The sequence below is a fragment of the Lotus japonicus genome, chromosome 1 (genome assembly GCF_012489685.1).
Source record: "Lotus japonicus ecotype B-129 chromosome 1, LjGifu_v1.2".
Taxonomy (NCBI): Eukaryota; Viridiplantae; Streptophyta; class Magnoliopsida; order Fabales; family Fabaceae; genus Lotus; species Lotus japonicus.
The window spans coordinates 73,594,050-73,666,138 of NC_080041.1; the positions used below are offsets into that span (position 1 = coordinate 73,594,050).

Here is a 72,089-nt window from a genome sequence, read left to right on the forward strand (position 1 = left end):
AACCCTCTCCCTTCCTCTTCTCCTGAACAATCCCAATAGATCGAACCCATAAGACATCAAGGAAACGAACTCAAATGTGTTGAAGAATTTCACAGCTGCAGCCGCATTGAAGACACCGACCTTGGTTGTTCCTGCCTTTTTTTCTCCTAAATATGTTGTTGTATGATTTTGAGATGATAATTCAAAATCGGGATTGGAATTAGATTCATCAGGATCTAGAATTGGTGATGACCAAAAGCCCCTAATGGAGCCCCCAACACCTTTGCTCAAACCTTTGCTGGACGGAGGAAATTGGGGGAATTCAAGATGAAAACCCTTGCGGCTTGCTCTGAATTTCAGTTTCATTATGTTAAAATTGAAACTGGAAATCTACTCTGAGAACCTTCTCTTACATGGTCATGAGATTCTCGTGCTTAGTTCTCATATCTGAAGTTGTCTTCCCATTTCCTCTGTTTATGTTCTTGCTTACATCTTGAAGTATTTGTTGTGTTGCCATTAGGATGATCGATGATGCAAGGTTTGGTACTTGTGTTTATGGAGAGACTTACTTGAAGAAACAGATTTTTGATACATAGTCATGCATTAACCATTCTGTATTTCTGTTAATGTCTATGAGGCCAGGATACTGGGGTCAAAGCACATAAAGTGAAAGCAATGTTGAAGAAGTTAAAGATGAATTCAAGAGATTTCCATCCATGTGAGTGTTCTCAAGAAATTGAAGAAGAAAAAAAATGCTACAAAGTCCCACATCGTGTAGAGCCCTCTTCTAAGAGAGTGAATTTGAAATCACGAGACAAGCACAGGAAAAACACGTGATTCGTGCCTATTCGACGACGGAGGCATCGTGCCATTTAGCATTTTCCTTTTTTTATATACTCACTTAATGATTTCATGGCACGTAAGCAGTTATAAGATTTATGATTTTAATAACTTGTCAGACAAACATTAAATATTACTTTTTTCAACAAAACCTCATAATATTAAAAGCATGCATGGAAACCAAAATGTCATCATGCAACAACGGCATCAAACACAACGGTCTCTCCTCCACCCAAACCTCATTTGGGAAAGAAAAAGAGTTACGCACAAGATAATCAGCTACATCATTAGCATCACGGCGAACAAAAGAAAGATCAACAACATCAAACAAGTCACAAAATACATCCACAAGAGACTTAGTGTGTGTTTGGATCAGCGTTAGCAGAATTGGATCTGGTCATAATTGAATCTAGGTAGAATTGGATCTGACAAACGTGAGTTGAAGTGATGTGATTTATGTTTGGATACGTTTATTAAAACGTGATTCCGATAAAAGAATTTCGTTTGGATAACTTTGATTAGAATTGATTTTGATTATGTAATGACCAAAATGTGTATGAATATGAATTAATTTATTAATCTATTTTACAAAATTAATTAAATTGAGAATAAGATATAAATGTATACTGTTAGAAAAATTATTAATTGTATTTCACTAAATTAATGACAATATTTTTTTAAACAAATTAATGATAACATACTAAATTTAATCTCATTCAACCACACCGTACATTTCAAAAAAAAAAACCACACCGTAAATTTTAAAACTTTGTATTAATATATTAATTTAGAGTTCAAAAAAATTATTAATTTGAAGCCCAACACCACTAACCACGTTTTGTCCATCTAATTTAACCCCAAGTTATAAACCAAAAAGCTTAGATATGGAGAGGGAGGGTACTAGCAGCACAGAGCCACAGAGAACAAAAAACACGCAGGTGAGGACATATACTCCCACAGTGGATGGAAAATTCAAGAAAAACTCTGATCCAACCGAGGGCAAAAAGGAGAAATGGTGTTCATCTGTTTGAAGTGAAAATGAAAATCGATTCACTTTAACGCAGAAGCAAGGTCCAGCTGCATCAAGCTAACGTGGATCTAACTTGACAGAATCGGTTCTGAGATGCAATCCAAACATCTTTACACATGAAGAGAACTGCGTTTCCACACACAAACGCACGTTTGAGTTGACGTGATCCACAATCAAACACACACTTACTAGTTTAAAATTTAACATATCAATAATCAATGATAAATCACGTCAATAAGTTAGCTAGCAACATTGATTCTTAATAAAAAGTTTCAAGTTAACTTTTTTTCCGGTCAAAAGTTATAGAAGTTCATCTTGTCAAGGATAACAATGTTTCTTTTGACATTGGATCAAGGACTTCATTGAAACTGGACCAATGGCCCAAAAGTACAAAACCAATCCTGCTGGACTATAGATATAGAATCCAGTACAAAGGGAAATAACTAAGTACAAGAGATGAAGTCAACCTTACTAGAAAATGATACTTGGGTTTTTTTTGTCAAAAAGATAGCAAAATGCACTGGGTCCTATTTACTACTTCAAGAACCTAATTGGCTAGTACATCTCAAGTCAAGAACAGACAACATTTGGACTACATAAAGAGAATGACCCACGAACGTTATTACACAACGCACGTGTTCTTTTCCCTGCTGATACATATTTTATGTTAATCTTATTTAATATAATGCCGGTGCAGCCGACGGTAGGGTCACAATTCAGTGTGATTGCCTCCTCAGAAGCTGAGGTTCCTGTGAAGTTACGGAAAGTAACTTCACTCACTTTCACTGCATCCGCAAGACCATTACGTTGATAAGCCCTATAATTTTGGTTAATGATGATAGGGTTCTCTGCTTCATCAAGTATAATATCTTCAAAAGTTATCTTCCTCGCATACCCGGATCCTCCCTGGTTAAAAACACATAAAATAATTGTGGCTTAATCACTTGTTTCTTTATATACAGTAGTTCATAAAAAAACTAGTGCCAAATGTCTTTTTTTTGACTAATCAAACAAATAATGGCTGAATTTCAATGAAATTAGAGTCAGCTGTTTGTTAAGTTGTTTGTTACCTGCCATGTCTTGATTCTGGCACCATTTGTGGTTCCTTGGAAGATGCAATTTCTCACATGTACCTCTTCTACTGTTTCAAACTTTCTATCTCTCCCAAGGCTCCCAACACTAAATATCAACAACACAAACCAAAGTGAGTTTAAATTTTAGCCAAGCATATCAATAGCATAATCTCAAAATGAATGAAATTGACCTGATGCCATGGCCAGGACCACATGTAATACCAGTTATGTTGATAAAAGAGGAACCATCATTGATGGCAATGCAATCGTCTCCTGTATGTATAATAATTAATAATTAAGGAAAATAAACAAATCATGTTAATTTAAATATATGGCAATAGTGATGGTGTAGGATAGAAAATGAAATGAAGAGTATAATATATTAATTAAATACCAGTTCGAATTGTAGAATCCTTAATGAGGATGTTAGTTGATCCTGAGATATCAATCCCATCGGTGTTAGGACTTTCCTCTGGGGCAGTAACATGAATATTGGAAATGCTAGAGCCACTGCATGAACTTATACTTATGTGATTTCTTGGGCTGTTGATGTGATTTGTTGCACTAAGGGCTAGATTCTTACAGCTATTAAACCGAAGTGCCTGAAAACATTGTCAATCAAATTTCATAGTTAATTCAAATAATATTGTAGTTAATTTTTAGAAAAAAGAGTCCTTAATAGTATATGTTTTATAGTGAGTCCTGAAAACATTGTCAATCAAGCACTTTTTTAAGAAAAAAGAAAGTTATGGACTGAATGGCAAAAAATAAGGCAATTTGACATGTTCACTTATTTAAAATATAATAAATTCTGTATTATGTATTTCAAGTACTTACACTTGGCCTGTCAGAATCATCAGAGTACTTGGCCCACCATGGACCACCTTGCCCATCGAATGTTCCTCCTCCCCTAATAACAAGGCCATTTATTCCTGAGAAATTGATCCATGCTCCCTTATTATTATTTGCCCATTTCCAAGCAACAACACTTTTAGGGGCAACAAGAGTGCCCTGAAGCTGTCAAGCAAAACAATGTATATAATGTTAGTAGCTAGTAAAACAACATTACTAAATGTTAGTAGCTAGTAAAAACATGGTTCATATTCGTTTACCTCAATGTTAACATTGTTAGATTTGCAGGGACCTTTAAATGACACAGGTTGCAACATGAATGATTTCCCTTTGGGTATGAGAAGTGTTGGGGCACCTTGAGTTGCAGCACACATATCATTCCATGCTTTCACAAAAGCCTTGGAAAGTTCAATTAGAATGGTGTCAGATTCAATTTGAAAACCTAATAATAAATATTTAAAACTTAATTATATCAAATAATGTGAAAATATAAAAAAAAATACTAAAAACATACTTGTGAATCATCAGTTTGGCCATCCCCTTTTGCACCATAGTTAACAATATTGAAGTTGCTAGATCCTGCATTGGGTGTTACTCTAGCATACAAGCTAGGTGTAGCAGCAACAAACAACATAAAAATCACAGAAAATAGGCCTTCCATATTGGTGGGGGAAAAAACTATGAGGTGATTCAGAAGCTCGAATAAAGTTTTGATGTGAAAAGTGGTGAAATGGTAACTTATTATATATAGTGGATGAACACTATTCCTTGCAGGAAAATTGTAATCAGCAATAATGGCATTCAAATCTTTGTCTTGCGAAGTTCAATTGCATTGTGAAAAATTATTTCATTGTCTACATTTTGCTGATTTAGGGCCTATGATTTAGTTATTTCATGCATAAATTCTCCTATTCCGTCAAAGAAAATGAAAAGGTCAATTACAATCCTAGTAAAACTCATTTAGACCAGTATATATAATTACAAATAAAGTATCTTTAAAAAAAATTACTAATAAAGTATCATTAATGCATGTTGGCCGGATTAAAGAGTTATTTTAAAAAGAAAAAGTCTTATTTCTAGTACTTTTTTATTTGGTAAGTTGCAAGGGTTTGACCCAAAGAACAATCTACGAAATAGAAACTTACTATATTAGAGGTCGTAAGCCTTAATTATAAAATCTTGAGAAATTACAGGAAATTACGATGAATTTGACTTGTGAGCCAAAAAAATAAGCACCATAATTGACTCCTGAGGGACAACAGCTTTAATTACCTATTTCTAGAGGCTATGATTGTATATCACATAAGACAACAAAAAACACTCACCTTTATTATTGTTAAAACAACTTCAGCCCAGCTTGTCTTCAAGGGTTTGAGTGCTTGGTTAGGATTGGAAATACAAATGAAGTCAACACCACAGATACTTCCTCTAGGATTTCGATGACTAACCTACTGCAGATTTAGGAAAATAAAAATCCATGGAAAATAAAAACCAGTTAACTTTGAAAGCAAAGCATACGTACAATTTTATCTACTAGTGAGAATGTGAGATAATTTACCTTGTGAGCATCTGCATAACTGTCAATGTATTTATTAGCAATATCATAGGATGAATCAAACCTCTGAGACCTAAGAAACTTGTAAACATGTCCAAGCTTGCTTCCATTCCAGTCACTGCATTATATTGAAACATGGAGTTCAAACTATAAGGACATCTGATTCCAGTAGAAATTCAAATATCACTAGAAATTCAAACAATAAACTCACCCAGAGTACAATAGACATGGATTTGAGCCTATTTTCTTTCTGATATGATTCCACATACTGCAATATTTGGTAAGCCTACACGTAGACAAAGAGAGAAGAGTTTTAGGATAGAAAGCACGATGGCTACAAAAATCATAAATGAATAAGAAGAAACAAGGTTTTTGGGGGCTGATTTAGATACACTTCCTCCCAACAACTTGCTGGTATTTGAAGGGTCAAACAGAAAATTCAATCCATATCATGCAAAAAAGTAGAGATTTTATTATTTACTATATTCCTCAGAAAAGAGCAAAATATATAATCAGGGATAAGGGAAAACCATTTTAACTTGTAAGTCCTTCCTAAAATTACACATAAGATCTTTTAACAACCCCCCACCCCCCTCCCCCTGCCGGAAAGAAAGGTCTTTTGATCTGTTAGTGAAGAAAGGAAAGGAGACACAAAGGGGGGAGAGCAGCAAGATAAGAACCCTAGGTAAAAAAGAAAAATGAATACATGTCCATGGTTTCTTAAAACAACCACGACAACCAGCATTATAACTTAGTATCCTGATCAAGCATTGAAAACTTTCAAGGGCTTCAAGATACCAAAAAAATACTTATGTAAGTATTTCAAAAACTCACGCAAGTCTACCATCCAATATCTTAATTAGCATCGTATAGGAAAATATGATACACTAATCCAGAAACAGCACCACAAACCACCAAAGAAAAAGTTTTCAATGTTGAATGGATTCCATTCAGCATTGCACAGTACTACCCTGGTCTTTCTTATATAACAATCAAGTCACCCTCATGCTAGTAACTGAAAACGGCAAGGAACCATTGCAGGTGACCTAAAATTTGTGAAACTTTAATATAATCAATAATCAATTCAGTGGGTTAGATTTTTTTCCATTTAGCAAGGGAAACACTTTTATTCTCAGTTCTTATAATCTCCGATTGGCCTCATTCTTCTCCTCCCCCAAAACCCAAAAATATACTAAATAGTAAAAATACTCCACAAACTGAGTAATCAACTCTGCATCACTTAATTAAAAGTATGCAGAAGACTGCTGCTATATCACTATAAAGCAATGATTGATCACTACACAGGCAATGGATGAGAAAGACTTATACTATGATCAACACTAACTAACTCCGCATCTCCTAAATCTAACTATGATCAACACTAACTAACTCCACACCTCCTAAACAAAGAAAAAACTCATCTCTGAACAAAACAGCAAGAGATCAAGCAATTGAAAACGGACCTAGTTAGGTAGGAATCAACAGGCACGCCATCGACGGTACCGGCAACTCTCTCGAGCTCCTCAATCTGGCGCCTGATCTTGTTGGACTGCACAAATTCTCATCGCTCTGATTTCAACGAATCGGTAGGATACAGAAGAAATCCAGAAGGGGAAAAGGGGGATTTACCTTGTGAACGGGAATGCTTAGAGACATTTTGCTGCAACTGGTTCCATAACTCAGATGCAGAGTTGTGAACGGGAAGAGAGACTACCCACCACACCACCAACCAGCCACGAACCTCCCTTCCTCGGCACTAGAACCCTTCCAGAACAACCCCACGAACCCAGAACCTCCAGCGAGCCAAACCATCTCTCCTCCTCCATTCGACGGAGGACGGTGCAGCCGCGGCGTTGAGTTTGAGAGAAAGAGTCGAACATGTATTGAGAAAGAAACTAGGCTTAATTGCAACTTTGGTCCCTGACGTTTACTAATTCCATGATTTTAGTCCCCCACCTAATTTAATTACGCGGATGGTCCCTGACTTTGCTGGTCGTCTACAACGTTGGTCCTACCGTTTATTTGTTAATGGAGGAGGTTTATGTGGATGGTCACTTAGCTGATGTGGAAGTCGAATTGGAGAGAGAAAGAGACCAGCAACTGATTCAACCTTCTTCCTCGCCTCCAGGGACTCGTTCGTTCTTTATCTCTTCCCTTTACGCTCAATCTCAAGCTTCGAAACATCTTCCTCAGGGTGCTCTGTTTTTTAAGGAGGAAGAAGGTAGAAGATGACCGTTGCAGGTCTCACGTGCAACTCACATGCTTCCCTCTCTCTTCAATCCTTCTTTCTCTCTCCAATTGGACATCCACGTAAGCCTCCTCCGTTAACAAATAAACGGCAGGACCAACGTTGCAAACAACCAGCAAAGTCAGGGACCATCTGTGTAATTAAATTAGATGGGGGACTAAAATCATGGAATTGGTAAACGTCAGGAACCAAAGTTGCTTTTAAGCCAATAAACTATTAGGGTTCGAGTGTTTAGCCAGATTGAGGATTTTGTTTCCAGTGTTTTATAAAAAACTTAATGATAAAAACGCATTTCACAAATTAGAAGAGATTTCAGTCCAGTTGGCAAGTGGAACCAAAGTTAGTACACTTATTCAAAGGAGGCCAAGGATCGATTCCCCAATTGATAGATAGACTTTTGTATTATGTTCTAATTTTACAAAGAATTTTAATGTGAATATGTGAGGGAAAAATTGGTCACAATAACAGTGACGAATTATTAATTGATGAATTACTTAAAATAGCGACGAAATAGTCTGTCACAAACTTGGAGGTAGTGAAAAAAAATATTAATTCGGTCACAACTGTAACCGAATTAATTCTGTCACTAACAGCGAATTTCTAATAGTGTGAAAATGACATTCAATTTCATCCGAGCCCGGTTCATTTTGAAAAATAATAGTATGATTTACTATCTTACTTATACTTTTCTTTTTTTTCGTAAAACTTATACTTTTCATTAATTAATAAAAAATTAAAAATACAAAACTATAATCCACTATTATATAAAGTTCAGTCCTCATTCTAGAAAGTCAGACACTCAAACATCACACACTCTCTTACATTTAGGGGTGGAAATAGGTCAGGCAGCTCATCAGGGGCCTATGGCCCGGCTCGTCTGAGGCTCGGCCCGTCCTGACTCATTTATTAAAAAAGTCAGGCTTAAGCTTTTTAAAAGTCCTATTTAACTAAAAAGGTCAGATCCAAACAATTTAAAAAGCCTATTTGGCCTAATAGGCCGGCCTAGTTATATATTATTTTTATTAATAGTATAAATAAATATAATTTAATTATATATAATATAATTTTTTTAAAACTGATGTATACTTTAGTATAAAAGAAAACCCTAAGTCCTTACCCTAACCTAGATTAGAAACGTTCCAGACATATTCAGCATAGCACATTCTCAGCCGCACAGACGCAGGTTGCAATCAGCCACCACTGTCGATCTGGCGCTGCCAAGTCCACCTCTCCTTCAATGATATAGGTATAGTTTTTGAAATGCAATGATACATGTTTTTTTATTTGAAAAGAAAGTACAATGATGTATAAAAGACTTATTAGCCCGCCAGCCTAATGACCTTATTTTGATAAATTTGTCTGTTAAATAGGCTAGCTTTTAAGAAGGCTTAGAAAAAGCCAGGCCAAGCCATAAAATTTGGCCTACTGATAGGCCACAGGCCAGGCTTGGGCCACGAAAAGAGAATGTAGGTCAGGCCCAGGCCACTAAAAGCTTGGCTCGGCTCAGCCTATTTCCACCCGTACTTACATTTATCCACCTCAGTATTTACCTCAATCACACACATTCTCTCTCTTCAAATTATCATGTGTGTTTCACTCTCCAATCCGGGTTTTTTTTTTTCACATTCCTCTCTCTTCTCTCTCTCTTGGTATTATGGTTTTTTTTCAAATATGCATTCTTTTTGTTTTTTGTTTTAATTATTTTTTTTGTGTTCTTCTTTTGGGCGAGTAATTTTTATTTGTTTTACTATATCATTAAATACCTAAATATTGTTAATATTAAATTTTTATTATTGTTTTAAAATATAAATCTCAATAAATATAATTTTAATAAATATAATATTAAGAAATATTTTAATAAATATAATATTAAGAAATATTTTTATTAATTAAATATTTTTAAATAAAATGACCATTCATTGCACGGGCCACTTACTAGTTTAAGAAATAAAAAAAAAAGTAAAATACACTCACCTCTCAAGGTTTGCCAGACACTCCACCTCATTCTTGTTTGAAATCTACATTCCACCTCACATTCCTCTAACAAATTAACACCACCTAAAAAGATGCTAAAAAAATATTCTTTTACTCATAATAATAATTAAAATCTAATAAGTAAAATAACAAAATTATTTTTTTATTTAGAGTAACAAACCGTTGCAGCGTTGTAAAAAAAACAAACCTTTTCGGCAACAAATATAAGGAACTTCAAATTAACTTATAATAAAAATATTTTTAAAATGTTAAACTTCATTCGTTAAATTAAGGGTGAAATGTACGGAATCTGCCTAACCTTTTCATATTTTTAGAATAAATATGATTAACTATAATTAATCTTAATTAAACTTCAAATTCTGAATATTACTATTATTATATTAAACTATTTTGTTACTGGCATGAATAGCCTAAATAGTATTTAATGGATTAAAATTTCTCAAGTCCTAAGTTCAAATCCTACTGGTATCTAGATACCAAAAAAATAACTACTCCAAATCCTACTGGTTCAAACCTTTTCAGATTGGATTAAACTATTTTGTTACCGGTATGGTATGGATAGTCTTAATGGTACTTGAGTATTTTGTTAATCAAAGTTAACTCAACAATTGTTAATGATCCTCATAAACTATAATCCATGTAATTTTTCTTAAAAAATAAGAATACTTGAAACATTCTCCAAATTTGAAAAGTGACATCTTTATTGGCCGACTTAATGAATCAATGATTATATAAACACAACATCCCTTAAGAATTTTTTGTTTGAACGTCCCTTAAGAGTTAGTAACTTGAGAGAATGTTCAAACGAAATACTAGTAACCGTTGGGAGAATGAAAAAAATTCTCTAGTGTAAAATAGGGGTTTGTAAACCTTTTTTTCCCTTCGGGATATCTACTTTATTATTGTTTTTTTTATAAGCATCTTCTTTATTATTGTAACTTCGAGATCCAGTGCATCTATTACTGTAAAATATAACTTATTTAGAGCAAGATACTACAAAAACATAGATGCATAAAGTATTACATAAATATTTTCATCATAAATTATTTTGAAATTTCTTTATATTTATTGATAAAATATTTTGTTATAATATTTAAATTCTCTAAATAAATAAAAAAATATTTTAATTATTATTAATTATTTAAAATAAGTAATTGAGTTAAAAAAAATATTATGTTAGCATCTTTTTAGATGATGTTAAATTGTTAGAGGAAGGTGGGGTGGAGTGTCATTTTGACAAACCTTGAGGGTGAGTGTATTTTACTATAAAAAATAAAAATGAAGATAGTTAAATTAAAAAGCCCAACTAAAATCTTAATTAATTAATTTAGATTCAATAGTAAAAACATATAATCTTAATTTAGAGTTTAATAGATATGCCAAGTCGGTGTAATATAATTTTACATTGACAATCAATCGCAACATGTCACATAGAAAGAATTAATCACGACCGTTTGATCTGATTATAAATAATTAAGACTAAAACAATTTAATGGTCACATGACTACTTAAAAATGTCATGTGACTTTTTAAAAAAAAATGACAAAGGCAGCCGTTAAAATGCAGTAAAGGTAGCAGTTACCTTTAATGCCACTACCAACGCCTAAGGTTGCGGTTGTGATTTTTCGGAACTACCACCTTTAAGCATTAAAGGTAGCGGGTAGCAGTTAAATATTCATAGAAACCGTTACCTTTAATGCTTAAAGGTAGAGGTTAAATATTTCGTAAAACCGTTACCTTTGCTACGAGATTATTGTACTTACATCAACAACATTTACAAGGGAAGTCTTTCCAGCATTCTGAAGTCCTACCAGTGATAACTCCATTTTCTGCTTGAAGAAAAGGCTGCAATAAAAATTCAAAACACATTAAACTCTTGTTTTGAAGTTAATGATCAACATAGCTAGTTAGCTTAGAATATGAACAGATATAAATTATACCTATAAAATTCAACTTCCTCATGATACTTAACACTGATTTCCTTTATTAAAAAAAAGGAAGCAGGTTTAGTGCAATAAAAAGCCACTCAGAAATTTGTTTTCCCTCTCTCAATTACTATCACTTTTGTTCTAACACAACAACTCCCAATCTCCCTTATCCATAATTTAGAAATCAAATAATTTAGGAATCATATCAAAGGTAAAAGAATTAACCACAAATTGTGAAACATTAGCACTCACAATAGATAAAATTCCAAAAAGAAAAAAAAAATCCTTAGGAATAAATGCAGGAAAACTGTAAAATTCATATAGAAAAAAAAATCTCTTTCCGCCAGAAAAAAGAAATTACTGATCAAATTACAGACAGAACAGACATTTCAATTTTCAAACCATCTCAAGGACTCAAATCGAAGAGGAAAAATTAAAGTAATAATAATAGCACAGAATTACCAGAACCTGTTTCTCTAGGAATAAAAAAAAGGCTATGAATGAGAGAAATCCAGAAAAGCTTGGATCAATAAAAAAAAGCATACAGATTGATTCATTCCTTTGCTAATTCATTCCATGTTACACACCACGGTCATGAATATAGACATGCATGTGTTAGGCTGTTAGCACAAGTTAAAGGTACTATATATTCTACTTCTTCTCAATCTTTCTTTCTTTCTTTCTCCGTCTCTCTCTTCTTTCTGTCCTGTTTTCTTCTGCTGTGTTATGTACCTTCTGGTGAGGCTACTGCTGTTTTGCACATTGAGCAACAACAAAGGCAACTACAGAGGCTACTGCTGCATCACTATCTTCACATTAACAAGGCAAAACAGTAAATGGGATACCAGAAACCATTAGTTCATGACTACAAGGATCAATTTACTATCACTTGTCATTATGTCTTCTCACTACTAAAAAAATGTGAATTAGCGAGGGATTTTAGCGACGGAACAAAATCCCTCGCTGTTAGCGACGGAATTTGATGGAATTAGCGACAGATTCATGTTTTTGGAATAAAAATGCTGTTTTAAAATTTTGCGACGGAATTAGCGACGGATTTTCAACCTCTTTGTAGTTCCGTCGCTAATTCCCTCGCTAATAATCTTCTATATTTTATCCAGGAAATTAGCGACGGATTTTTACCGTCGCTGATGTCCACCCGTCGCTAATTCCCTCGCTGTTTTACCGACGGATCATAACTGTCTTATTTCCGTCGCTAAAGCTTTTGGTTTTGTTATTTAAAAATGAAAAATTGGCCCTCCCCGAGGTTCGAACCTCGGACTTCCTTGTCAAACAACTAAGTACCCATTTTATACATAGTTTGTGAAATAAATTTATTAGTAGTTTAAACGTTTTCTAGTCCAGCCACTTAAATAAGACTGAATCTATTCACACACTCATACAGTCATACTCTCACAAAAACCCTAAATTCTCGATTTTCTCAGAAATTTCCTCTCACGCTCATGGCCGCCGCCATCGCTCGTGGTGGAGGTGGAAGTGGAGGAGGTGGTAGTGGAGGTGGAAGTGGAGGATGTGGTTCCCGTGGCGGAGGAGGTGGTTCGCGTGGAGGAGGGTTTGTACCCCGCAGCGGAGCAGGCGCAGGCGTAGGAGCAGGTGAAGAATCTTCCTCTCAGGAGCACGGGAGGAATGGTTCAAGTTCAAGCATGGCTGGTGGATGCAAGAGTTTGCTACTGTCTCTAATTCTTGCCATCTTTGTCACAAGCATACTCTCAAGTCTCAACATTGTGTAGTTTTAGTGTTGAATAAATATGTTCCCACTCAATACTCATAGTAGTTATAGTCTAATCCATAATATTGAGTTATGGGTTTGAAATTTTCTGAATTTACTTCTTGTTCCTTGTCTCTGGTTATTTCTTCTGATTTCTGTTTTATGTTTCTGATTTGATTGTAATTCTTTTGCTGGTTTCAAGTACTTTTGGTTCTCCTTGCTTGCAATTGATGAGTATTTTCTTGTGGTTGATATGGTGAATGGTAGGTGTTTGATTTAATGGGCAAATGAAAATATACTAATGGTAGTTTCTTATGGTAGTTGCATTGGATCTAAGTCTTGTATGTGTATGTCCCTGCTTATGTGCTTTTGTTGTGGTGGGTAGGACCACTGCAAAATTTACTCTCTTTAATTTCATGAATAGACTAATTGTGGTTTGAGCTTCTCTTTATCTATGGTAATGGGTTATATTTTCTAAACTTTGTTACTCTAGCCTTTGTTGTGTTCTGTTTATATATGTGAGGTGTTTTGGGTTTATACCTTGTCTAATGAGGGAAATCTTAGTGGACTAGTTCAGTATACTTATGTTAAGCTCTTAGTTATACTCTTTTGTGTTGAGTAATAGCATTCAGACTTCCAGCTTACTCTTTCATGGTCTATTTCCAATTCAAACTTACTCTTTCGTGTAAATCACTTCTGTACAATTCAAACTCAAGAAATAGCATTTAGAAATTTTTCTTCCAACTTACTCTTCCATGGTCTATTTCCAAATGTGTTGGATGAATATGATTCTTCTTTGTTGTTTAAGTAATATGATTAACTGTTTTTGTGCTTCTTATAGATGTTGTTGAACCAACATATACCACTGTAATCATCTCTTACTAAGTATTTATTTTTGGACTTTATGGCAATTGCAGATCTTCCATTTCTTCCACTTTATTTTGTTCCTCAATTTCTTTATTTGTTTCTTTATTTTGTTTCACTAACTAAGCCGTTCAAATATTTCTCTCGTTGTTCTTTCTATTCTCACTTGCTCTTTTTGTTCAATTTCAAAACTTTTTCGATTCAAGCTGTGATTGTGATCTGATCTAACTCTTTTTTCTTTCAAAGTTTGTATCTTTGTGAGTCAATATTTGATTTTTTTTAGTTATGACATTTGGATTTGAACTTTATGTGTTTTTCCATTTGTGAAAGGTTTTGAACTCTTTGAATCTGTGATGTTGTTCCTGACAAAAGAGTCTATAAATGCTATGACCTATACCTGGTTAATATGTTATATACATAGGTAAGTGTCAGAATAGATGGTAAGACTTCATTTATTATTTGTTCTATAGCACTAGTATGTTCCTTTTATTTGTTCATGAAAAGTTGAGGGTAACAACATGGCTGATAGAAGGTCTGAAAACTGGAACTAGTCATTTCTCTTCAAGTTTCATAGCACTGTTAAATTGTGTCTGTAAACTTTGAATAATGTGTATGTGCTGGATGTCATAAGTGGGTTTGATTTCTTTAAAAAAAAAAAAAAACCAATCCCCCCTTTTTCATTACATTTTAGCTTAATTTCTTTGGCTCCTGTATGTTTACGGCTCCATGTTGTAATTCAACTGAGACATTGGTCTTAACTCTTAACTGATAAATCCAAGTACAGTTTTTTGTAATTCCTTGTGCAGACTCTAGGGTATGCCCCTCTAACATATCAGGATTCCAACCTGGAGAAGTATTCATGATACGTAACATCGCCAATCTTGTACCTGTGATGAAGGTATTTGCATAATTGCTTCTGGTTATTTTTCCTTATAACTATAACTAAGTGGCGTTCAAACTATTCTTATTTGTTATTTCCCTTCTCATCATTTTTCTCTTCTGTTGTAGGGCAGAATGGATCATTAGAGTGTAATGTTGCTCTTGAGTTTGCAGTAACTACTCTTGAGGTAGGTACTTATTTATAAAGCTTTTATCATACTTAGATTGATAGTGTGTTTGGATCAACTTCTCTTTCCCCGGAATAAAGACATTGGTTTCTTAGTATGTGCCCAAATAAAAGCATTAGCCAAAAATTTCAGAAAATGCAATCTCAGCACCTCAAAGTACTTACTCTTTAAAAAAGAGCAAGAAAGTGTTCTCATAATCTCTCTCTATCCATATTATACTGTTTCAGCACCTTGAGGAACTTTTTGTTTCCCAGTCCCATAAAAAATTATTGTTATCCCAAGAGAAAAGGAAAATGTATTGTCATTCATTTATCTTTGTGGATGTAGTGCTTCTGTTTTTTTAGGCTTAATATCATAAAATGACTTCCACTCTTTGAATGCAGGTGAATAAGGTGCTTCAGTTGGGCTGGTCTGCTTCAAATTTTTATTTTGGGGTCAGATGTTAATTCTTCAGGTATCATCTTTGTAACATGCCATAAATTTATAATGCATGTTTTTGCAATTTACTTGCTCATTGATGAATGCTTTGATTTAAGCTTGAATATGCTTGTAAATTGAGGATTCATTTACTGAACTGCTACTTATTGGTTGTTTATTGTGTTTGTGTTAGAAACATGGATGTGCCTGAAAATAAGAAATTGATGGATAATAGATTATACTGTGATACGCACGTGACAGAAGAATTTCATATAGGAATTCATGAATTAGCGAGGGAACCATTCCGTCGCTAAATTAGCGAGGGATTTAGCGACGGAATAGAAATAAAAAGGTCATGTTGTTAGCGACGGAATGTGATCCTTTAGCGACGGCTTGTACCGTCGCAAATAGCGACGGAATAGAACTAATACGGCAAATAAATTAGCGACGGTATATTTCCGTCGCTAATAGCGACGGTATATTTCCGTCGCTAATAGCGACGGATATCATATTCCGTCGTTAATTTTTTAGCTACGCCCTTTTGCACGGCGGATGCAGGTCCGTCGCTAAATGTTTAGCGACGGATTTTTGCTTATTTAGCGACGGATTTTTCCCGTCGCTAAATAGCTTTTTTTTAAGAAAGGATTATATGCAATAAGAAAAGTTAGAGTATTGTTTACTAACAAAGGCCCGTGCAAAGACTCAATTATCATACCGTTTCCGTAACCAGTAAACACAAAAACCAAGGGAAAAATCCCCAATGGAAATCCCTGGGTTGAAATGGTCGCAGTGTTAGCAGCAGCCCAGGAAGGGTACATGTAAGACGATCCCAATGACAGGAAAAGTGTTGAATATCCAAGACTTAAAAGTCCTTGCACATAAACAGATAACATGTAAAGTTCGAAGAACCCTCAGTCACTCAACTTGGAAACATGACAACCTTATATATGGGCTAAAAGGAAAAACTTACATACTAATCTCCCCAAATTAAAACAACAATAACAGTTTAAATATATGGCTAAAACATCCATAGAAATGGAAATTTTATTGAAGGGTACCTGACATATGAAGATCCCAATGGAAGCAAGCTAACAATATCATCTGTCTGAAAAACATAGAAACTGCAGCAAAGAAAAGATTCTTAGAAGGTGAATATCCCACTAAAATTAATCCCTACTAAGCACTAATAAGTTATACAATCTTGAACAAAGCAAAAGTAATTTAACCATATTAAGACTCAGGACAGATAAGTTAAACTATGGCTCATTAGGAAAGTTGGCTTACTTTCAGCATTTGTCAGCTGGATCTAGTTAGCAGAGAGGTCCCAACATGTCAATATGTCATGGTAGTCATTACAAGTATCTAGAAGGAAATCTAATATAACTAGATTCAGGGGTCAATGTGTATGCTACATAAGTGACAATTATAGAAAACAGTGATAAAACCAGCTAGAATTTTCTTCCACCCATCATTACCTAACCATAAATGTTGAGTGTGTGACTAAGTTATACAACTCTTCTCCTCTATTTTTTAGTGGTTTCTTATTCCTAAATCCATGAGTATATTAACGAACTCTGCAATACTATTTGACAATAATCTGGAAAATAATAGCAGCAAACAACAAATGGTGACAACCTTGGAAACCATGTGAGTAGATGACAAACGCGCGCAGACGCAGCAGAATGAAGATGAAAAAACCCATTAATTCACCTTCACCGGTTAGGGTTTCTTCTGCAATTCGTGCGGAACAACATGCAGCTCGGAATGAAGAGCTAGGGTTTTCTGCGCGCGGAGAGGGAGAAGGAGCACGAGCCTAAATTTCCTGGGAATGAGATGGATAAATTTCCCGGGAATGTGTTACGGTTGTCCCCCTGGCTGTTTGAGTCTCGTGCTTAGTTTTCTTTTTGTGTTTAACCCCTCACGTAACTAAAAAATAATCTTAATTTAGATTTAACCGTAAAAAAAAAATTTAATTTATATATTTTGGGTACAAGAATACAAGATTCAATTTTTTTAAAGGTTGAATAAAAAAAAATTAAACTTTACACATGATTAATTTTTCTTTAATAAAATTTAAAGAAAATAAATAACAAAAGAAGATTTTTTTTTCTCCATTCTAATTTTATTGTTACAAAACAAATATCTGTCACAATTTTGTCACTTTTTGTCTTCCTCACGTTCCCCACATCATAGCGAGCCACATTCCATTTTTTCCCGCCTTTCATGCAAAACACGACCGGCTGAGATAAATTAGTGACATCATGATCAATAATTATGCTTTATTTGTATGTAAGGGTGAAAATGAGAGAAAATAATATAAATGAAGAATGAAATGAATTTTAAGTTGTTTGAAATGAGACAAAAGAAAGGAAGAATGACAGAAAATATGAAAGGTAATACACTTGAGGGCCACCTGGATCATCCAATTAAAGAAAACTTGGGTCCTAAGATAAAGTTGCGTCATAAGGCCCAATTTTCTTCATTCAATTTATAAATGGTCATTTATAAGATTCATTGGACGACCCTTTGGATATTGAATCCGTTATGAACCTTCGACAAAAATAGGACAAATTCCACTCACGCTAATAAGAAAGAAAAGAAATTAGCGATGAGATAAAAAATAATAAAGAAAGTGATGAGAAGAGAAAGTTTGTGCAAATAGTTTAAATAGAAAGTTTAGTGTGAATATATCAAAACCATTAATAATGAGGGAGTTGAGATCAAATCTATGAAAACTTTTCATGGGGGAACGATGTCAGTCAGAAGAAAAAATTAAAAAACCTTAAAAGAATATACCGCAAAAAGCTTGTTTCCGACGCTAATTTTTTAAATTTAATTAGCGTTGGCTTTCACCTGATAATTTTTTTGTCTATACTAATAAGCATTGTGATTGTGATTGTAGTTGTGGTTTTAGCTTAACTCCTTGATGGAATGATGGTTAGGTTAGGCCTAATTTTTGTTATATGCAATGGGGGTATGAGTTTTTTTATATAAATTTTTCAAACCACTAACCACTACCCCCAAATAATTTAAGTTCTTAGTGATCTCATTTTATTTAGAGAAAAAGTTTGATGCACCGACGGTGTAAAGTTTTTTTACACCGTCAACCAATCTGATTTCAAGGATGTGCCACGTCAATTAATAAAATTAAATAAAATGAGAGATTTTCTCACATCCTTAAAATCTGATTGGTTGACGGTGTAAAAAAATTTACACCGTCGATGCATAGAAATTAAACTCTTATTTTTATCCAAGCATAGCATAGCTATGAAAAATAAGTATATAACCCCACATTTTCTACTGTGAAAGTAAATACTCAAATTTTGGTTTAATAGAAAATAATCCCAAAGGCCTAATATATATATTTCCTATATATATATATAAATAATATAGGGGGATGTATACAGTTTTTGTTTATTAGCTAGCTTAAGCTAGAGTTTGTCTTGTTCTCTGATTTTATATCTTGCACCCAATAATTACCCACTTAATGGTGACATTTCATCCCCACTTGCTCAAATCACCATATGTCTTTTTGCTTAAACGTCACAACTCACAACCCGTGCACATGACAAAGTTATAAACAATATATGTCGAAGTTTTGGTTTGCGGAATCCTCTTTTCAATTTCATGCTCAAGAGCTCTCAGTGTTGTTCATGTCCCACAAGGGCCAAGGCCACAACCTTTTGTAATAGTTCCATCAAGTTAAGTGGATGCGAAACTGTCCATTAATATTATCGCAGATAAATTCAACAAATATTAGTTTGTTTATATTAATTCCGTGTTATTTAAGTTAGCAAAAAATTCCGTGTTATTTAATTAGATGCTTGGGATTTTTTCTCTCATGAAATCGCATATTTTATATCAAAAGTTTCATTCTTTTTAATACATTGGAAAATTAATAGTAAAAACTAAGGCTAACGAGCTAACACAGAGGCTCTCATGATAAGAGTTTGCATCTTACACGTACACGAGGGCTCCTCCAAAACACAAACATCACAATGAGAGAACGAGCACCCAACTTAGCTAGATAATCCGCCGGATCATTACACTCACGACTAATTTTGGACACCAAGATGCTTTAGTCCCTATCCCACCGGTTCTTATCGCGCTCAGAACAGGGAGAAACCGCCGACTCTCCTCGTCTTCAATCGACTGCAACCGTTCTTCACAATCAACTTCCACCACAAGATTTCTATACCCTCATTCCCAAACAAGATCAAGCCGCAGTAATAAAGTTTTCGCCTCCGCTATTAAGGCATTTTCTCCTTGCTGGTGAGAAAAAAAACCCAAACAACCACTATCTTCCGTGGTCACGAACCAGTCCTCCTCCAGCACCCATGCATCCATCTTGGACTTGATAACTCCAGCCCACGTTTAACACTTCTAATTAAAAAGATAAAAAAATTCTGACAATTCTGAAATAATAAAAATAAAAAATTTTATTTTTAAATAATTTTAATAAGTTGTACTAGTTAACTAGTTTATCCAAGATAAACTATGATTGAAGAAAGAGGTTAGGATAACAGTGTAAGATCAAGATTTGGTCATGTGGTACAACTCTATGTTTTGATGATAACAAGTATTTATTTGTGGATGAACAATTATGGTACTCTAACGTTTGTCTTGAGTGTTTTGACAAACAGGTTCTGATTCTGACACCAGAAGATATATTCATCGGAAGATCTGAGGATCAGAAGTTCTGAGGATCAGAAGATCTGAAGACCAGAAGCTCTGAAGGTCCAGAAGCTCTGAAGGACCAGAAGCTCTGAAGGACCAGAGGCTCTGAAGGTCCAAAGGCTCTGAAGGTCCAGAAGCTCTGAAGGTCCAGAAGCTAAGAAGTGAAGACTCTGAAGTTCAAGAGTAAGCTGGCTCTGAAGACCAAGTACTTTCTACTCTGAGGTCCAGAAGCAGAAGTTACGAAGGTCAGAGGATCCAAGCTTCCCTCTGACTCTGATCACCAAGCTTCACAAGCTCCAAGATGAAGCGTCGTCAGATCAGAAGTCAATGGTTAAATGCAAATGTCACTATCAAGAAGTACAAGAGCAGTGTACTATTCTGACAAGCCTACCTACCAAGGTTCAGCCACAGCAGGTTCTGGAGGTTCCAGAAATGCCCTCCAACGGTCACATTTTCTCAACAGAAATATCCTTTGCACCTTGGACTATTTAAGGCTGAAGAAGAGAAGAAAGATAATAGAGAGAAACCAAGAGCCGCAATACAAGAAAAGATTCAAGCCTCCACTTTCTTCATCTGTTCATATTTGGTTTACACTTAGCTTATTCAGAAGCAAACCTTTGTAAACACCAACCTCAAACAGTTGTTTGTTTTTCCTTAAGGGACCGGGTAGGTCAGTATCCTTAAGAAGACTAGGATCTGTGTATCTTAGTGGTGATTCCTTAAGGGACCAGTTAGGTCAGTATCCTTGAGAAGACTAAGAGAGTGAATCTTAGTGTTTACTAGTTCATTGTATTGTTAGTCATTGAGCAGGTTGCTAGTGCAGTTGTAACAAACTCTGAATAGTGGATTGCCTTCATTCTAAGAAGGAAGAAATCACCTGAACGGGTGGACTGGATTAGCTTGAGGGATTTATCAAGTGAACCAGGATAAAATACTTGTGTGCTTTTCTCATCTCTTATCTTAAGCACGTTACTTGTGTCTCGAAAGATTTGTTAAAATCTTAAGTGGGAAGTTTTATTCTGAAAACGTTATTCAACCCCCCCCCCTTTCTAGTCGTTTTTCATACCTTCAATTGGTATCAGAGCGCAAGTTCTGATTACCACACTTAACAGTGTTCAGTAGATCCGGGCTAGTGTGAAAAACACATGGATTCCACCACTACTACAAGCAAATATCAATACAATGCAAGACCACCTATCTTTGATTGTCAGAGATTTGATTTCTGGAAAGACAGAATCAAAAGCTTCTTTCTTGGCTTTGATCCTGATCTCTGGGATTTTGTTGTTGATGGCTACACCCCTCCTGTTGATGAACATGGTGTAAAGATCCCAAGGGAGAAGATGAGTGAAGATCAAAAGAAGGAGTTCAGAGATCATCACAGATCAAGAGCTATTCTGCAAAGTGCCATTTCATATGAAGAATATGAGAAAATTACTGATCGTGATTCTGCCAAGTGTATCCTTGATTTCTTAAAGATGACACATGAAGGAAACAAAAAGGTGAAAGAGACAAAGGCGTTGTCTCTGATCAGGCAGTATGAATCCTTCCAAATGGAACCTGACGAATCCATTGAGGATATGTTTTCCAGATTCCAGTTGATTATTGCTGGAATAAGACCCCTCAACAAAAGCTACACCACTGCTGATCATGTCATGAGGATCCTTAGAGGTCTTCCTGAAAGCTGGATGCCTTTGATAACTTCCTTGGAACTCACAAGAGATGTTGAGCAGATGAGTTTGGAAGAACTCATAAGCATACTGAAGTGTCATGAACTAAAGCGTGCTGAACATCAGGATCAGAAGAAGAAGTCTATAACCTTGAAATCCAAATCTGCAAAGGCTAAAGCTCTCCAAGCTGAAGTAGAAGAATCTAAAGAAACCTCTGAAGATTCTGATGAAGATGAGCTAACCCTGATATCCAGAAAGCTCAACTGCATCTGGAAGCACAGGCAGAGCAAATTCAAAGGCTCATCAAAGGACAAAAAGTCAAAGAAGCATTACAAAGCAAAGAAAAGCCTCATGGTGACTTTTGATGAATCAGAGTCAGAGGATGTTGACTCTGATGGAGAAGTTGTTGAAGGACTCATGGTTATTGTCAAGGACAAGGAAGCAGAGTCAAAAGAAGCAACTAACTCTGAATCTGCATCAGAGGAAGAGCCAGACTCTGACGATAAAAATGAGGTATTTGCTTCTTTCTCAACTTCTGAACTTAAAGATGCTTTGTCAGAAATTATGGATAAATATAACTCTCTCTTAACTAAGCATAAAAAGTTGAAAAAGAATTTCTCTGCTGCCTCTGAAACTTCTTCTGAACATGAGAAAATTATTTCTGAATTGAAAAATAATAATCATGCTTTAGTGAATTCCAACTCTGTGCTTAAGAACCAGATTGCTAAGCTAGAAGAAGTTATTGCTTGTGATGCCTCTGATAGTAAGAATGAATCTAAATATGAAAAATCCTTTCAAAGATTCCTGGCTAAAAGCGTTGACAGAAGCTTAATGGCTTCAATGATCTATGGCATAAGCTGAAATGGAATATATGGCATTGGCTATTCTAAACCTTCTGAAGTTGCTCCATCATCTCTTAAGAAAGGAACTTTCTCTATGTCAAAATATCATGCTCGAATTCCTTTATATTCTCCTGCTGAAAGACCCAAAGTTGTCAGAACTTCTGGGCTAACTAACAAGAAAGGACCCAGAAAGTGGGTACCTAGGGATAAGATTATATATGTTGCAGATATCCTCAATAGGTCCATCGAAACTCCAACCATGGAACCTGGACAGTGGATGCAGGCAACACATGACGGGAGAAAGGCATATGTCCCAAGATCTAAAACTTGAACCTGAAGGTGAAGTTGATCTTGGAGGCATCAGTAGAGTAAGATTTGGTCAAGGAATCATTTGTTTTTGATAAGAACCCCTCTGTTGTTATTCTGAACGCTATTCATGTTAGAATTAATGATAAGCTTGACTCTGACAAGTCAAAGCTAGCTGAAAAAGCTTGCAGAGATGAGCATGACCGTTTCAGAAAGAAACAAAGACTCAGAACTTGACAAACCAGAAGCAACAACATCAGAAGATGCTACTACAACTTCTGACTTGCGTCATCAGAAGAAGAGCAGGTTCATAGCTTCTCATTCTGAAGTATCTGAAGATGGAATTTTGTCCAGAATGGAGATGTCACCAGAACCTCTGGACTTTGACACTTCTGCTCTCATCAGAAGATATTCTAATAAGAAGCCAAGTATCCCTTGGTATTCCTTCTGAGGGGGAGTATTTCGTTTTATGCTCTTACTAATTTTTTCCACCTTCATTCTTTTTGCTTATGACAAAAAGGGGGAGAATTAACAGTATCTTGACAACTCCCTTATGTGATCAATTTCTATGCTTTGACGATACATTCTGATTGATGTCATCTCTTTCAATGCTATGATACATCTTATGACTCAATTAACTCTGATCACATACTTCAATATAGCTCAGAATCTAGATACTTCTAACGTGGTTGATATTAAGTATTAGATTCAGGGGGAGCTTAGCTGAGAATCAAGCTTGAGTCTTGGATTCAGAAGGAGCTAGATAAACTATACACATCAGGATAAGCTTTAACTCTGATACCTTATACTCTGAGTGTATTCAGTTTATTTGTTTAGAGTTGTTCATCAAAATACATGGTTTTGTCATCATCAAAAAGGGGGAGATTGTAAAATCAAGATTTGGTCATGTGGTACAACTCTATGTTTTGATGATAACAAGTATTTATTTGTGGATGAACAATTATGGTACTCTAACGTTTGTCTTGAGTGTTTTGACAAACAGGTTCTGATTCTGACACCAGAAGATATATTCATCAGAAGATCTGAGGATCGGAAGTTCTGAGGATCAGAAGATCTGAAGACCAGAAGCTCTGAAGGACCAGAAGCTCTGAAGGACCAGAGGCTCTGAAGGTCCAAAGGCTCTGAAGGTCCAGAAGCTCTGAAGGTCCAGAAGCTAAGAAGTGAAGACTCTGAAGTCCAAGAGTAAGCTGGCTCTGAAGACCAAGTACTTTCTACTCTGAGGTCCAGAAGCAGAAGTTACGAAGGTCAGAGGATCCAAGCTTCCCTCTGACTCTGATCACCAAGCTTCACAAGCTCCAAGATGAAGCGTCGTCAGATCAGAAGTCAATGGTTAAAGGCAAATGTCACTATCAAGAAGTAAAAGAGCAGTGTACTATTCTGACAAGCCTACCTACCAAGGTTCAGCCACAGCAGGTTCTGGAGGTTCCAGAAATGCCCTCCAATGGTCAAATTTTCTCAACAGAAATATCCTTTGCACCTTGGACTATTTAAGGCTGAAGAAGAAAAGAAAGATAATAGAGAGAAACCAAGAGCTGCAATACAAGAAAAGATTCAAGCCTCCACTTTCTTTATCTGTTCTTATTTGGTTTACACTTAGCTTATTCAGAAGCAAACCTTTGTAAACACCAACCTCAAACAATTGTTTGTTTTTCCTTAAGGGACCGGGTAGGTCAGTATCCTTAAGAAGACTAGGATCTGTGTATCTTAGTGGTGATTCCTTAAGGGACCAGTTAGGTCAGTATCCTTGAGAAGACTAAGAGAGTGAATCTTAGTGTTTACTAGTTCATTGTATTGTTAGTCACTGAGCAGGTTGCTAGTACAGTTGTAACAAACTCTGAATAGTGGATTGCCTTCATTCTAAGAAGGAAGAAGTCACCTTAACGGGTGGACTGGATTAGCTTGAGGGATTTATCAAGTGAACCAGGATAAAATACTTGTGTGCTTTTCTCATCTCTTATCTTAAGCACGTTACTTGTGTCTCGAAAGATTTGTTAAAATCTTAAGTGGGAAGTTTTATTTTGAAAACGCTATTCAAACCCCCCCTTTTAGTCGTTTTTCATACCTTCAAACAGTTAAATACATGGAGCAAATAATTTGAACTTAAAAGTTGATGAATAGGGATGGTAATGGGTAGAGTCTGGGTAGGGTATTATAGTACCCATCCTCATACCCGCGTTTTAAAAAATTACTCGTATCCGTCCGTCTCCATACTCGTGTGGGTAGCAACTTGAATGTCCATCCTCATATCCTCTGGATACCTATATGCCCGTACTCGTGCCCATTACCCGCAATTTAGCTAACCAAAATATTTTTTTTCACTATTTTTGTTAATAGAAAACAAAAAATACAACTAACTTTTTAAATAAAAAACACTAATATAAATATAAAATATTATCTAAATACTTAACAAATAAAATCAATAAACTAAGAATATTTTTTTAGAACGAATAAGTAAGAAAGATATAACTTTAATTTTTAAATTTAGATTTATAATATAGTCCTAAAGTTGTAGGTTATTAACTTACTAATTTTAAAAATAAGTGGGAGTAAATTAGCAATGATTATAAATATCTTAAATACTCACCTATTTTTGAAAATAAGTAAGTTTGAAGGCTATAGTTTAAGTTAATTTGTTCATATATTACTAAATAATAATAATAATAATATGTGTGTGCGGGAATGAGACGGATTGGGTATTATAGTACTCATATATACGGCCATACTCACTACTTTTTGCGGGCAATTACCCATACCCAACCCAATGTCCATCTAACAGATTTTTACCCTATCCGTAATGGGTATTTTTTACGGGTATCCTATGAGTCCGTGAGGAAGGCTTGTATTACATCAAATTGATTGATGTGATCAAAGAGATCCTCTAATGGTACATATGATTGCAAAAGGTTTGAAAACAAAACGGGTGGTATAAAGCTCTGATCATTATGCATGCGCATGGTCTAGAGGGTCAAAACTACCTATGGATCTAATAATGTAGGTAATTAACCTTACCTAACAATTTTGCGGCTCAAACCTATAACCGCAAGGGCTGACGCCCAACCGCAAGTTATCTTTGTACCTTGCAGCAATCTAAATGTTCATTAATCTTGGTATTTTACATTACGAAGCGAATATAGCAAACTACTTTTTAAAGCTTAATCAAATCATATCCCTCCCATCACAATCGTCTGGCTTGCATTACATAAGTTGATTGATGTGATGAAAGAGATCCTCTAATGATACATATGAATGCAAAGTTTAAAAAAAATGTAGTGCTATAAAGCTCTCGTTATATGAGAGGTTTAGAAGGTCGGATCCACCTTATAAATCTAATGTAAACTGTCTTATCTTACATTTTTACAAAAGAATTATTTCACTGCTTGAACCCACGACCACAAATGTAACACCCCGATTTCCAGGTGTCACTTTAGTAACCAAAAATAATCTTTACGCGGAAAACAGGTAATTTTTTTTTTTTCGTTTTCTTTTAATAAAAGCAATAAAGAAATAAAAACAAAACCCAACTACTAAACTAACCGATATACAACATATATACATGTACAGCCTCAGCTGCACTCCATGTCACGCGCACTCGCAGTGACTCCAAAGCAGTGTGCCCGTAGGCAAATATATACAGACCCAGAAGTGTGAGTGAAAAGGTTATAATTACAATCCACTGGGAGAAAGTCGGCCTCAAAATGGCCTAAGCAAAGACCCCTATAGTCCGACTGACTCACTGTGATCCCTCAATAAGAGAACCACACAAAAGCCATGCGTCGGGAACCTACCCCGTCCCAAAAGCAAAACGAATCAGAGCTCTACACAAATATGACGCCTGCCTAACTCTACCAACCCATAACTGCTCACACATCCGAGTCCTCGGCGAACTGAAGACGGCAAGTTGAAGCTCAGCTCCATGCGTCGTAGAACTCCTTTCGTCAGATGTTCACACTCGTCAGTCCGGTCCTCCATGACCCTTCCCCTGTACGTCGCTCGATGACCCACAACATCGATCACCCAAGCGGTGGGGGCATTCCGATCCACAAGCTCATATCTGATCCCCCCCGAGGGAGAGACCGTCGAGAACCAGTCGACCATCGACATCTGGCAGCAGGCCGACCGCCCAAACACAAACATACAAACAAAGCCAAGGCGCTAGGGTCAACTCACAGCAATAAGTACATATACACTCAACATGTGACACGGTATATATATATAAGTTGTTATATAAGCATATAAGTAATCCTAGCATGTTATGGCTCTAACATTGCTTCAATAAACAAACAGCACACGGTCTCAGTCAGCATGAATGTATGCGTGAAAAGCACAATATGAATCCGGAATTGTGACGCGTTCCCGTTCGCCACAAGTGAAGCATTTTCACTATGGATGGACCATTCCCGTTATCCATCCTGGATGAAATCCATCCTGGATGAACCATTCCCGTTATTCATCCTTGGTGAACCATTCCCGTTATTCACCGTATGATGAACCATTCCCGTTATTCATCATTTATGCAAGGTGAACCATTCCCGTTATTCACCATGATATGCACAGGTGAACCATTCCCGTTATTCACCCGATTGTATGCAACGTGGTTAGCCAAACAACGAATCGCCCTTACCACGAAAGTGTTTAGCTCACAACCCAATCTCAACAAACCCATGAGTTAGTGTCGATCAATACAACACAACTCGGAGTAAGTGTCGGTCAATACAACACAACTCCAACAAGAAAACACAAGGGTCTAGTGTCGGTCAATACAACACAACCCAAACAACAAGAGCACTAGGTGTCGGTCAATACAACACGGCTCCACAACACTCCCCAAGAGTACTAAAGTACTCGGTGACTTCAATCATCACCATAGCTCACCTTAGTGGCTTTCCCCAATTCCGATAACTCTCCAAACCCACAACAAAGGTCGACTTTTCCCCGTCTTTCGTAAATGTTTTCCCCTTTAGTTCTCCTATAACTATTCATTTAGTAAAAACGTTTCGAATTGAATTAGTCAGGTTATGAGTTTATTTCTCAAAGTCTAAGTCTCCCAAAGTCTCTAGTTTATAAAATTCTATTCATTCTAGGTTTTCCGAAAACCAACCACCCAAAAGAAGTTTCTCGGGGAAAGTCTAAGAATTCCAACAAATACCAGCAAGTGGCTAAGTCTCAAACCCCTCGTTTGAACTTGCCTAGGGTTGCTCATCCAACCCGAACATCAAAGATCACCAGATCAATGAATCTCCACTCTGAAGTCGCGTCAAAACGCACAATCCAACAAAGCACAACATCACAACATCAGTTCATCAACATAATCAACATCAAAGTAAAGCATAAGTCGAATGTATCGACGCCTATCATGCAATCATAGCTAATATATATGTAAGTTGCCCTAACCTCGAGCTGTTCCAGCTTCGAAATCAAGGTTGTCCTCAAACAGTTGCTCTGAATATTCCAAAGTTCCTTCAACTGAACCTCGGAGAAAAACAAAGCAAAATTCAAACAAAATCGATTAGTTCGATCGCAAAACAATACATAAACGATAGACAAAGCATTAAAGCTTAAGAATACGACATACAGGTACGAAAAGACAAGTTTTCGAAAACGAAAAACTCCCCCCCCCCTTAGGAAAAACCCACGGCCATAAGGAGAAAAGGGCTTCGGCTCTTTTTCTTCGATCAAATCAGTTTACAAGGTAGTTTTAGGGTAAAACTAAGGCAAAGAAACTGTCAGAACAATTTTCGGACAATCGGGTCGAAATACGACTACGCAGGGGCATTTTGGTCCAAAATAAAGGCTCAAAACTTCAAAGTTATCAGTTCTGAAAACAGATTTGACAGCAACGATCCTCATGACATCCGTGACAACAAATCCTAAAGGCACGAAGTCAGATTAAGTCTTTACGACAATAAAGTTTCGAAATGTGAGACAAAAAGAGTTTTGAGTCAATTTTTCAGATCCCGGTCAAATGGATCGCAATCAGAGTTTACTGACAGAGGTTTTAGACTCAGGGGAACATAAGGAATATAACCCAAGCGAGAAATCAGAGAAATCGGACAATTTTAGAAAAAGCTCAAAACTTAGAGCACAGAAACGGCTTCAGAAACGCAACAGAAACAACAATCAGAGGTAGGAATCGTGTTAGTTACCTTGATACCTAGAAGTAGGGACGAACTGCACGAAGATTGGTCAAGGTTTCGCGAAAATCTCTCCTCTCCCTCTCTCTCTACAATTCTCGGCCAAAATGGTGAAAATGAAGAGGATATTTGCTTTTTCGCCTATTTATAGGCGGGCGAAATCGCGGGAAAATGAAAATTTCGCGATTCCGATTTTTGCAGCACGATCACCGTGGAATTCTAAGAGAGATTCTAGCGTCAGAATTCCAGAACTCAAAACAAATATCTAGGATTTGGGAAAAACGATATCGAAAAACTCAAAAGCGGTGTCGGTTAATCTGCCCCGAAAAACTACTTTTTGCTGTGATGCTCAAACGACAAAACTTCCTACTGAAGAAAGATTGGAAACGTCGAAACAAGTCTGGCAACGCGGACGGAATCTTCGTTAGAAGTCCCGAATAGAAAAAGTCTTCATCCATTGCTCGAAAATAGGGTTTCGAAGCAAAGAAATTAGCGTCGGCGGACATCCGAAAAGTGAAACCTATCGTGCGTACAGTCCAGAGTTCCGAAATGAAACGCTGGTCGATGGAAAAATAAAGAGAATCTTTAAATTTTCCGAGAGTTCGAAATCTCACTCAGAACGTTGCTTTAAGAGCGAAATAGCCTATTCTGGACACGCTCGCCCTAAGGCAAGTGTGCAGACGACTCGCACTAACTCCGAAAACGACTACGCAACATTCCTCAAGCAATTCCTGAACTTTCTTCTTCATTAATCTTCCTCAAATATCAAACTCCTGTCACGCTTACACTGATCCTACGCGTGAGTCGGAAACTAGCTTGTTCTGAAAATTCAGGTCTTACAATACTCCCCTCCAAAAAGAAAGTTTCGTCCTCGAAACTCATAGTTCAGTAAAAAGTCCGGGGTACAGTTCCTTGATCTTATCTTCCAATTCCCATGTAGCATCCCCCGTATCCTTGTTCCATATCACCTTTACCAACGGAATCTGCTTTCCCCTCAGCTGTTTCACTCTCCTATCCCCAATACTCACTGGCGGTGCCTCAAAGGTCAAATCATCCTTCAATTCAACATTGTCTGGCTCGATCACATGAGTCGGATCTGGAATGTACTTCCTCAACTGCGACACATGAAATACATCATGAATGTTGGAAAGAAATGGTGGTAGTGCAATCTGATACGCAACTGGTCCAACACGTCGAGTGATTTGATAAGGCCCAATAAACTTTGGCGCAAGCTTCCTTGACTTAATAGCTCGTCCAACCCCCGTAGTCTGAGTAACTCGTAGAAACACATGGTCACCTTCCTCAAACTCTAGGGTTCTTCGTCTCTGATCAGCATAACTCTTCTGTCTGCTCTGTGAAGCTCTCATCTGTTCTCTGATCTGCTTAACCTTCTCCGTCGTCTGTTGCAGCATTTCTGGCCCAATCAACAAACTCTCCCCATCTTGATACCAACACAACGGTGTCCTACACTTGCGGCCATACAAAGCTTCATACGGTGCCATCCCAATGCTCGCATGGAAACTATTGTTGTAGGTGAATTCAACCAATGGCAGAAGATCATCCCAGCTTCCTCTGTTATCTAACACACAAGCCCGTAGTAGATCCTCTAGCGACTGAATAGTTCTCTCTGTTTGCCCATCCGTTTGTGGATGATACGCCGAACTCAACCTCAGTTTGGTTCCTAACGCATCATGAAGAGCTCCCCAAAAGTGCGAAGTAAACTTTGGATCCCGATCAGACACAATACTTGTCGGAACTCCATGTAGTCTCACAATCTCCGCCACATAGATCTCAGCCAACTTCTCCACATTGTAGGTAGTTCTCACTGGTAGAAAATGCGCTGACTTGGTCAAACGATCCACAATCACCCAAATCGAATCGTGTCTCTTCTGTGTTCTTGGCAAAGCCACCACAAAATCCATGGATATACTATCCCATTTCCATTCTGGCACGTCTAAACTCTGTAGCATACCAGCAGGTCTTTGATGCTCTACCTTGGCCTTCTGACAAGTCAAACATGCAGCTACATACTCGGCCACTTGTTTCTTCATTCCTGGCCACCAGAAATTCAGCTTCAAATCTTGATACATCTTGGTCATTCCCGGATGAATACTCCATTTGCTCTTGTGCCCTTCATCCATGATCAGCCTTCTCAATTCTGGATTATTGGGTACACACACTCTGTCCTTGCATCTTAAGATATCGTCAGTTCCGATCTTGAATTCCGGGTCTTTCCCTTGAATCACTAAGTTCCTCTTCTCCAGCAAAAACTCATCTTGCAGTTGTTGCTCTCTAATCTCTTCCATCAGTCCACTGGCAATTCTGATCATACCGAACTTCAACTTCCCCTCAGACGGTGTCACACCTAGACTCATATCTCGAAATTGTTCCAGTAGCTCCAGCTCTTTAACCATCATTGACGAGACATGCATCTTTCTGCTCAAAGCATCAGCAACTACATTCGCCTTCCCAGGGTGATATTGCAACGTAAACTCATAGTCTTTGATGAACTCCATCCATCTTCGTTGCCTCATGTTCAGCTCCTTCTGATCAAACAAGTATTTAAGGCTCTTGTGATCGCTAAATATCGTGAAAGTACAACCATAGAGATAATGTCTCCAGATTTTCAGCGAAAACACAATGGCAGCTAACTCCAAATCGTGAGTCGGATAGTTCTTCTCATGAGTCTTCAACTGTCTCGAAGCATACGCCAACACTTTTCGATGTTGCATCAGCACACATCCCAAGCCTTGATACGAAGCATCACAATAAACCTCATAAGGTTCCTCCGGTTGCGGCAAAATAAGCACAGGTGACGTCGTCAAACGTTCCTTCAGAGTCTGAAAACTTGATTCACACGCCTCAGTCCATGCAAAAGGTTGATCCTTCCTCGTCAGTTGAGTCAAAGGTCCAACGATCTTGGCAAATCCCTCAATGAAGCGTCTATAGTATCCAGCCAAACCCACAAAACTTCTTATTTCTGTCACTGTCTTCGGTTGCTCCCAAGCCAAAACAGTCTCTACTTTCGCCGGATCCACAGCTATGCCTTCCTTTGAGATAACGTGGCCTAAGAAATTAACTTCCTTCAGCCAGAATTCACACTTGGAAGGGTTCGCATACAACTTCTTCTCTCTCAATACTTGTAAAACTTGTCGCAAATGTCCTTCATGTTCCTTTGCGTCCTTCGAATATATCAGTATATCATCAATAAACACCACCACAAACCGATCTAAGAATTCATGAAAGATGCGGTTCATGTAATCCATGAAAACAGCAGGTGCATTTGTCACTCCAAACGGCATCACTAGGTACTCGTAGTGTCCGTAGCGTGTTCTGAATGCAGTCTTCGGTATATCCTCAGTCTTCACTCTGATCTGATGATAGCCTGACTTTAAATCTATCTTCGAAAATACATCAGCCCCTCGTAATTGATCCATCAAATCATCTATCCTCGGCAACGGGTATCTGTTCTTGATCGTCGCCTTGTTCAGTTGTCGATAGTCCACACACAATCTCGACCTTCCGTCTTTCTTCTTAACTAACAACACTGGCGCTCCCCACGGTGAAACGCTTGGTCGAATGAATCCTTTTGCCGAAAGATCCTCCAACTGAGATTTCAACTCCGCTAACTCCGCAGGTGCCATACGGTAAGGTGCAATCGAAATCGGTCCAGTTCCGGGTACAATGTCGATCACAAACTCCACATCGCGTACAGGCGGCAGTCCAGGTACATCTCCAGGAAAGACATCCGCAAAATCTCGAACCACCGGAATGAAGGTATGAAAAACGGTAGAAAGGGGGGTTTGAATAACGTTTTCAGTACAAAACTACCACCTTAAAGATTTTAACAAATCTTTTCGAGAACTAAGTGCAAAAGATAGAGATAGAAAAGCACACAAGGATTTTATCCTGGTTCACTTGATAAATCACTCAAGCTACTCCAGTCCACCCGTTAAGGTGATTTCTTCCTTCTTAGAATGAAGGCAATCCACTAATCAGGTAAGAGTTACAACTGCACTTGAAACCTACAAGTGACTAACAATTACACTGACTTAGCTCACACTAAGATTCACTCTCTTAGTCTTCTCTAGGATCCGATCAACCTTGATCTCCTAAAGGAAAAATCAAACAACTGTTTGAGGTTGGTGTTTACAAGGGTTTGCTTCTGAATAAGCTGAGTGTAAACTAAATAAATTACAAGATGAAAGAAAGCTTAGAATATTTTGAATATCTTGCGCGTGTGTTGCTTCTTGTTAGTTTCTTAGCCGCTTCTTTCAATCTTCAGCCTCTATATATACTCCAAGGATTAGGGTTGAGCGTTGCATGGAAATGCTACCGTTGGAGGGCAGTTCTGGAAAATCCAGCTTCTGCTGTGTCTGAGACTGTTAGGTAGGTCGTCAGGATAGTACATATGCTTTTGTACTTGGATAGCGACGCGACCTTTAAACCTAGGAGACTTCTGATCAGAGGAATGCTTCGTATTGGAACTTGTGAAGCCGGTTGATCAGAGTCAGAGGGAAAGCACAGATCCTCTGACCATTGTATCTTCTGATTCTGAACTAAGAGGGAAGAACATGGCCTTCAGAGTTTCTTGCTTCTGGACTTCAGAGTTTCCACTATTCAGCTTCTGGATCTTCAGAGTCTTCTACACCATCAGAACATCTGAACCTTCAGTGTTTCTTGGTTGTCAGAACTTCTGGATCATCAGAGCTTCTAGCGACTGAGTCCTCATCAGAGTTTGTATAGCTTCAGATCTTCTGAAGCTTTTCCACTGTTCATACTGAACATGGTGAATGCGAAAGCGTTGCTTGGGTTACCCTTTATACACAGTGCTTCTGATTTGTGTGAAATTGAGTCAGGGTCAGAGCCTGTAAATAGCACACTCAGAAAAACACGTTAGAGTACCACAATTGTTCATATCAAAAGGTTAACTTGTAATCATCAAAACATAGAGTTGTACTACTAGATCAAAACTTGATCTTACACGGAATACCTTGAATATCCGATTCCTTCTTCCCCTCCAGACTTAGCAATGAAAAGTACTTCTGAGTACCCTCGCTCAACGATGCACTAATGTGGTTAATAGAAAGATACTCGAAGAGATCCGAGTCTGGGAACACCACTTTCTTTCGACTACAGTCCAAAAGACAATGGTAGTGGGATAACCAATCCATCCCGAGGATTACATCTAGGTTTTTAAGGGGTAGACATACTAGGTTGGCATGAAAAGTTCTATCTTTATATACTACTGAACAGTGCTTGCATGCGGCATTAGCAATTAGAGTCCTAGCAGGTGTAGTTACCATAAGATCAAAACTCAAAGTAGTAATAGGCAGATGCAGTCTTGATACGCAATCCTTAGAGACAAATGAATGAGTTGCACCAGAATCAAAGAGTACAGTTAGAAGATTACCGTCAATTTCACATTCCCCTCTGATCAACCCATCAGCTCCTTCAGCTTCTTCTCCATCCATTGTATACACTCTTCCCTTAGCCACTGGGCGCTTCCCACTAACAGCATTCACAGCCGGTTCAACCTTCGGTGCCTTGCATTCCGTAGCCAGATGCCCAGATTTATTGCAGTTGTAGCATCTTGGTAGCCTCGTGCAATTGTTTGCATAGTGTCCCGTTCCTCCACAACGGAAACAAGTCACTTCACGATTTGGGGTACGGCTTCCCGACCCTCCAGAAGTAGCAGCAGCCATCGGCTTGTACGATCCCGGGGTAAACCCTCTCCCCGCAGGACGTTGATATGGCTTCCTCGCCTGAAACCTCCCTTTTCCCTGAAAACTCTGTGGTGTCGACCTCACCGGTCCTCCTGTTCCAGCCCTGTTGTATCTCCGATTCTTCATCAATTCCACCTCAGTTGCCTTCTCAACCAATGCCTGGAATCTCATGATCCCCAATGGTCTCACCGAATCTTCAATGTCGGGCCTCAATCCCCTCACAAATCTCTTGCACATGTAGGGTTCATCAACTTGATCACGGAAAAACCGAAAGTACTTTGCCAGAGACTCTAACTTGGCAGCATACTCCGGAATGGTCATGCTTCCTTGTTTCAGAGTCAGAAACTGTGATTCACGCTCGTCACGAGCACTGTCTGGGAAATACTTCTCGAGAAAAGCTGTTCGAAAAGAATTCCAGTTCACCTCCACATGATTTGCCTCCATCATTCCTCTGGCGCCTCTCCACCAGTATTCAGCATCTCCCAACAACAGATAGGTTGCCAGCCCCACTTTGGCTCCCTCAGCAGTCTGTAACACTCCAAAGATCTTCTCAATCTCCTCTATCCAGAGTTCCGCTTTGTCCGGGTCAGTACCTCCCGAAAACTTAGGTGGATCCTGTCTCCTGAAGTCATTCAAGCCTTTGTTCTGATCCAAAGTCGCCTCCCTCTGATGCTGGTGTTGATCACGCGCTTCCTCCGCAGCACGTCTCAAAGCATTGTCATTTGCTTGGTTAGTCATTGCCTGGGCCATAGTGGCCATCATCTCCGCTAGCTGATTCGTGTTCACCATCGTCTGTTAGCCCCAAGAAAACGGTTAGTCCTACTCGTAGAATAGCACCAAAGTATTACATATGGTTAAACAACCATGCAATCAATTAGAACGAAAAATCGTCCTTGGGAAAACAGGTAAAAACAGGTAACCAAAAACACCCGATTTCCAGGTGTCACTTTAGTAACCAAAAATAATCTTTACGCGGAAAACAGGTAATTTTTTTTTTCGTTTTCTTTTAATAAAAGCAATAAAGAAATAAAAACAAAACCCAACTACTAAACTAACCGATATACAACATATATACATGTACAGCCTCAGCTGCACTCCATGTCACGCGCACTCGCAGTGACTCCAAAGCAGTGTGCCCGTAGGCAAATATATACAAACCCAGAAGTGTGAGTGAAAAGGTTATAATTACAATCCACTGGGAGAAAGTCGGCCTCAAAATGGCCTAAGCAAAGACCCCTATAGTCCGACTGACTCACTGTGATCCCTCAATAAGAGAACCACACAAAAGCCATGCGTCGGGAACCTACCCCGTCCCAAAAGCAAAACGAATCAGAGCTCTACACAAATATGACGCCTGCCTAACTCTACCAACCCATAACTGCTCACACATCCGAGTCCTCGGCGAACTGAAGACGGCAAGTTGAAGCTCAGCTCCATGCGTCGTAGAACTCCTTTCGTCAGATGTTCACACTCGTCAGTCCGGTCCTCCATGACCCTTCCCCTGTACGTCGCTCGATGACCCACAACATCGATCACCCAAGCGGTGGGGGCATCCCGATCCACAAGCTCATATCTGATCCCCCCCGAGGGAGAGACCGTCGAGAACCAGTCGACCATCGACATCTGGCAGCAGGCCGACCGCCCAAACACAAACATACAAACAAAGCCAAGGCGCTAGGGTCAACTCACAGCAATAAGTACATATACACTCAACATGTGACACGGTATATATATAAGTTGTTATATAAGCATATAAGTAATCCTAGCATGTTATGGCTCTAACATTGCTTCAATAAACAAACAGCACACGGTCTCAGTCAGCATGAATGTATGCGTGAAATGCACAATATGAATCCGGATTTGTGACGCGTTCCCGTTCGCCACAAGTGAAGCATTTTCACTATGGATGGACCATTCCCGTTATCCATCCTGGATGAAATCCATCCTGGATGAACCATTCCCGTTATTCATCCTTGGTGAACCATTCCCGTTATTCACTGTATGATGAACCATTCCCGTTATTCATCATTTATGCAAGGTGAACCATTCCCGTTATTCACCATGATATGCACAGGTGAACCATTCCCGTTATTCACCCGATTGTATGCAACGTGGTTAGCCAAACAACGAATCGCCCTTACCACGAAAGTGTTTAGCTCACAACCCAATCTCAACAAACCCATGAGTTAGTGTCGGTCAATACAACACAACTCGGAGTAAGTGTCGGTCAATACAACACAACTCCAACAAGAAAACACAAGGGTCTAGTGTCGGTCAATATAACACAGCCCAAACAACAAGAGCACTAGGTGTCGGTCAATACAACACGGCTCCACAACACTCCCCAAGAGTATTAAAGTACTCGGTGACTTCAATCATCACCATAGCTCACCTTATTGGCTTTCCCCAATTCCGATAACTCTCCAAACCCACAACAAAGGTCGACTTTTCCCCGTCTTTCGTAAATGTTTTCCCCTTTAGTTCTCCTATAACTATTCATTTAGTAAAAACGTTTCGAATTGAATTAGTCAGATTATGAGTTTATTTCTCAAAGTCTAAGTCTCCCAAAGTCTCTAGTTTATAAAATTCTATTCATTCTAGGTTTTCCGAAAACCAACCACCCAAAAGAAGTTTCTCGGGGAAAGTCTAAGAATTCCAACAAATACCAGCAAGTGGCTAAGTCTCAAACCCCTCGTTTGAACTTGCCTAGGGTTGCTCATCCAACCCGAACATCAAAGATCACCAGATCAATGAATCTCCACTCCGAAGTCGCGTCAAAACGCACAATCCAACAAAGCACAACATCACAACATCAGTTCATCAACATAATCAACATCAAAGTAAAGCATAAGTCGAATGTATCGACGCCTATCATGCAATCATAGCTAATATATATGTAAGTTGCCCTAACCTCGAGCTGTTCCAGCTTCGAAATCAAGGTTGTCCTCAAACAGTTGCTCTGAATATTCCAAAGTTCCTTCAACTGAACCTCGGAGAAAAACAAAGCAGAATTCAAACAAAATCGATTAGTTCGATCGCAAAACAATACATAAACGATAGACAAAGCATTAAAGCTTCAGAATACGACATACGGGTACGAAAAGACAAGTTTTCGAAAACGAAAAACTCCCCCCCCCCCTTAGGAAAAACCCACGGCCATAAGGAGAAAAGGGCTTCGGCTCTTTTTCTTCGATCAAATCAGTTTACAAGGTAGTTTTAGGGTAAAACTAAGGCAAAGAAACTGTCAGAACAATTTTCGGACAATCGGGTCGAAATACGACTACGCAGGGGCATTTTGGTCCAAAATAAAGGCTCAAAACTTCAAAGTTATCAGTTCTGAAAACAGATTTGACAGCAACGATCCTCATGACATCCGTGACAACAAATCCTAAAGGCACGAAGTCAGATTAAGTCTTTACGACAATAAAGTTTCAAAATGTGAGACAAAAAGAGTTTTGAGTCAATTTTTCAGATCCCGGTCAAATGGATCGCAATCAGAGTTTACTGACAGAGGTTTTAGACTCAGGGGAACATAAGGAACATAACCCAAGCGAGAAATCAGAGAAATCGGACAATTTTAGAAAAAGCTCAAAACTTAGAGCACAGAAACGGCTTCAGAAACGCAACAGAAACAACAATCAGAGGTAGGAATCGTGTTAGTTACCTTGATACCTAGAAGTAGGGACGAACTGCACGAAGATTGGTCAAGGTTTCGCGAAAATCTCTCCTCTCCCTCTCTCTCTACAATTCTCGGCCAAAATGGTGAAAATGAAGAGGATATTTGCTTTTTCGCCTATTTATAGGCGGGCGAAATCGCGGGAAAATGAAAATTTCGCGATTCCGATTTTTGCAGCACGATCACCGTGGAATTCTAAGAGAGATTCTAGCGTCAGAATTCCAGAACTCAAAACAAATATCTAGGATTTGGGAAAAACGATATCGAAAAACTCAAAAGCGGTGTCGGTTAATCTGCCCCGAAAAACTACTTTTTGCTGTGATGCTCAAACGACAAAACTTCCTACTGAAGAAAGATTGGAAACGTCGAAACAAGTCTGGCATCGCGGACGGAATCTTCGTTAGAAGTCCCGAATAGAAAAAGTCTTCATCCATTGCTCGAAAATAGGGTTTCGAAGCAAAGAAATTAGCGTCGGCGGACATCCGAAAAGTGAAATCTATCGTGCGTACAGTCCAGAGTTCCGAAATGAAACGCTGGTCGATGGAAAAATAAAGAGAATCTTTAAATTTTCCGAGAGTTCGAAATCTCACTCAGAACGTTGCTTTAAGAGCGAAATAGCCTATTCTGGACACGCTCGCCCTAAGGCAAGTGTGCAGACGACTCGCACTAACTCCGAAAACGACTACGCAACATTCCTCAAGCAATTCCTGAACTTTCTTCTTCATTAATCTTCCTCAAATATCAAACTCCTGTCACGCTTACACTGATCCTACGCGTGAGTCGGAAACTAGCTTGTTCTGAAAATTCAGTTCTTACAACAAATCCCATAACAACTGGCAGCAATATAACGGTACATATGAATGCAAAGGTAATTAAAAGCAAAATATTCAATCTTAGTAGTTTACATTACGAAGATGAATAGAGCAGATTATTTTCTTCAAAGTGGAAGTCAGTGCTGAAATGAGAAGAAAGTACCCCAAAATCAGACCACAGGCTATGATCCAAGTTGTTGCTAGTATCACCACTTAGAGTTTCACCACTGCAGGGACATTCTTGTTTTATAATTGGATCATGATGTTCATTTGAGTCAGGATGGGAATTCACAAGGAACGAGTCCCAAGTATTAGAGAATGTGACCATTTCTGGAGCCTTGATCGGAGTGTCTTTGCATGTGTGAAACCCAATATACGTGTAGGATTCTCTTGTATCCGTTGCACCTGTTTGTTTGCCCGGCAACCTTGATCATGCTTCCGAGTGCACCTGAAGTAACTCCTGTAAATTGCCATCAAATGGGTTAGTTAGAAGAGACAAGCTAACACGGTTAAATGAATCATCTTTTATTAAATGATTTCTCATTTTTTTTCATTCATTTCTTGCACGGTTTTGTACGGAAATATTTATTTATTAATCCACCGTGTTTTTTTTCCCAGGACCAATTTTAATTGGACCCATTTAAAATTCTTGTGTTTATGCTAGATGAATGTCAAATTCGCCCAATCCAACAAAAATGGAACAATTGCCTTGAAGTATTGGATAAATGAAGATATGCTGGTTGATATTTTTACAAACCACTCAAATTCCTTCCCTTACAAAGTTTGAGAAAGTTATTGGGTTTTTGCACCTTGGACACTCAGGAGAAGCAGTACCTTTTCAGTAGAAGGGAGGAATTGAGGAAATGTTAGATATTTGTCTCAATTACTTTATTTTATCTGGACAATATTGTCCTATGGTTTAAGAATCAGTTTTATGGTGCAGTAAATAAGGCTTTGCCTAAACTTCAGGAGCAAGTTAGCTCGTTTAACTCTCATCTTTACCTTTATGTATCAGGTTTAGTTAGATTTTAATATTACTTTATTTTACTTGGACAATATTACCCTAGGTCTTTTTTGATCAAAATATTGTCCTAGGCTTGGAATTAGTTTTGTAGTTCAGTAGAATAAGGCCTTGTCTCAACTTTAGGAGTGATTTAGCTCCTTTAACTCTCATCTTTATGTTGACTTCTGATGTATCAGATAAGGTTAGATTTGTTCTTTTCTGATATTTATGTATTATAAAACTTAAAACTTATTTAAAAGTTGAAGAGTTGAATAAAGTGACAACAAAGCTTTCCATTTGAATATCATATTGTTAAAGTAATAGCTAACTTTGTTAACACCTTGTGCGTCATACTTCGTGTGAACGATGAAAAGTACATGCCAACAAAAAGAAGACAAAAAGATCATTTGATTTTTGGATTCAACAGAAAACTGCTATTGGACAGAGTCATTGTAAGCAGAAGAAGGAGCAACTTGTTTGACAGGTTCATCTACTGCATTCTCATCCTCTTTCACTGCCATCACTACTAGAACCAATAGTAAAGGATAGCTTATTGTAGTGAGCACCCAATTCACAATCAATTGGGACATAGGGGACACATTGTGGTTATCAATTTGCCATGCAACTGCTGCCCCAGCACTTTGTATCCCTTTGTAGAATCCAGTGTACCTGTAAACAATAGGTGAATTGATTACCAAATTTCAAGTAAGAACAACATAATGCTATATCTGATAATCTTTCGAAAATTGATCATAAAGCCAAAGTCAATTATGAGAAGAAGCTTTTCTGAGCAGCTTTGTGTGCCATAATTGATTAAAGCTCACTCAAACATACTAATAGTTGATCAATCACAAATTTTCACTGACTAAAAGCTAAGACAGTCACAAATAGAATAATTAACCAAACAATTGAGTGCATGTTTTGAAATCCTTTCCAAAACCAAAATCAATTCTGAAAGCATGTTTGGTTTTCAGTTGAACTCATTCAACTGAATGCCACAGGGCGGCGGTCATAAGCCTGTTTCACGTTAGGGCCCTTGGAATTCAAGGTTGGGAAACGTGGTTTTTAACTGAAAACCAAACATGCACAACTTTGGGGTACCAGAATTAATTGTAAGGAAAGAGAAGCAATCCAAACATGTTATGAATATAACAGATGCTGCTTTGCAATTTATAGTTACCTGCTAAGAACCTCAGAATCATTAGCCAGAGCTCCAATAACCCAGTACACCATACTCTGGAACATGGCATCCAGCAAACCAAAAGAAAAGTACAAGACAAAGGGTCCAGCAAAGCCAGAACCTGACTCCTTAAAATCCAAGATCTCCCCTTTTTGGTGTTTAATCTGATTAGCAAGTGCACCACCCCAAATAGCAGATCCCAGAATAGCAACCACACTAATTCCCACAATCCCCCTCTTATTCCTGCTCTTGAAACTGAAATCCATTATGTAACCAATCCCAACAGACCCCAACATCTGTGCTCCCCAATAGAACACATTGTTCAAACCCCTTGTCCTCAAATTGAACTGTGTCTTGTTCACATGATTGAATTGATAAGTGTAGAAGAAATTGCTAGCCCAAGCAGCAGGAAGCATGAGAAGCATCTTCTTGTTGTAGAACAAATTCAGAATCTCCACACACTCTCTCCACACATTGGAGTACAACATGTTGGTGCATCTAGTCCCATCATCACGAACAACCTTACTCGCCGGCAAGATGGTCAGTGACAAAACAGCTCCAAGTGACATAAACGCCATGAAACCAATGTATGTTCCATCACTCACAGTAGCAGCAGAATCACCACGGTGGTAATTCAAAATGAAAGGAATCAACCCACCAATCACACCACCCATGTTGAAAATACTCCAGAAAATAGAAATATAAGTGCCTTTTCTGTTCACCGGCGGGTAAGATGTCATGATAGCACCCTGCGCCGCCCATAACAGCCCTGCTCCGATCCCGAGAAGCGCGCCGGAGACTATTGCAAACATTTGGTGCTGCTGGTGGTTGTAGTAGAGGAAGGAACCGGCGTAGAGGACGTAGGTGGAGCAACCGGCGAAGAGGGTGAGGTGGGGGCCGAGGATGTTGTAGATGCCACCGCCGAGGATGCCGAAGACGGCGAAGGTGGTGTAGAGAGCAGTGAGGGAGTTGTTGGAGGCTGTGGGATTGACTTGGCCACCGCCACCCATGCCGGAGAGGGCGTTGAACATGCCGGGGCAGCAGAAACAGACGAAACCAATAAGGACGATCTGAACGAAAGGTGAATTGTATCGGAAAAGGGAAGAAGTTTTTGTGGTTTCAGGCATTTGGGTACCTGATTCTTCATATCCAGAGGTACCCATTTTTGTAAAGTGATGAAGATTGAAAGTTTTTCTCTCTGTTTTTGAAGGGTTGAAGATTGATGATGATGAAGGTAGTGATCGAAGGAATTTAAGGACAAGAGATTGGAAGAACAAGATGAAGAAGAAGACAGTTTTGTCGTATCATGGTATTATGATAATGTTGGAATGGAACCTTGTAAGTATTGTATACTATGGCTGTCACATTCTGGATGAGAAAGCGTTTTTGATCTTCTTTCAATGTTGTGTCTGGTGAAGGTGATTGTAATAAAAGGAAAAAACTGTGTCTGATTACGTTTGAAAGAGGAAATTTACCTGCATGGCCAAAAATGGATTAGTTTTGATTAATTACGAATCTTGGATGACCAAGTTTGTGAAATTAATTAGAGGGGTTATCTTTGCATATCTGTTAGTGCCAATTATAACGGGGGTGTGCATAATGGTTAAATCAGATCCTCTCTTGTTTGACTTTTACAGCATATGGTGTGGTCCTGATCCAAAGATGAAAATTTCATATAATCAAGTGGTTTTTATTATTTAAATAAGCCATAAAAAAATTACTCTTTAATTTTCTCCTGTACGGAAAAAAATAATCTTTATTCCTAAATGATAGTTCAAGTGGTAAGAGTTAGGAGATATATAGGTTGAGTGAAAGAGGTCCAAAGATCAATCACTGGATGTGCAATTTATCTTTCTAATGTAAAAAAAATTACAATTGTCTTTTGAAATAAATTCCCTTATGTTTAACCATATATTCTAGCAAACCTTAAATTATCTGTAAAATTATGTAAAATATTGATTAAGTTAGAGTCCTTATGATTATATAAAACGTTCATTAAGTTAGAACTTTTCTTTTTATGAATTTATTAACACCTAATACTTTCAAAGACCGGTTTAATTATTCACATAAGTCTCATATTTTTAATTAGCAACCAACCAGAGACTATTGAAAAGATAAGCAAAATTCTTAGTGAGACTTATGACTTTCAGTCATTCACCACACCATGTCAAAATTTTGAGAGCAAATTAAAAATAAAATAAATGTGATTCACAAAAATTACTAGGCATATATTTATTGGGATTACCTTCAATGATCATTTATGCATACATGATTTTATATTAATTTAGGGATTCTTTATTTGTACGTACTTGTCCATTATTGGATGGATTCCTCCACGTGAATCTGCACTGGATCCAGTTATCCATAGTAACAACGTTAAGTATCTTTTTGTTCATTGGCTCACTAGGGTCCAAGCCCAACTATGCATTTACCGCTATTTAGCACAACGATTCCATTTGACCAAAAAAAAAAGCACAACGATTCCATTACTGTTGTCAACGTTCAACTTTTTTGCATGATTGCAAATAATGTGTCGTTTTCCTATCTTAATTTCAATTTGTCAACTAGTTTAAGGAGTGACCATGCCGGCAATGGCCGCCTGCAGTTCTGATCTATGACTTGTTTCTTGTCCTCTCTTCTTGTGTTCTTCTTGTGTCAAACATTTAATCCACTTCTTGTTCATTTTAATGCTCCAAAGAGTCATCTTTTTCTATTAATTACTATGTAATGTCGTAGTAATGGTTAAGGTAGTGCGTGGCGTGTTTTTCAAACAAAAATATATATATATATATATATATATATATATATATATATATATATATATATACTACTCACATAAGGGTTTAGAAGGATAAAGGGTTCAGAGTTTAAAATTGAGGAGAATTAATTTACTAATATTACTAATAACTAACATTTGTTTATAAAAAAATTAGTATGGAAAGAAATTTAGTTAAGGTAGTGTGTGGCGTGCTTTTTCAGATTAATATATACTCCATGTGTTATGTACTTACGAATTATAAAGTTTTTTTTAATAAAAAAAAAAAAGAATTATAAAGTTTTTCATCGTCCGGTGTTAGCTCAATAAACCAAAGCTAACTTCTTCTACCTGACTTTCAAATTTCAACATTTCTCATAGTATTAAAAATAGGATTGTTTTAACTTAAACAAAAAAAATTGAGGTCTCATATTTAGTAGTGTGATGAAGAATAAGTAGTTATTATAGATATTAAGTTGTGTGAGTTTCCTTTACCACAATAACTCTTGTTCTTTAAGTGCATAGGAAGCTTGGGAAGTTGTATGTTTTAATTTAAAAAATTCGCAAATTTTGTCATTGTACAAATTTCTTCGAGTGGATTTGCAATTCTCTCATTGTAAAAGTTAAAATTGTGTAATAAAATATTTTGTTATGAGATCATGGATGAAGGCTAGTCGTGTTGAAAGATTGATTTTGTGAGTTATCTATGTTGTTTTTCTGCTTCTTGAGTGAGCGTGCTACTGCAAATGTGGAAATTCTTTTTCTAGTTTTCAACAAGTGGCATCATCAAAGCACAAAATTCCAATCAAGAGAGGAACAGAAACAATCTTCTATATATATATATATATATATATATATATATATATTATATATATATATATATATATATATATATATTAGTAAAGCTCACCTGAGCTAAGTATTAAATACAAATACACATGAGAACCTACATACATTAGTAAAAACTGGTGTTTTAATGAAATAGTTTAGTGAGCGAATGAACGGGTAGTGGAAACTTGTGCACTAATGATTTCAGTTTTAACTTAATAAATATCAAATGTTTAAGCAAAAGAGTAACATCAATGCCAAAAGTGTAACAGACCACAAAGTTATATCTGCAAATGGTTTTAGCACATTATCTTAAATTAAAATCAAATTTAATGTTAATTTTAAACTAATATCAAATTGGATCAAGAAAAAAAACTATTAACAATAAAGCATATTCCGCCAAAATTAATCTTGATATGCAATGGTCTTAATTTGTTGTCCAATTTTCTGCAGGAATAGATCTCCATTTTTCTTAAACTCACAAACTCTTAGAATTCCTTAACATAAATAGTAACTCCCAAGAAAAACTAACATTAAATTAAAATAGTGGCATGATAGCAATACTCGTTTCAAAAACTGAATAAAATTGTTGATGTCAGGAGGCTATTCAACTATCTACATTAAATAAATAAAAAATGAAATGTTTTATATTGAACCATGCATCTATTATATTTCTATATAAACAAACCAGTGAAATCACTCACAAAGTCAAATTATTTATATTTCTTAGACTTCAGCTGCTCGTGAGAAAAAAATGACAATTGTCTCTAACTACTTCAACAAGTATGTCATTTTTAATTATATTAGTTAATTTCAAAATTGCTTTTCTAAATTACTCATTCTTATTTCTTTATTGCAGGAGAAAGATCATCAATAACAACAAGAAACACACATTACTTAGTGATATATCCCCGTTGCAGATGATTTAAAAAAAAACTGTGAGTTTCACATATATGATAATTTACTACTTTATGCTGTTCTAAACAATTCTTCTCATTCAATTGAAATCATACAAATATATCATCATTTTTATATTTATATGACACAAATCTGTAACAAAGTGTGAGCAACATAAATTTCTATACTGCACTAGAAAGATAAGTGTAAAATGTAATACTCACTATATTCTTCACTTTTGATGTGATAAGAAATAGGAATCTTCCACTCCTCAATATTGTCATATTATGGAAAAAAATAGCAACTTAATCATTTAAAGGGAACAAATGACGTCCATCCTGCAGTTAGATAAAATCTATTTTTATGTTCCTGAAAGTGATTTTAAAAGAACTTCTATGCCACCAGCAATGATAAACAACCACATCATCTTGATAAAAAAATATTAGCACAACTGATAACATCACTGCAATGACTAAATCAATATTAGAAAAAAAAATAGTAGACTACCACGTTCATTTCAATACTAAGCTAATTAAGTAATTAAATTTCTTTTATATTAAATTAAAACTATTTTCATTCTAATCTCAATAGAAATCTACCTATTTTTTATTCCGATGAAGTAAAAAAAAAAATCTACCTGTTTGATCCCTGTTTCCCTTATTAGAGAAAGAAGGTGTGAGAATATCATAACTCAATTATATTTAATTACTAGCGGAATTACCCGTGCCCTGCACGGGTGACTTTTGTTATTTATAATTTAAATTTCGTGTAATATTATATTTTGTATCTTTTTAGTAAATATATCTTAATAATTATTTCAACTACATGTTCTTAATATTAATAATTGTGTATTAATCTACCATAAATTTTTACTTATTTAAATATAAAAAAATTGAAATTTTTTAACTTATAAGACTTAGATTCACTAAAAATTTTGTATATACATTAAATCAGTATTTTTAATTTTTTAATACATGTTTAATTATTAATATTCGATTGATAATTTTTCATATCAATATTTCTATTTATAATAACAATATAAATAATAATAATAATATATATTTTGATTCAAAAATTTAATTTCAAAGAGAAATCAATATGTAACAAAAAAAAATGAAACCCCACTTCTAATAAAACGCAAATCAAATCATAGGAATAAATCACCAGATTAAATAAACCAAAATAATAGATAATTTACCAAAATTATTTAGATCCAAAGACTTCTCTTATTTTTGAATAAATTCTCACGTGACTATTACTTTTAAGTTTGAACCCGTTCCTTTTTTTTGTCTTTGACTCTTTTTTTTTTGAAAAGTTGTCTTTGACTCTTTGACCATACCTTTGGTAACAACCGGCTACCAGGGACGATGGAGGAAAAATCCATTTTATCAATCCAAGCAGATAAATGGAAGGATTTCCGTTTTTCCCATTCATGATTTAAAAAAGGGGTGAACAATATATAATTGTTAATCGACAATAGAAGAATGAGTAAATAATAGGATCATGAAATAGGGATGTTCATAACGGAACCAAACCAATTAAAATCGCTCAAACCGGTCCAAAAAAACTGAAAACCGCAAAAATCGATATTTTCTTCCCATGTTCAAAATCGAACCGATCCAAACCAAACTGAAAGTAATTGGTAACAACCGGCTACCAGGAACGATGGAGGAAAAATCCATTTTATCAATCCAAGCAGATAAATTGAAGGATTTCCGTTTTTCCCATTCATGATTTAAAAAAGGGGTGAACAATATATAATTGTTAATCGACAATAGAAGAATGAGTAAATAATAGGAACATGAAATAGGGATGTTCATAACGAAACCAAACCAATTAAAATCGCTCAAACCGGTCCAAAAAAATCAAAACCAAAAAAACTGAAAACCGCAAAAATCGATATTTTCTTCCCATGTTCAAAATCGAACCGATCCAAACCAAACTGAAAGTATTTATTTACTTAAATTTTGGCATACATACTTAACAATTTAACCATACTTATAATGTTTTTTTATCTTTTTACTAAATATATTTTTAACAAATGTTTTAAATATATATTCTTAATAGTGAATATTTTGTATTAATTAACCTAAATTTTTAGTTAATTAATTATGAAAGAAATTAAGAATTTTTTTAAAATACTTAAATTCACTCAACGTTTAAAGTCAAAATCTATTTTTAATTCATTTGAATTTTAAACTATAAAGTTGTGAAATAAAATATAAGAGGAATAACTTTTTTTTTGTTAAATAAATAAGAGAGAGATAATTTTATTTCGAAAGGTAGAAGATATAATATTAAGACTGCCAAATGTTTTTTTGAAATTAAATTCTTAAATCTTAGATAGATTGACTCATTGACCACCAAATTTCTTAAAAAAAAAAGACAATTCAATTCAATTATATCTAGTCTATGGAATTTTCCTCTTGTCCAAAAAAATATCTAGTCTATGGTTGTTCAACAACCTCTGTCCCTGTTTTAGTGTTCTTTTTTCCTTTCAAAAAAAATGTATTTTATTTGATATGAACATTTTTGTTTTTTCATTATGATTTCTCTCTCACATTACAAAATGGCCCCAAAAAGCTCATCCTTTTATCTTCCATCAGCATTTTTCAGAATCGACATTTTTTATCCTATGTTTCTCTCAATCGTAAAATTCATCAGCCCCAAACCTGCACTATTTCTTTCTTCCATGGATTCTCTAGCTTGGAACTGGTTTTGTTTCAATACAATTTTGCTTACCCAAAAAAAATGTATTGCTTGGTTTATATTTGGTAAGACCCAAAAGACTTGGAAAACAGAGAGAATGATTACGCCATGTCCATCTCTTTTTCTCCAACACTTCAATTTGTCTTCTTAATTTCTTCATGCTTCTTACTTCCATGCGTTTTCTTTATTTCATTCATTTTGTGCTTATAAAATATGAACAGCCTTAAGCAGCTTGTTGAATGGTTGTGCTTCGCTCAATTTTTTTTTATGCTTTTAACCAAGTTGCACTTCCTCCACCTATGATGTGTCTAATATACAGAAACATGGAAGGAAAATGATGGCTCTTGAGGACATGGTGGAAAAGACTGTTGATAGGAGGCAGAAAAGGATGATCAAGAATTGAGTTTATGGTGCAAGTTCAAGAGCAGTAAGGTGATCTTTCTATTTCTTTATTTTTAGTTCAATAAGTCCTTATTTTCAATTTGTTTTCCTTCAATAAAAGCACTCAATCTGAATGATAGATACTGTAAACATGCATACATAAATGTACTCGAGCGTAATGTCTAAAGTCTTGAAGTGGAAATTGAAAGGCTGATGAAACAAATTGTTAGATTATTGTGTAATACTAAAACAGATTAACAAATGGACTTCATTCATAAAGAACATCAAGGTGCGGAATTGCGGTGTAAAACATGAACTGCATATAAGACACCGATCCAGAATCTTCTGACACAAATTCCTTGTTGCTTCATGCATGCTTTCTTGACCTGCATAAATTCACATCCAATATAATTAAGTGAATTTTGTAATATTTATTTAGTAAAAAGAACAATTAATACTATTTTCATAGAATACTATATGCCTATAATGTCCCCGAGAGTTAGCTCAAGTGGTAAGAGTTAGGGGACATAAGGGTTGGGGAGGGGAAGGTCCAGGGTTCGAATCCTGGAAGAGAAATTTGAAGGGATTTTCTAACTTACTAACAACTAACCACTAACATTTGCCTATAAAAAAAACTATATAACTATAATACAAAGAATCATGTACGTTATATACTTATGGTTGTTCTTCCTTTCCTAAACCTATTAAACTCAGATGATGCATGAAAAAATATAATATACAACCCACTTAAACACCCAAAAATATTTTACATGTTAGAATTAACAGATTAACACATAAATTGTTTATAATACCGAATGAAAATGAATCTATATTACTCTATAAACCATACTTTATAGAGTTATATTTGAAAATACTTTCTCGTACACAACATTAATTGTTTTGTCAGGAGGTAGATCATCATGATTTTCTATTAGGATCAGTAGCCCTTGTTTGTTTTTTACTCTAGATATAGCAACATATAATTGTCAATGGCTGAAGACTCGCCTCGGAAGATATAATCCTACACACCCAAGTATTTACTAATAAATAAAATACGAATTTTTTGGTAATATATGTCAGTACCTTTGTACATTTTCATTTTAGCCAACTGCAGAATAAGAACCACTGGACCATCGTGTCCTTCAGCAACATATTGTAAAAATTGTTGAGCAAAATCTTCCCATTGTTGACTGTAGTATCTTCTTTCTTGAAGTCCGATAGTTGTCATTTGGCTACGACAACACCTATGGCGTCTGCATCAAAATATCAAAAGTGATGATCTCTATATTTATTTAAAAAATACAAATACTTTTTACACATACAGATCAATTCCTCGTCTTCTTTAAGATTTTCAAATATTGAACCATATGGTGCCAAGCTAAACCCATAATAGGGAATTTTTTGAGCTTCTATAGGTTTCACTTCAGTTTGCAACTTGAAATACAACCTGCATGGATGAGTGCAAGGTGTGTATTTGTAATTATTGATAGCGACGCTAAGAATGACAATTTCATAGCACAACCCCTCTTTTAAGGCTGACTCAAATTTTACAACGTGGCTACTCCACACTGTAGCCTGAATCTTGTCACCCTGGAAATTGTTGGATTTTCGTTAAAAAAAAAAGAATGAAAGATTTTTTTTTTAAAACAGATCAACATGAGCATATCTTAAAAAACGTAAGGGCATGAATTTGTTTATAAATTTAAACCTTAGCATCCAGGAGGATCATGTCAATTTCTTTAATATCGGGGTTTTTTTAAAAAAAACATTATTCAAGTATAATGTTCAAATCCTTAATTTCATATAATTTTTAAATGTATAATTTATATCTTTTCATTATTTATTTAATATTTTATTACAATATTCAATTATTATTTTTAAAAGCTATTCAATCAATTTTAGCATTAACGTTTTTTTTAAACGTGCATTAATGGTTGTTTAAAATAGGAAAAAATTTGAAATTTATGTAGTGATTGGAGAAACTTAATAATGAGTATGGAGAAACCTAATAATGATTGTTTTAATGGTTGTTTAAAATAGAAAAAAAAATTGAAATTTGAATGACTTTTTTTTAATATAGTAGTATTTTAATATATATGAATGTCAATATTTTTTTCATTAATATATGTTTATTTTTTAAATTAATGAATTATTATTTTAATATTTTTCTTTTTTGGTAATATTTGTAAAAACAAATCTGGATTTCATACTATTTTTTCGTTAATATCAGTTTTTTTAAGACATTATTCAATTAAATTGTTCAAATTCTTAATTTCATATAATTGTTAAATGTATAATTTTTCATTATTTATTTAACATTTTAAAAAATTATGCAATTATTATTTTCAAATCTGTATTTTCGTATTATTTAATTCAATGAGTGTTAGGCATTATTTTTGCAATGTTTTCAAAATTATGGTTATAAAAGAAAACTGAAAATTAAAATGTAATTAAATTAGACCACAATAATTAAGGTGAGTTATGATTGAATGTTGTATCAAAAAAGTAGATTGGTTTTTTTTTCTTGGAGGGAAAATGGATAACTTTGGAGGTGCCATGTGTCATAGGTTTCTAGAAGAAAATCTTATTTTCATATATATATAGATATAGATATAGATGCAATCAATTTTAGGATTGATGATTATTAAAAATAGGAAAACATTTATAATTTATGTACAAACTTTATGATTTTGACCGAATTAAAAATGGTTGTTTAAATTAAAAAAAAACAATAGTTATTTTTAAATCGATTTTTTTTTAAATTATTTGAATGAATTTTTTTAATATACTTGTATTGCAAATCATCTTTTCTTTGGTATTATTTTAAAAGCTGTGTTTTTTTTTTTTGCAAATAAATAGTGTTAAACATGGGGTTGAAATTATAATTTTGCACTATTTATTTATACTGTTAAAACATCATGAGATTTTTATGATAACAGCTGTGTTGTAGTTATTTTGTATAAAAAAAAGCTGGGTTAATATATGTAGATTTGATGTAAAAAAAATTAATAAAAAGAATCTGGATTTTGTATGTTAGGCATGTGTTTCATTCCTCAAAAAAAATTTTGAATCCGTATTGTTTAATAAAAAAATAAAAAAATAATTTTCAATCCGTATTGTTTAATTTTTTGAATGTTAGGCATGTGTTTTGTAATTGTTTCTATTTCATGTTTATCAAAGAAAACTGAAAATTAAATTAGATAACAATAATTATGTGAGTCATGTGGTTTATGTTGGAAAAAAAAAGGAAGGATTTTTTTTTCTTGGAGGGAAATTGGAAGAATTTGGGGGTGTCATGTGGCATAGGCTTCTAGAAGGAAACATTATTTTCATATATACTAGCGGAATTACCCGTGCCCTGCACGGGTGACTTTTGTTATTTATAATTTAAATTTCGTGTAATATTATATTTTGTATCTTTTTAGTAAATATGTTTTATAAATTGTTTCAATTATATGTTCTTAATAGTGATAATTGTGGATTAATCTACCATGATTTTTTACTTCAAAATTTTTACTTATTTAAATATGAAAAAATTTAAAAATTAAAAATTATAAGACATGTACAGATGTACTTATTATTTTGTATTTTAAATTATAAATTTTGTATCACGCAAATTTTTGTATATACATTAAATTTGTATTTTTAATTTTTTTAATACATGTACTCATTATTAATATTTGATTGATTATTTTTCATATCAATCTTTCTATTTATAATAACAATAACAATAATAATAATATATATTTTGATTCAAAATATTAATTTCGAAGATAAATCAATATGTAACAACAAAATGAAACCCCACTTTTACTAAAACTCAAATCAAATCATAGAAAAAATTACCAGATTAAATAAACTAAAATAATAGATAATATTCGAAAATTATTTAGATCGAAAGGCTTCTCTTATTTTTGATTAAAGTCTCACGTGGCTATTATTTTTAAGTTTGAACTCATTCCCTTTTTTAGTCTTTGGCTCTTCGATCATACCTTTGGTAACCACCGCCTACCAGGGACGATGGAGGAGAAATCCATTTTATCAATCCAAGCAGATAAATTGAAGGATTTCTGCATGTCTTTCCCCTTCATGATTTAAATAAGAGGTGAAACAATATATAATGGTGAATCGAAAATGGAAGAATGAGTAAATAATAGGATCATGAAATAAGGGTGTTCATAACCGAACCAAAATGAATTAAAACCGCTCAAACCGATCCAAAAAACCTGATAACCAAAAAAACCGAAAAACCGCAAAAACCGATATTTTGTGAATGGATCCGTTTGTTTTCAGTTCCCATGTTAAAATCGAACCAATCCAAACCAAAAGTATTTATTTATTTAAATTTTGACATACATAATTACCCATTTAACCATACTAATTATGATGTTTTATTCCATGTATACCCAAACCTTTACAGTAATGTGTTTAAACTTTTCCAAGTTAGGAGACATATGTCTTCTTTTCATTCAGCGAAAGTGAAACCATCAATGTTCTGCTTCTTTGCCTCTTACTCAAAACAATACGTTTGTAAAATTGGTTGAAAATCAACTTAGATAGAGTTAATTAGATATTGTACATGAAATGCAGTAGTGTTACAAATCACAGTCATCACTTAGCATGATATCTTCTCTCTGTACACTGCTACTTGTTTTATGATTTTATTTTCTATTTCGTTATTTATTTCAAGATTTTTAGTTTCTTTGAAAAACTGAAATGCAATCCAATCCAAACTGATAAAAATTGGTTTGGATTTGAAAAAAAATAATTGAATGATTAAATTATAAAACTGAAATAATCGGATCAGATGAATTTGTCCTTTAAAACCGAACCTCGAACACCCTATCATGAAACATGAAATAAATCATTTTACACAACAAATAAAAAGGAGTGAATAAGACTATAAGAGGATAATAATAAACTTATAATATTGCGATCATACAGTGGTGGTGGAGAATTATAAAATAAAAAATGGAATAAAACTCTGAAAACAATAAATCAAAATAAGGTAAACACAATGTCACAAAGAACGGGTGAAAGAGAATGTTATAGATTAAAAAAATAATGTGAGAAATGTCTCAAAAGAGCAAATGAATTCTAACCAACGTGCATGTATAGCTAAATTAATTATTATTGCATTAAGATAAAAAGTATTACCTGACACATGATTGATAAATTATTTTTCTCTATAATTGTTTTAAATGAAAGAAAAATTGAAGGTGAAATCCTTAACATGAAATTGAATAACGAATTGAGAAACTGAAAAATGAAAGGGAGGAAATAAAGGAGTAGGGAAAATATGGAAGAAGGTTGTAAATACTTACCATGCAGTAGACGAATGAAGAAAAACAAAACAGGATCAGTTCTTTTCATAAGAAATCCCAAAGATGTTCAAATGATTCATTAATTAAATTATATCAATTTAATTATGAAAATATGGAATATTCCATTTTGAAAATTCAATTATTTAATCAATCTTGTCTAATCTAATTAAAAAAATTCGTTATTTATTTCAAATTATTTCATTGTTCCAATAAATTATCAATTCTTGAGCACCATCGTTTTAAAAATTTGAATTTAAAAACGATAATTAATTATACTTATTAATTTTAGGAATTAATTAGAGGCATTAATTTCAATTATAAGAAATAAAATTTAGGGGTGTAATCGGACCGGATTGGTTCAAATTTATGGTGTTTAAATGTCTACACCAATCTAACATGTTCGGTTTGGGTTGGTTCAGATTTCATGATTTTTAATTCTAAATTCGAACAAAACCAACCAGATCTCAATCGGATTGGTTCGGTTCCGATGGTCGGATTTGAAATAAAAAAATATTATTTGGAAATATGCACGAAAATTAATCTAAAAATGTGAAAAATTATAAAAAAATATAGAAAAATCTAACATTTTCAAAGAACAGAACATTCGATAATGACATAAATCATATAATCTAAATAAAAATAACACCTCTAATACAATATATGAATATGTAATGTAATGGGCTGAAAATGTTTGAGATTAATGTAAAAAAAATTCTCAATTCATTAGATTGGTTCGGATTGATCGTTTTTTCAATCCACAAATATGATACCTGAACCAATGGTAATCGAATTCAGTAAATAAATCTGAATCGAACTAATGATCTAATCCAACCCATCGTAATGTGTTTCGGTTCAGATCGGTTTGGTCGGAATCGCGGATCAGACCATACCCACTTGCACTCCTAGTAAAATTTGTAGTAACTAAAATAGGAGGTATTTATGCAATTGGAAAATTTTCAAAAAATTTAAAATAAAAAATTAATGATGCTGAAAATTAAAAAATTCAATATTTATTTTATTTTCAAAAATTCATTTGCTCATCGCACACATTTTATAATTAATCTAGTATTAAAGGAACTTCGAATTTCATTAAAAATTAATTTATATTTTAAAATCATTTTAACCATAATATTAAGGGAAAACAGATAAATGAATTTTATAACTAAAAATTAAAAGATCCAATATACATTGATTTTAGTTTTTTTTTTTGCTTGGTGTCTTGTTTGTTGCTGGAACTCTTTTGGGCTTTGCCCCTTTTAATATATATATATATGGCTTTTCCCAAAAAAAAATTAAAAATAAAAAGGATTCCTATTATTTTTATGAATCGTATTTTCAAATTTATAATATTTTTTTAATATTTGATATATCTTAAAAAAGAATTTAAGGAAAAATAAAAATTGATTTTTTTTATAATCAGAATTGATTATTTTCAAAAAAATTATGAGTTTAATGGATATGCACTGACAGTGTAAAATAGTTTTACACAGTCATCCAATCAAAGCATGCCACATAGGAGAGATAATTATATTTGACTTTAATTTTAATTAAAAGAATAATATATTTTCTGATTTGGCAGAATTCAATTGGATGTCTGTGAAAGCTATTTTACACTGTCAGTGCATATCCATTAAACTGAAAAATTATATCTAAGGTGGAATTTTTTATAATGGATGAAATGAAATAGGTTCAGAGATGTTCATGTATTGTATCATCTTTTCGAAAATTTGGACGGGGTGAAAATAATATTATTTGGAATTTATATCCTTACTTTGATAGTTTTTATAAGTATTACCTATGTTTTATTCTTAAAAAAATAATTTACCTTTGAGTGTAACAAAAAATAAAATTAATGTGGTTACTGGTATGTAGCAATTTACTTTTGTTGATATATTATTTTTTTATAAGCATTTTTTAAAATTATTTATGTATTGTGTATGTGGCCATAATATTATTAAATTTAGCAATTCATGAGATAAAAAGAGTTGAAATCTTTTTTTTTGTTTTCGAGGGAAAATAAATTACTTAAGAGGATACATGTGGCGTAGCTTTTAAAATCAACTCTGAAGGAAAGAATCACTTTCTTCAAAGCATCTAGTTAATTATTATGAAGCATCTGCTACCTAGAAGAAACATTAAAGAGGAAAAATTTGTATGGCACTAATTTTAAGAGTATATTATTAAAAAAAAACCATTTTAAAAGTACCTATAGAAAATTAACCCTGCATATCAATGAAACTAACCTTGAAAGAAAATATGACGGAGCAAAAGGAAATGAGCGAACATAAGTACGGTAGAGTGAATGATGGGGGAAGAGAACGTGAGTGAAAAAGAATATACCTTTAAGAAATTGTTATTGCATCTAAACAAACTCCTTAATGATACCAAAGATAAACATGAATGAGTAAAAATAACGAAGAATCGTGAGTTACAACGAATAAGAAGGTCTTGCGCTTATAATTAATAGTAAACATATAAGAATTACAATTTAAATTAGTGTGTTTTAATTGCTAACAAAAAATATAGTCTGATTTGATTTATTATTATATTATACTGTATTAATTAGAATAACTAAATAAGAAATTATTAAGAGTTTTTTTTTCATTCCATGGAATGATTAGGAGTTGATATAACTGAATAATGGAAAACATTTAAAAGTGTATATTTTATAATTGAATCACAAAATTGATTGTGCTAAATAAATTATTTGAATTTGAAACACTTGCTAATTTAAATGTTTAAAGTATTTATAAAATTAACTAAATAATTTAAATATGCGAAGGAGATGACTTTTTTTTTGAAAGTAGAAGTAGAGAACTTGAATACGGGGCATTAATAATTTTTTGACCAATATATGCAGATATATCTTTGTAAGAATAAGAGTCATAAATGTAGTAATAATTATTTGAGATTGATTGCTCTTTATATTCCTTAATTGACTAATTTGAATTTAAATTTTAAAAAATTTACTTATATAAATTATTTAATATTTATAACTTAATTTAAATAAATTACATCATATTTATGAGAAAAAGTTTGATGCACCGACGGTGTAAAGTTTTTTTACACCGTCAACCAATCAGATTTCAAGGATGTGCCACGTCAATTAATGAAATTAAATGAAAAGAGAGATTTTCTCACATCCTTGAAATCTGATTGGTTGACGGTGTAAAAAAACTTTACACCGTCGGTGCATCAAAATTAAACTCCATATTTATATGTTGATATTTTCGAATTTCTTATTTTTCTTATAATATTTGATATATTTAAAAATAATTTCAAGTAAATTTTACTTTAAAAATATGAAATTTTATAATAGTAGAGGATATTAAATATGGTGAGAGATGATCATATGCTCTTTTTTTGAAATTTGCCGAGATGATCATATGAAATAAAAAACGTGGGAGTACCAAAATAAAAAATTTAATTAGAAAAAGAACTAATATCCTTACCATATAGTTTTCATTAGGGGTGTACAAGACCCGGCCCAACCCGCCAACCCGTCCCGGCCCAAGCCTTTCGGGCCGGGTTCAACCCGGCCCGATCATTGAAAGATGTCGGGTTAGGGTTGATCATTGAGTTATTTGGCTTCGGGTCGGGTCGGGTTCGGGTTGACATTCGGGCCACCCGGCCCGTCCCACATATATATTTTATAAAATTTTAATTTGTTATAATGGTTAAAATATGATAGATGATTCTCAAGTTTATCTTACCATGTGGATGATATGAAATTTTTTAACATCTATCTTACTAATTAAATAAACGTTGGTTAAAAGATGAACACTTTCATGCTTTAACAAGAGAAAATTATGTAATGCACATGTGAGACAAGTGAAGAGAGATCAAACAAAATGAGTGACACGTGCATATAGATCAAATAAAATGTAAACCTCTCAAGTGCAATAGATTATGACATAGACTATACAAGAATTGGATCATTTCAAGCTCTTTCTTCTAAAAAATAGTTCTCACTTGTAACCCTTTTAGTATGTTATTGTCTTTAAATTTTATAATTAGTATTAAATAGTCTTAGATTTATCGTCCCTCGGGTCAACCCGGTCCCGTCCTACATAGACCCGTCCTAAATTGGACCCGCATATTGTCGGGTTTCTTCGGGTCTAGGGACGGGTTAGGGTCTAAGAATTGGCCCGATCAATATTTAGGGCCGGGTTAGGGATAACTAAAACCCGTCCCAACCCGTCCTTTGTACACCCCTAGTTTTCATAAGTAATATTGATGTTTTATTCTTAATTTTTTTTACTTCTGTTCTAGCAATGAACATTGAAGAAAGGTATAGTACCTAGAGAGTGGAGAATTGTGCTAGAGAGAGAATGAGAATGAGAGAGAGAATGCTGAATTTCATGTATGATTTTATCCAATGAGCCAAAAGTCCCCTACAATTGGTAACTCCCCCTACTTATAGAGTTTGGGCATTATCTCTTGGGCCAATTGGGCCTCCGAAGCCAAGGCCCATCTTAAGGTTAGGGCCCTGCCCCGGGGCGGGCTACATGCTAGGCGTTGCCCCTCTAGGGGCTCGCCCAGTCCACTAGTCCACAAGACACCGAGCTTGAAGTATGAGAGCTAAGTGTGTCTTTTAAATGCCTTTACATATGTCCTATAATACACTGGGATTTGAGCTGCCAACATGGCTTAAGAGAAGAAAAGCAAACTACGTTGCCAACATGGCGTGAGCAAAAGGAAACTAGCATCTTTAGTCATCCAATCCACTGACTTGGCGAGCAACCTGAGCTGACAAGTCCACAAGTCCACAAGCGGCGAGCGACCTGAGCCGGCAAGTCCACAAGCGGCGAGAGCGATCGCTCCGTACTGGCGGTCAGCTGGAACGGGTGCATGATCGTCTACCGGCGGGAAAGGTGGCAGGCATTGGTCACGTGCCGATCACCCAAACGTTGATTGGCAGTATTCCCGGCGAGCGACTAAACTTTGTTGCTGGTGTCACCTATCGGGCGATGATGTTTGGCTATTATAGTGGCGAGGCCTTTCGCGCTTTCCCCTATTTCAAAAACCCTTCGAAACCTCAACTGCCCCACGTGATGCGTCAGTTGCATCAATTTCCCTCTTTCTCCGGAAACGTCACTTCACTTTTCATAATCGTCCCATCGTGCGCAATAACTACCCATTACACGCAACCCACTTCCCCAAAAACCATCATGACTTCCAACCCTCCACACGCGTCCAACACGCGTCACCCTTCCAGACTCCCCCCTTTCCCTATAAAAACCCTTCTTCCCTACAATCATCCCTTTCCGAAACCCCTCTTCACCTCCCTAATCGCTTACCAGACTCCTTCTGCCAACTTCCGTTCCGGAGCCATCGCTTATCACCCCTTCCGCTACCCACTCTTCACATCTTACTCCGGTGAGTCCTACTGCCCTTATCTTTGCATCATATACATACTCATCTTCTCCTGTCTTTCACTTCGCTGGTTTCTAAAATGGCTTCAAACCCTACCTCCCCTAATCACTCCACTTCCTCCTCCGAAAGCGACCCTGATTCCACCGCAGCCGGCGGCCTCCGTTTAGAGGTCCCGGAGATCCCTGTTTACCGGCTAAAAACCTTCGCCACTCTGCCCCTTCCCGTCCAAGTAGCCTGTAAGGCCCAAGTTTTAACGCTTTGGATAAGTGAATAAAATAAAAGAGTTTATTTGATTAAGATAAATTTGTGAAGGAAAAAGGTTCAGGAAAAGTCCAAGAATTTATCGAAAAACCGATAAGAGTTATAGCACGACTAACATACGCTTAATCCTAGGTCAAAGGTATTAGTGAATAGTTAATTTACGCTTTAGGACACGATGGAAACTAATTCCAAAAATCCTCAGAGAAATGTTAGAACTTCTCTTTTCCGTCCTTAAACAATTATTTCGATGCGAAATCCTGGAAAGTACGAACGTCAAATTCCAATTCTCGGAAGTTTGCCGAAACAGAATCCTTGACAGTTCGAGAAACCTAAGATCGACAGACGATGAAGACTTTTTCTATTCGGAGCTGCAAATGAAGATTCCACCCGCGCTCTCCTATTTCTCTCGTCATTCCTAATCTTTCTTCAGAAGGAAGTTTTCTCATCCGACGATCACTGCAAAAAGTAGTTTTTCGGGATAAACCGACTTGAACCGACTCACACCGATTTGGTATCATTTGGTTTAATTCCAAGAATCCTGTTTTGAGTTCTGGATTTCTGTCGCCAGAACCTATCTTAGAATGCGCAGAGGAACGCGCAGGAAAAATCGGAATCGCAAAAAAATCATTTTTCCGCATTTTCCAAAACCTATAAATAGCTCAAAAATTAGATTTTTTGCCAAAAACTACCCATTTCCCTCCCCAAACCCGCGAGCATCAAGAGAGAGAGAGAGAGAGAGATCCGGATCTTCGTCGTTTCTTGCCCGTTTGCTTCACCGATCGTCGCTAATCGAAGACCTCGAGGTAGGTAAACTATACTCTCCTTCGAATCGTCGTTTCTGTCCACTTCTCCTACGTCTTTCTGAGTTCAAAATTTTGAGGTTTTTGAAAAACTGTTCAAATACGCTGATTTCAGTGTCTAAACTTCTTCCCTGCATGCTCCTGAGCGTGTTCTGCGGATTAGATTTTGTCAAATGTCGACGAAATGCCGCCGGGATCAATTTCTACCTTAAATACCCATTTTTCGGCAAAGTCGCAACCTTTGGGCTGAAATCTATCGACCTGGCTTAGTGCTAGTAGGATTTGTCATCATAAACGTCGTTGTGGACGTCCTCATCCAATTTGTTTTTCAAAAATCCAATTTTGAAATTTTGAGCTAAAAATAATGACCAAACTACCCCTATATCAGTTTTCGATCCGAAAATTTTTCCGAGCTTAGAACCGTCTTAGTTACGGCTTATGTTAACCTAGGAACCAAGTTTGATCGAAGAAAAATCGACCCTCCCAATTAAAGGAAGTGGCCGAGAGCTATATCAAGGGGGGGGGGGAAGAATCCGATTTTTCGAAAACTTGTCTTAACGCGTTAGATTGTCGTACCACGGAGGTTGTAGTGTACCGTGTGACCCTAGGACTCTTTGATTGCTGAGTTTCTGACTCTTGGTGTTGATTTCTGTGATTTTTGCTTAAGGTTCTTTTGAGGAGATTCCTGGAGAACAAGGAGAAGAGCGTGAAGGACACTTGGAGGAGGAAGCTGGAAGACCCACCGGTGAGGGCTACTCTCTGAATTACTAGATAATGCTTTAGGGGTCGACAAATTCGACTTGATTTATGTGTTATGCACTAAATTGCTAAATGTCTGAATTGTTCTCTGAGGCTTCGGCCGACCTTGCTGAGTATTTGATGCCATGATATTGTGTGCTAAATGATTCACATGCTACGTGCTACATGGTTAACTTAGGATGTGTTGGAATATGCTGTTTATGCTTTTGACTGAGCTGTTTTATTTATGCTATTCCACTTGTACCTGAGATTCTGAGGAGTGAGGATTACGGGCAGGTCATGCCAAATTTTTATGAGATTTTGAGAGAGTTTTAAAGGACGAACGGAGTTCGGACCTTGTTATGTTTTAATGGATCGAGACCTTCTCAGGGAATTATTTGAGATTATGGGATCTCTGAAAACTCTTAGGAAGTATTATAAGATTAAAATGAAAACTATTTTATCACGGAAAACTCATAAGACATTAATCAATTTCTAAATCCTTTGAAACAATAATAATACCCTTAGATAAGAGCTTAGAGCCTGAATATTAGTTTGGGAAATATGAGAAGTGTCGTCGAGTCCACGTTTTGAGGAAATATACAAGTCTTCGAGTATGTTGAAACTCTTTTGCTCGATGAGCAGGTTATTATTTGGCTATCTAAAGTTTAGCCCAAGTACAAATCGTACTCTTTCGCTCGATGAGCAGTTTAATGTTTGGCTATCTAAAGTTTAGCCGGAGACTATAAGTTTCCAAGTACTTCGGTACCTTTTCGCTCGATGAGCAGTTTATTGATTGGCTAACTAAAGTTTAGCCGGGAACCATGAGTTCCAAAGTATCTTCTTCTTCTTTTGATTAATTCATTTTGTCGCAGAATCGACATTTGCCTTAGGGTATTTTTTTTAGAGACTTTAAGTTATTTAGAACACGTGGCGACGTGTCGGGTGAGGTCGGAGACGTTGTTTGGCTAATCACTTGCATTCATGCACTCATTTTGAGGTTAATACACGGCGTGATACCGGACCTCGGTGGATTCCAAAATGGTCATAAGACCCGGATTTCCATATTTAGGACACTACGGTGGTCCTCAGTAGCAGACGGAATGGCAGACCTACGGGTTCACTGCTGATCTGACTACTTTTGTGTGGTGTAAAAGACACGCGAGCAGGAAGGTACCCACCGTGGCTGGTGTTAGGGCCGCCTCGTTGATGTCCATCCTTCTTCCGGAATGCATTTTGTTACCCAGCATTGCATTTCATGCAACATACATGCTGACTTAGTTGCTGAGTGTGATTGGTACCTGTTTATCATATTTGAGGCATGCTATTTGTTATTATGATTTCTTATATTCATTATGATACTTGCAACCCTAGGAAGTCATCCCTAAAATTATAAGCCTGAGAGGCAAATATTTATTATCCTATATTATATCTGGTTTTATTATTTATATAATTCTTTGGAGTTGACCCTCGCGTCTGCTGTGTGTGTTTGGGCGGACTACGCCATTTGTCAGATGAGTATGGCGGATTGGTTTACGATGGTCAGCCCCTCGGGGGGGACCAGGTACGAGATGCTTGATCAGGACGACCCAGGTGCATGGGTGGTCGACCCCATAGGCCACCGTGCGACCTACACCGGTCGGATCATGGAGGACCGTGTTGACCGATTCGGACGCTTGACGGAGGGGGTGATGAGGAGACACATAGTGAGCTTCAACCTGCCGCCTGGTGTGCATTGTGGACCCGGCCTGGGAGGACCACCACCACCATCATCTTTGGATGATGAGGACCCCTCTGAGGAGGTGCCAGTGGGTGGGTTCTCGACGGAGTCTAGTCCGTCTGTAGCTGCTGTCATCGAGGATCTTGTTCCGGGCCCCGAGCCCAATAGGCCAGTGCAGGAGCGCATCAGGGTGGACAGAGAGGGTAGTGTTGTGTATGTCGACCTAGTCGTCCTGGATGCAGATTCGGACGACGACCGCGCTAGCATGTAGGATCGAGTGTTAGTGTGGGCTCCTCGAGTGGGGATTAGTGTAGGAGTAGTGTCGATGCTCTGATCGTCATGCTTTCAGTTTTGGGACAGGGTAGTTTTCCTGCCGGTAGCTTTTTGTGTGGTTTTCTTATGAAGATCACAGAGAGCTGGTTGGACTTAGGGGTCTTTTCTCAGGCCACTGGGCCAATTCGTTCTCAGTTTTGAGGTTTAGTGTTGCGGACACAGGTTACCTTGGTTTGTACATATTGCCTTCGGGTGTTACTTTCTTCCGTCACCCGTCGCTTGAGGTTACTCGCGATGTGGCTGGTACCAGTGTGGGCATGTATATATTTATGTAGATGTATATTAGTTTTCTTTTACCTTTTGTCGAGAAGTTTATTTTCTTTCAGTCTTTCATTTTATTATCAAAAAAAAAAAATAATTCACGTTTTTCCGCTTAAGTTATTTCTTTGGTTACTAAAGTGACGCCACCGAAATCGGGGTGTTACATAGCCCCCAAACATGAGGCCATAGACCAACCTTCCATCTTCCAAGATAGCAACCTCATTGTGGAATTTGTGGGTTCCTTGGGTGGCTTGTCCAATGATGACGAGTTTAACGCCAAACTCAGGATCTGGATTTGCCTTCCTGAGGACCGCCCCTGGGTTCACAAGCTAGACGGCGACGTAAAGAGATCTCACTTTTTCTTTGCGTACGAATACATGTTTAGCGAGCTTGGAATCAGGCTCCCTTTTTCGCCTTTTGTCCAAACCGTCCTCCGCGACATCAATGCGGCGCCCTGCCAACTTCACCCCAACGCTTGGGCCTTCATTCGATGCTTTGAAATCTTATGCGCCGCAGTTGGCATCGCCCCATCCCCCACCAGTTTCTTCTACCTCTACGACGTTGACCCCAAATCCATCAAAAACAAAGGATGGATTTCCTTAAAGGCCCGGGCCGGCCGGAAGTGCCTGAATCCCCACAAAAGTAACGCGAAGACCTCCTTCGCACGGAAGTACTTTCGCGTGGCGGTTCACCCCGCCTATCCGGGGGCCTTCACCCTTAGGGACGGGACCGCCCTTTTCCCTCTTTACTGGACGGAAAAGCCCAATGGGATTACTGATCCTTCCGAGGAATCCTTGTCCGCCAACGACAAAGCTTTTCTGAATCTCCTTGCCCCACTCCCCATCCTTGACTGCTCAACAGTCCTTGAGGGCGCCGGCTCCTCAAGGACTCCCAAATACTTAGGTCGTCCATGGCTTACTTCTATTATCGACATTTTCTTTCTCGCCTCTTATGTTGTTACTGATGTTTTTTCATCGTTGCAGAAGATATGAACTTCACAAACGCCGAACTCCTGAAAGCCCGCGAGAGGAAAATGGCTCGCTTTTCCCCAAAGTTCAACACTGAGGGCGACGTGAAAAAGCGGGGCGGCGCCGAGAACCAAGGTGAGGGTGCCAAAGCCCCTAAGAGGAGAAAATTGGTCAAAGCCTCCTCCGTCGCCGGCCGTTCCAACCCTGGCGCTCAGCCCACCACCGCCGCCGCGTCTAAAGGCAAAAGTGTTGCTAAAGCCTCTGCCGCCACCGCTACCGAGACAATCACTGTCCCGGCCCCCAAATCTACTACCGCGGACGTGGCCTCCGCTGCCGCCGCCAAGTCCACTACTATTGGCGCTACAGCTGCCTCCACCGGCGCTACAACTACCTCTGCCAGTGCTACAACTACCTATGCTGATCAGTCGCCAACTGCTGATACAACCGCCAACATCTCCCAACCCTCAGCCGTTGAGAAATTTGCCACCGCTAATGCCACAACAGCTACGGCGTCGTCTGATGCTCCTGCCGGGGAGAAAATGAAAGAAAATAAAACCCCCCAGTCCCCCCCTCGCCAGGACGCACCTCCTAGCCCACCCCCAACAGATGATGGGTGCCCCGCGTCTTCTCCACCTCGCCGCGAAGAGGGATCTTCTGATGTCGCCGCTACCCAGATCGAGCGAGCTCCTGGTAAAGAGAGCGGTTCCTCCAACTACTTCAACATGCTTCCCAACGCCATTGAACCTTCCGAATTCTTGCTTACCGGCCTCAACCGCGAAGTCATAGAGAAAGAAGTCTTGAGTCGGGGCATTAATGAAACCAAGGAGGAAACTCTTGCTTGTCTCCTGCGCGCTGGGTGCATCTTTGCCCATGCGTTTGAGAAGTTCAACGCTGCCACCGCCGAAGCCGAGCGGTTGAAGGCCGAAAGCGCTCAACATCAAGAAGCCGCCGCTGCTTGGGAAAAACGCTTCGACAAACTGGCGACGCAGGCAGGAAAAGACAAAGTTCTAACCGACAAGTTGATTGGCTCGGCGGGAATTAAAATCGGCGAACTGGAGGATCAGCTGGCGTTGATGAAGGAAGAAGCGGATGACCTTGACGCAAGTCTTCAAGCTTGCAAAAAGGAAAAAGAGCAAACTGAGAAGGACCTGATCGCCAGCGGCGAAGCGCTGGTTGCTAAGGAGTCGGAGCTCGCAACATTGCGCGCTGAGCTGGAGTTAGTGAAGAAGGCGCTGGCGGAGCAAGAGAAAAAGTCTGCCGAGTCCCTGTCCCTGGCCCTGGCGAGGTCTGACATGGAAGCGGTGATGCAAGCCACATCTGAGGAAATCAAGAAAACGACCGGCGCTCACGCCGAGGCCCTCGCCACGAAAGATGCCGAGATTGCTTCCCAACTGGCAAAAATCAAAGTGCTCGAGGACGAGCTGGCGACGGAGAAAGCCAAAGCCACTGAGGCGAGGGAACAAGCTGCTGACATTGCCCTCGACAATCGCGAGCGCGGTTTCTACCTCGCCAAAGATCAGGCCCAACATTTGTACCCGAACTTTGACTTTAGCGCCATGGGAGTAATGAAAGAGATAACCGCTGAAGGACTGGTTGGTCCTGACGATCCTCCCCTGATTGACCAACACCTCTGGACGGCGACTGAAGAAGAAGAGGAAGAAGAAGAAAACAATGAATAATGTAATTTTTAAGTCATTTAGCTTTTACTGTCTCTTTGTAGTGCACTTTTCCGCCATTCATCTATGTTTAAGAAACCCTTCGCCATAACTTTTCATATCGCCGTTGGATATTTTGTAAATCATGTTGGAATACTTTCGCCGTACATTTTTTGGCCGCCGCCTTCTTATTGCTTAAAAAATTTAAGAATGAATTCCATGAATGAATTTCATAGTTTAACGCCCCACCACGCCGGAGTAATAAAATACTCAACATCCTGAATGTCCAAGCACTCGCCTGCCACCTTATTCATTCGCCGACCTTATATCTTGCGCTATTTTTTCACGCGTCATATGATTGAATTACGCCTAACGACTTCGTGCATTAATTTTAACTAGGACTTGTTGCTTGGTATTCCACCACCAAGACTTTAGACGTTTTCCCCAAAGGAAGAAACGGCCTCCATTCTCGAGGGCTTCGCCCGGGGCTTTGCCCGCTCGGGGCTTACAATGCTTGGATCCCAATGGCCATTTGGGAGTCCCAAGACTTTTGCCTAGTTAACGGTGCTAGTCGTATTCTGGCGAGACTTATCCAGCACATCGTTTACGGGACCGGCGATCACGTCAGACTTTCCGGGGGGTGATTCCCAGGCGTCAAAGGCCATTTGTGGAATCGCCGCCACCTTCAGGGTTCCAGCAGGCCCCTTTGGGGATCAAGCCTGTCCCACTTAGTGATCGCCGTAATTCTTTATGTCGATCGACAATTCCGATCGTCAGGGAATCCCTGGAATTTTTGGACACGAATTTCGTGAATTTTCGTTTTATTTTATTGATGGAGCGCCTCATTAAAAAACTCCTTTCGGAGAAAAAGAGCACGCTTTGCTATTGCAATACATTGGAGAATTTGAAAACACTTTTCAGAAAATTTTAAAGATATCTGGCTCCGGCGACTCCACCTTGTTCGCTTTCTCGCCTGCGATCAACTATAATAGTAATGCAAGCTCAAACCATTGAACGACCGAGGTAGCCGCCTTCCATCAAGCTCTTCTAAGTGATAGGCCCCATTACCAAGAACTTTAATAATGCGGTAGGGCCCTTCCCAGTTAGGCGTGAGCTTGTTTCCCGGGGCTCCCGATCGCCACTTGAGGACTAAGTCGCCGACCTGCATATCTCGGACGCGAACCCTGCTGTTGAACTTTGCCGCCACACGCTGCTTCATCGCTGTTTCCCGAATGTGCGCCTCGTCACGCGTTTCCGACAAAAGGTCCAACTCCGCCGCCATATTGGCTTGATTCTCCCCTTCAAAATCTGGCTGGGTTCGCACGTGAAGTTGTCAATCTCCACTGGCAGCATAGCATCAACCCCATAGGTCATTCTAAAGGGGGTTTCCCTTGTAGTGGATTGCACAGTGGTGTTGTATGACCATAGCACCACCGGGAGTTCCTCCAGCCAGGCTCCCTTAGCCTCCTTGAGTCGTCGCCTTAATCCACGCAGGATTACCCTGTTTGCAGATTCCACTTGCCCGTTTGCTTGCGGATGCTCCACAGAGGCAAACCTCATCTGTATGCCCATTTCCCTGCAAAATTCTCTAGTTTGGTTGCTTGAAAACTGGGTCCCGTTGTCGGATACGATCGCCCTTGGGATCCCGAACCTGCAAACAATTCGCTTCCAGTAGAAGTTGACTATCTTCGCAGAGGTTATTTTGGCCAGGGGCTCGGCCTCAATCCATTTAGTGAAATAATCCACCGCTACCAATATAAACTTCATTTGCGACCTGGCGATCGGAAAAGGCCCTACTAGATCCACCCCCCACATGGCGAAGGGCCATGGGGCGCTCATCGTTACCAGCTCCTTTGGCGGTGCCTTAGATAAATCAGCAAACACTTGACATTTTTTGCATTTTTTCACAAAGTCCATGCAGTCTTTCCTGAGGGTGGGCCAGTAGAATCCCGCCCTCAACACCTTGCAAGCCAAAGATCTCCCCCCAATGTGGCTTGCGCACACTCCCTCGTGCACTTCAGACATTATCGCCTCGTATTTTTCCGGCGGTACGCATTTTAACAATGGCGCCGAAAAACCACGGCGATACAAATGTCCGTCGATGAGAGTATAGTGGCTCGCCTCTCGCCGTTGTTCCTTCGTGCATTGCTCCACTTCCGCTGGGTCCCCCGCTAAGATGGACAATATAGGTCCCATCCACGTCGCTCCCCTGTCCACGCATGCCACGAGCTCGCCTTCAATGCTGGGGAACGCCAGCGTTTCCTGAATCACACTTCTATTGTTGCCGGGCTTCCGCGTGCTCGCCAATTTGGCCAACGCGTCCGCCCGCTGGTTTTCAGTCCGAGGAACATATTCCACCACAACCTCTTGAAAAAGTGTCATCAAATATCGCACTCGCTCTAGGTACTTGACCAGATTAGGATCTTTGACCTGGAAAGTGCCCTTCACTTGGCTCTCCACCAACTGCGAGTCCGTTCTTATCAACAAGCTTCCAATCTTTACTTCACGCGCCAACTTCAACCCGGCGATGAGAGCCTCATACTCTGCCTGGTTGTTTGGGGCCTTGAACTCGAATTTCAGCGATTGTTCCAGTACTAGATCTCCTGGTCCTTCCAACGTTACTCCCGCGCCACTGCCACTGCTATTGGAGGATCCATCTACAAAGAGAGTCCACTGAGTGTCTACTCTTTCAAACCGATCTGGGGTCAATTCCACCACAAAATCAGCCAGCGACTGTGCGCCAACCTTGCCTCGTTTATCATATTGCAACCCATATTCGGACAATTCAACCGACCAGGCGACCAATCTGCCTGACAAATCCGGTTTTTGCAACACTTGTCTCAGGGGTAAATCCGTTCGCACCCTTACTGGAAAACTCTGAAAGTAAGGTCTTAACCGCCGGGCGGTGACGAGGACCGCCAATGCTGCCTTCTCGATTTTCTGGTATCTGACCTCTGCGCCCTGGAGTGTGTGGCTAACGAAATAAATAACTCGATGTTCGCCATCCACCTCCTGCAATATCACAGAGCTCAGAGCACTATCACTCACAGCAAAATACAAGTGCAGCGGGTGCCCCTGCATTGGTTTTGACAAGATCGGCGGTGATGACAGGAGTTCTTTGAGGCGAACAAAAGCTTCCTCACACTCCGCTGTCCACTCGAATGCAGCATTTTTTCGAAGACACTTGAAAAATGGGAAAGATTTATCACCAGACTTAGGGAGAAAACGAGATAGAGATTCTATTCGCCCGGTTAAACGTTGGACTTCTTTCACATTAGAGGGACTTTTCATCTGCTGAATCGCCTTGCATTTGTCTGGGTTTATCTCTATTCCCCTGGATGTGATCATGAATCCCAGAAACTTGCCACCCTGAACACCAAAAGAGCACTTCTCCGGGTTAAGGCGCATATTGTGCTTCCTGATCTCGCCGAATGCTTCTTCCAGATCTTGATGATGATCCAAACCACGTACTGACTTAACGATCATATCATCGACGTAAACTTCCATGTTTCTCCCCACTTGCCCAGCAAAAACCCTATCCATCAATCTTTGGTAGGTCGCCCCAGCGTTCTTTAGTCCAAACGGCATGGTGCGATAGCAATAATTGACCCTGGCGGTCATGAAAGCAGTTTTGTCCTCGTCTGCCGGGTGCATGCGGATTTGATGATAGCCAGAATAAGCATCCATCAAGCTAAGCAGTTCGTTGCCCGAGGCACCATCAACGAGGCTATCAATGCTGGGAAGGGGATACGAATCTTTTGGACATGCTTTGTTTAAATCTGTGTAATCTACACACATTCGCCACTTCCCGTTCGCCTTCTTCACCATTACGACGTTCGCCAACCACGTCGGATACTTCACTTCCCTGATGAACTCTGCCACCAGCAACTTGTCAACTTCTTGTTGAACCGCCTTTCCCTTGTCTCCTCCCAAGCGCCACCTGAGTTGTGAAACTGGCTTGACACTTGGATTCAATGCTAATCGATGGCAGATGAAGTTTGGATCAATTCCAGGCATGTCTTTGCAGCTCCAAGCAAACAAATCTAAGTTCTCCCCAAGCAGCTTTGTCAGGCGCGTCTCCTGCTCTTCCGTCAGTCTGGTCCCAATCTTCAAAGTGCGATCGCCAAACTTCAGCGCCTTCGTGTCCTCAATTGGCGTGGGCCTGTTTACCCGCCCCTCGCCACGTGGGTCAAGATTTTCATCCGAAGCTTCAATTTCATAACATCTATACTCTTCTTGCCGTACAAGTTAAGGCAATTATTGTAACACTCCCTCGCCATCTTCTGGTCCACCTTCAGCTTTCCAACCTTTCCACTGCTTAGCGGATACTTGACCGCCAAATGGGCTGTTGAAATTACAGCACAAAGACGATTCAATGTATTTCGCCCAATAATGACATTGTAAGATGCCACCACCTGGAGAACCAGATAACTTACCTTCAAAACTCTGGCACACTCATCTTCCCCGAATATTGTGTCTAGATCAATGTATCCTCGCACCATTACTTGCTCCCCCGCGAAACCTACCAAGGTTCCCGCATATGGAGTCAGATCATTGTCGGTTAGTCCCAACTTGTCGAATGCATCACCATAGATAATATCAGCCGAACTACCCTGATCCAGGAGTACCCTTCTAACGTTGAAACTGTTCATCCTTAACTGCACTACGATCGGGTCATCCTTATGAGGCTTTATCCCCTCAAAGTCTGCCATCGAGATTGTTATGTCAGGGTGTACGAATCCAAAAGCGACCTCATGAACAGAATTAACCGCACGAACATGGCGTTTCCGCGCCGCATGGGTGTCGCCACCGCCGCCAAATCCCCCAGCGATGGTGTTTATGGTCCCGACGGACAGTCTTGAGTGTTGAGCGAACGTGTCATCAGCTCCTCTTGTGGCGATAGCCGCTGATTCTTGCTTTTTCTTGCCCTTAGTGTCCACTCGCTCCTCTTCTCGCTTATGCGTTTTGTTGTGATCGCTGTTGTTGCGCCACTGGCCTTGGCGATTTCCTTGATATCCCGCCCGAATCAACTTATCAATTTCCCGCTGCAAAGTCCAGCAGTCGTCTGTGCCGTGCCCGGCGGACCGATGGAATTCACACCACTTCTTGGGATTGGCGTCCCGTGATTGATACTTAGGGGCCTCTGGCTCATCCACTAGATTTGCGCCCCTCGCCCCGCGGAGCATATCCGTTAATTCAGTATTCATTACCATGTCAGCTTCCTCCCGCTGGCGATGGGACTTGGATTGCCATGGCCGGCGTTGTTCATAATCATCACGCCGTGGATACAACTGCTCCTTGGTCGGCCTCAATGCCGCCTTCCCTTTATCTTGCCTTTGTTGCTTGCCATCCCCCTTATCTTCGCCATTCTTATCTTTTTTCGCGCGCTTGGGCGACGTGTCGCCCTTTTCCAACTTCGCGCGCTTTCTTTTGAAAGCGTCGTCCTCCTCATCAAGAATATAAGT

General features: G+C 37.6%; 3 protein-coding genes across 5 annotated transcripts; 1 reads left to right on the forward strand and 2 right to left on the reverse strand.

Annotated features, from left to right (window-relative positions):
* Positions 1-2,182: 2,182 nt before the first annotated feature.
* Positions 2,183-11,446, reverse strand: LOC130748584 (probable polygalacturonase At3g15720). 3 transcript variants are annotated; one of them, XM_057601830.1, is made up of 12 exons: positions 6,959-7,176; positions 6,793-6,878; positions 5,541-5,615; positions 5,333-5,447; positions 5,100-5,225; positions 4,289-4,382; positions 4,035-4,172; positions 3,760-3,939; positions 3,317-3,524; positions 3,114-3,195; positions 2,920-3,028; positions 2,183-2,755 (listed from the first exon to the last, which is right to left on the reverse strand). In XM_057601830.1, exons 7-12 carry the CDS (start codon positions 4,146-4,148, stop codon positions 2,420-2,422), a joined length of 1,029 nt encoding a protein of 342 aa, XP_057457813.1. In that variant the 5' UTR covers positions 4,149-4,172; positions 4,289-4,382; positions 5,100-5,225; positions 5,333-5,447; positions 5,541-5,615; positions 6,793-6,878; positions 6,959-7,176; the 3' UTR covers positions 2,183-2,419. The 3 variants fall into 3 exon arrangements, with proteins under 3 accessions (XP_057457813.1, XP_057457805.1, XP_057457799.1); XM_057601822.1 differs by lacking the exons at positions 5,100-5,225; positions 5,333-5,447; positions 5,541-5,615; positions 6,793-6,878; positions 6,959-7,176 and adding an exon at positions 11,336-11,446; XM_057601816.1 differs by lacking the exons at positions 5,100-5,225; positions 5,333-5,447; positions 5,541-5,615; positions 6,793-6,878; positions 6,959-7,176 and having other exon boundaries at positions 4,289-5,066.
* Positions 11,447-12,878: 1,432 nt separating this feature from the next.
* Positions 12,879-15,854, forward strand: LOC130732027 (uncharacterized). The gene is made up of 4 exons (XM_057584159.1): positions 12,879-13,183; positions 14,900-14,991; positions 15,107-15,160; positions 15,544-15,854. The coding sequence occupies exons 1-4, from the start codon at positions 12,964-12,966 to the stop codon at positions 15,604-15,606; spliced, it is 429 nt and encodes a 142-aa protein (XP_057440142.1). The 5' UTR covers positions 12,879-12,963; the 3' UTR covers positions 15,607-15,854.
* A 24,874-nt stretch (positions 15,855-40,728) lies between these two features.
* On the reverse strand, positions 40,729-43,005 carry LOC130748641 (UNC93-like protein 1). The gene is made up of 2 exons (XM_057601878.1): positions 41,619-43,005; positions 40,729-41,107 (listed from the first exon to the last, which is right to left on the reverse strand). Exons 1-2 carry the CDS (start codon positions 42,779-42,781, stop codon positions 40,873-40,875), a joined length of 1,398 nt encoding a protein of 465 aa, XP_057457861.1. The 5' UTR covers positions 42,782-43,005; the 3' UTR covers positions 40,729-40,872.
* Between the last annotated feature and the right edge of the window lie 29,084 nt (positions 43,006-72,089).

Coding starts and splice junctions, on each gene's coding strand:
- LOC130748584 (XM_057601816.1), bottom strand. CDS start 4,435: ATGGAAGGCCTATTTTCTGTGATTTTTATGTTGTTTGTTGCTGCTACA. Junction 3,940..4,034: donor CTAACAATGTTAACATTGAG/GTAAACGAATAT, acceptor TTTGCTTGACAG/CTTCAGGGCACTCTTGTTGC. Junction 3,029..3,113: donor GGTCCTGGCCATGGCATCAG/GTCAATTTCATT, acceptor GTTGATATTTAG/TGTTGGGAGCCTTGGGAGAG.
- LOC130732027 (XM_057584159.1), top strand. CDS start 12,964: ATGGCCGCCGCCATCGCTCGTGGTGGAGGTGGAAGTGGAGGAGGTGGT. Junction 13,184..14,899: donor CATGGCTGGTGGATGCAAGA/GTTTGCTACTGT, acceptor TTCCTTGTGCAG/ACTCTAGGGTATGCCCCTCT. Junction 15,161..15,543: donor TTGCAGTAACTACTCTTGAG/GTAGGTACTTAT, acceptor CTTTGAATGCAG/GTGAATAAGGTGCTTCAGTT.
- LOC130748641 (XM_057601878.1), bottom strand. CDS start 42,781: ATGGGTACCTCTGGATATGAAGAATCAGGTACCCAAATGCCTGAAACC. Junction 41,108..41,618: donor GATTCTGAGGTTCTTAGCAG/GTAACTATAAAT, acceptor TATTGTTTACAG/GTACACTGGATTCTACAAAG.